The sequence below is a fragment of the Nuphar pumila genome, chromosome 8 (assembly GCF_984573655.1).
Source record: "Nuphar pumila chromosome 8, dmNupPumi1.hap1.1, whole genome shotgun sequence".
Classification (NCBI taxonomy): Eukaryota; Viridiplantae; Streptophyta; class Magnoliopsida; order Nymphaeales; family Nymphaeaceae; genus Nuphar; species Nuphar pumila.
In genome coordinates, this window is record NC_143256.1 from 7,964,534 (window position 1) to 8,036,622 (window position 72,089).

At 36.4% G+C, this 72,089-nt stretch overlaps 1 protein-coding gene across 3 annotated transcripts; it reads right to left on the minus strand.

Annotated features, from left to right (window-relative positions):
- Positions 1 to 14,426: 14,426 nt before the first annotated feature.
- On the minus strand, positions 14,427 to 50,432 carry LOC149829548 (protein SHOU4-like). Of its 3 annotated transcripts, XM_090016018.1 has the most exons (4): positions 49,755 to 50,432; positions 49,343 to 49,498; positions 15,404 to 15,612; positions 14,427 to 15,118 (listed from the first exon to the last, which is right to left on the minus strand). In XM_090016018.1, the coding sequence occupies exons 1-4, from the start codon at positions 50,064 to 50,066 to the stop codon at positions 14,905 to 14,907; spliced, it is 891 nt and encodes a 296-aa protein (XP_089872144.1). In that variant the 5' UTR covers positions 50,067 to 50,432; the 3' UTR covers positions 14,427 to 14,904. The 3 variants fall into 3 exon arrangements, with proteins under 3 accessions (XP_089872144.1, XP_089872146.1, XP_089872145.1); XM_090016020.1 differs by lacking the exon at positions 49,343 to 49,498 and having other exon boundaries at positions 49,764 to 50,432; XM_090016019.1 differs by lacking the exon at positions 49,343 to 49,498.
- Positions 50,433 to 72,089: the final 21,657 nt, after the last annotated feature.

Here is a 72,089-nt window from a genome sequence, read left to right on the forward strand (position 1 = left end):
TTCTCAATGTTGTTCTTTATTCTCAGAGTATATTAAAATATCATCAATAAAAATAATCACAAATGGCCTGAACGCATGATTCATAAGATCCATGAAGGTTTTTGGTGCATTTGTAAGTCCAAAAGTCATGACTATAAACTTATAGTGTTCATACTTTGTCTTAAAAGCCGTTTTAGAAATATCTTCTTCTTTGATTCTGAGTTGATGATATCTGGACTTAAGATCAATCTTCAAAAATACCTTAGCCTTCTATAATTGATCAAATAAATCTTCAATACATGGAAATGAATATTTATTCTTTATTATGACTTGATTAAGCAATTTGTAATCTATACACAATCTTAATGACCCATCCTTTTTCTTTACGAACAATACAGGTGCTTCCGAGGGGGACATACTTGGTCTAATAAATCTTAGCTTCATTAATTCCAGTAATTGCTTTTTCAATTCTATAAGTTCCACTGGTGCCATTCTATAAGGAGCTTTAGAGATCGGTGCAGATTCTAGCTGCAACTCAATACCAAATTTGATCTCTCTATACAAAGGAAGTCTTGGTAATTCATCAAGAAAAACATCTGAAAATTCACGGACAACATCCTGACTTTAAATGAAAGTTTCTGCCGGCTTGGCAAGGGTGATGTTTACTAGAAAGGCCATACATCCTTTCCTCAAATATCTCTGGGCCATTAATGAAGAAATAACTCAATTCTTAAGAGTAGGACTAGATAACCTAAATTCCACCTTAGGAATTTCAGGTTGAGTAAACATCAATTTTCCTTCCTGACATAGAATTCTTGCATGGTGTTGATGTAGCCAATCGATGCCTAATATAACATAATAATTCGACATATTCAATAAAATTAGATTAGCAAATAAATTTTGTCCTTCAATATTTACTTCTAAATTCGGAAAGTATGACCTACAAAAAGATTTACATCCTACTAGGTTGACAACTTTCAGTGCACAATTTAATGACTTGATAGGCATATGCAGTAAAGTAGCAAACTTTTTAGAAATAAAAGAATGTGTTGAACCACAATCAAATAGAATGAGTGTAGCATGTCCAGCAATAGATAAAGTACCTTGAATCAGGTCACCTTTGGTGAGTTGATCAACAATGGTGGCATAAACATGACCTAATACCCTTTTATTCTGTGGTTGTTGTTGTTGCTGCTAGTACGGGTACTGGGGTTGTTGCTGGAGATGAAGTCTATTATTTTCCCTAGTACATTCATCAGTCTCCTTTTTGTAGAAGTCCTTGATAAAATGGCTTGGCTTACCACAATACAAATAGCCATCAGTTACCCGAGGATAGGGTTGTCCTGGATGGGATCGATAGCATTTTTGACACATTCCAACTGGTAGTTGTGGTTGCCTAGCTTTAAATTGCTGTTATGGCCTCTTTGCTAGAGGGACGAATCTTCTTCCTTCTAAATTTCTTTTAGGCCAATTCCTTTGGCCCCTAAATTGAGAAACCGGTTTGCCAGGTTAACATTTCTAGATTTCCTTCAAATCCTCTTTTAGCAATGTAGCTACTTTCATTGTCTTGTCCAAAGTTTCTAGCCTACTAGTAAAAATTTTGGTTTGTAAGGCCGACTTCAATCCTCTAATGAATTGTATTCCCCTCTCATCTTCCGTATTATAGACGTGTGGACAATATTTCTTCAAAATTTTGAATTTGGTAATATATTCTGACAAAGAGAGTCCTCGTTGTAATTCAAAGAATTCCCTCATCTTTTGACTTTTTTCATGCTTGAAAAAATATGCAACATAGAAAACTTCAATAAATTATTCCTAAGTGACAAGTCTGTTGTCAAATTTAATTTCTAAGGTGGATGCCCACCACCTTTCCGCATCTTCCTTCAAACAGTATGCTCCATAATCGACTTTACGATCCTCAGGCACTGCCAGAACATGAAAAATCTTTTTTATTTCTCGAATCCAAACCTCTGTAGCTTCTGGATTCATCTTTCTTGAGAATATAGGTGGATCTAATCAAAAAAAATTCTCATAGGAAACTTCATTATTGGTTGTGACAAGATTCTAAAGATATAGCTAGATCTTGCTTAAACTAGGTTTGATCTCTTATGGCAGCTACTAGATTATTTAATGTTTCTATAACAAATTCTTGTTGATCATTCTGCTCTTTTGATCATTTCTTTTGTGCTTGACTAGGCATCTTTTAATCATTAAATAGAAATCAGATTTGAATTAAGATGAAAAGAATATTTATTCATATAAACAAATATACATCAAGGCTCATTTACAAAAGTTTACATATTCATAAAAGACTAACAAAAAGAAATCTTATGGAAATTTTAGGAATTGACCCAAGTAAACCCTCTTATTTCTAGTTCACCTCGGTTGATAAGAAGGCCCTGGAATGTCTGGATCCGCAGGATGAATTTCTTTGGCAGGGGTTCCTAAATATAAGTTATAGTCTTTCCTAGGTTCCATTGGGTTATAGTTTATAGATTCTGGTGGTTGAATAGAAAAAATAAAGTCTAAAGGGTTTAAAGTTGGTGCAAAGTCAATAGGAGCGGGTGCAGAGGCTATAGGTGAGTCAGAAAAGATAATTATTAGTTCAATTTATGGAGGAGGAATCCCAACATAAGGTCGTTGATCAGGTAAATTCTTAGTTGTTCATTGTTTTCTAATGCATAATTGCCTTGTCTAACATTCTCTTTCTACATGTCTAGTCTCTCCACAAAATAGACATTCTTCCAATTCTAAAGGACATGGTTGTGATGGATGGGATTGTGAGCACCTATGATATTTTTCTAGTTTTTATTTTTCTACTAAGAGTTGTTGGACCTCACTATCTAGGCTATCTATGATTCCTTGTTGTGCCCAAAAGGTTCTTTCTAATTTTTCAATAGTCTTAGTCATTTCTTCAATGGTCTTGGCCATTTCTTCAGGAGTCATAAGGAAAGAAATAATTTCATAATAAAAACTAAGAATTTAAAATAAATACTCATAATGTGATATAGGATAGGGTGGATCTCAAAACAAATTTTCCAAACTCTACTCTGATACCAATTGTAATGCTTTAGGATTTTAAAACCTTTAAAATTGCATAAAAATTTTAAAAATTTCTTTTTTTTTCAAATAAACAGTGAAAACAATTTTTTGGCTTCCGATTTTAAACCTTGGGCACATTATATTTCACAAACCATAATATAAATAAAAAGAAAACAAAATTAAATTTATACAAGCATTATATATATAGTCTTTTACACAAGGTTCAAAAAATAAAACATTTAGGAGTAAATTTAAAATAAACCCTAAATTAATCCCGAGATCTTGAGAAACTGGGTTCCTTGATGTCACTCCTGTCCAACATCCACTACTTTAAAATCTACTCCATATTTGAACTTATAATCCCCATAAAACGGGGTCACACTAATGACAGTCAGGTAAGCTATTAATCAAAATAAGACAATTCAAATATTAAGCATAATTCCAATAATTTAAATTCAAATAAAAATGCATGCTTCAATAAATAATTATATAATTTAAAGCATGATTATGTGTAGTATTATTAGGGCATATTTTTATAGCAATTTTTGTGAAAGAGGTCTTTGTTTCAGTATTTATCGTCACCCTTGGTACGGTAGGGGACCACCCACATTTCAAATAAAGCATTCTGAGGGTATATTGTTCTAGTGTGAATTGCCCGGATACCTGACTGAACAGACTCCCCAAGCAAGCGGTCAATGATCGGGAAGAGTCTTGCAATGAGAAGAAAAATGAGAAACGGATGTATCCACTGACTGCGACAGTCTGAGGCCTATCACCTAGGACATGTCGATAGCTTCAGCCTCTTCAACCTAAGTGATAGGAGGCCCTGGAGAATCTATCGCTCTCAAAAAATATCATCATAATAGTGTCACTCTTGGTTGTACCACTACCCCTTCCAAGCTAGGCTAAACCTGAATGACTCTTTTATAGGACTTAACATTTTCAAAATTAGGCTCAATAACCCAAATACTCATTTAGAATGAATACTAGGGTCATATGTATCCAGCTCATCTAGTGTTGCTCTGTAAAAATAAGCACTCGCTTGTGAAGGCAGAACTATTTAAGTTTGTGTGTAGACATGACTCATACAACAAATAGGTGCCTTATTGCACATTTTAAGTTTAGAAAACCCGCACAATAAAATCTTTCAAAATCAACATGCTATACCATAATTACTCTTTTTATCAAAATTTGAAAATCATCTAAGCCTTGACTATTGCTTGGCCACGAAACTTTATAAAAGTTTGGATGATTTTAGTTCAAACTCATAAAATTCAAAATCTTATCATTCAAAGCAGGTATTTATTCAAGTAGATGCTAAAATATGCATATGATCATAAATAAAATTTTAAATAATCATGCATGCATCAAAAACATGTCTAATATAAAATTTATAAGATTTTGATAGAATAACTTACCTTGATTTATGATAGAACGAGGTAAAACAAGATAAAGCACTCGTGCTTTGATTTATTCTGGTAAAATTTATTATATTAGATTATATTTTTATATTGAGTTTTGGGCAGTATCTGCCCTATAAAATTAAAGAAAGTCTTTTTTAAGGAATTACTAAAAATCTAAAAAAATTATTTAAAAATAATCTTAAAAATTTTATAGAAATTTTTACAAAGTTTCCTTTATAATAACTCAAATATTAAAAAAAGGGTTCAAACTCGAATTCGGGTTATAAAAATTTAAACATGACTTTGTGTCATAAATATTTTTATAAAGGTTTTTCAAAAAAATTGACTTGAATATCTAAAAAGGATTTTGAAAATTTTTGAAAGAGTCTCCTTTATAAAAACCAAAATTTTTAGAAATATGTAGAAAATTTTTGACATAATTCCTACTAAATTAATTCAAATTTTTTGAAATATCAGAAAAATTTTTGCCAGAATTCTGACTATAATAATTCAAAAATCTTTTTGAAATTTTGTCAGAATTACTGCTATGCTAATCTTTTTTTATACCTAGTCTACCCCTGATCAAATCCCATCTTTCAGAAATGCAATATGGGAATTTGGAAGTTACTCTATTACCTTTCTGTTTTTAGAAAATTGTTGGGCCTGCCATTAGGGGTGGCAAATTATTGTTTTATCCCTAACAAATTTATTAATTTCTTGAAAATGTTCTTAAAAAAATTGCCTTTTTATTCTTATATAGTTGAGGATTTAATAAAAAATGCTACTGGCTTGGAAAATTACTATTTTGCCCATGATAACTTAATTAATTACAAAAATATCCCTAAATTCTAGATTTTGAGTAATTCTCTACTTGATTTTATCAAGATTTCAAATATAAGTTCAAGTCTTCATTTTGATCAATAATTACTTCAAAAATCTAGGTTTTAAAACTATAACTCATATCCAAAATAGATCAGAATAAAAAACTTAAATTTTCTTTAGAATTTATTAATTATTAAAATTTTCAGGTATTACACCACTTTACTATAAGAAGACAGTGAAGAATTGCAAAAGTACCAGTCAATCAGACTAGTACCCCAGCCCGAAGGCCAGAAGAGCTAGCCTAATAAGCAGTTTGAAGGGAGGAGGTTCGTTCCTCTTGTAAAAAGGTAGAGACCTTAGGTTATGTTGTGACAACCTCAATAACAACTGACTAGGATATGCCAAAAATGCAATAAAGACTATGTGGGATAGTCTTGTCGATAGATAACTTGTGGTTGTTTATATTATGGCAAGACAGACCACCACATTAAGAAATGGCGATAAAGAGAAACTAAAGAACGAACCAAAAATATTGGTGGATCTAGACCCCAACAATGACCCGAGTATGACCCGAGTACCAACAGTGCTAGCCACAAAGGCAAGCAGTGGCAGATCATGTTTATGCCACCACGGCCAAACAACTCACTAAAAGCGGCCGGGTTCAAGGTACCTTACTGATCGTCGATCATGCTGCATTCATTTTATTCGACTGTGGTGCAACACATTCATTCATTTTTATAAAATATTCTAGATTGTTGCATGTACCCATTAAACCACTAAACCATGTATATCCAAAATTTTGATTCTTAACTTTTTCAAGACATTTTTACACTTCCACAAACATAGCATAGGTTCACAACTTATACTTGTGAATGTTCCCAAAATGTGTGAACCTCCTTTTACTAAATAAGATAAAAAAATGGCACAAGCAAGACATTCACAAATATAGTACGACTTTCACAACTCATACTTGCAAATGTCTCCAAAATGTGTGAACCACTTTTTACTAAAAAGAATGGTACATGTAGGACATTATACAATACGACATTCGCAACTCATGGTTGTAAATGTCCCCAAAGTGTGTGAATCTCCTTTTACTAAAGCCTCTTTCTGCAGATAACACAACATGCTTTTGTCTGCCCAGTGTGGGGACTTATGCTGCTTTCAGTGTGGATCGATGTAGTCTCCTGAGAAACTCACCTTGACACGGTCAATAACTGAAAAAAAAGGAATATAAGTAGAGTGTCACAAGAAAGAGAGATCAGACACATAAAGTTTGGTACTCCAAGCGCATATAGTCAAGCAAGCATGAAAGTAGGTGTGTGGCATATAACACTCTAAGCGCACATAGGTGTTCTTCCCACTATTGTCATGGGCCAATCACACTGACAGACTATCTGATGAAGTTTGGTACTCATCTTCTCATTGTTTTGTGAAGACAGGAAAAAAATCATTGTTACTAGCGTAAGAAGTGGGTGCAAGAAGTGATTTGAAGCGTGAAGTGAGAACCGAGGTTTTTAAGAAATGCTCAAATGCGTGCAACATAAAGCACTGAAACTTTTAGGAAGCAAGAAACAACAATAAAATTGAGTAGAAAATGATATAAAACTGTAATTAAAACTTTTGTTTTCCATTTAACATGAATTTAAAGTAATGTCATCAAAATTATTCCTTATAGATTTTATAATAAAAACATAAATTTTAAACAAGGTACAAGTTTTTTAACATGAGAAAGACATTTACAATATCAAGGAAGTTCACTTTCATATTACGTGAAGTGTGCTTTCCATTAACCAGATGTGAATTTCTCATAAAGTTTCAGAAGCATTAGAGTAGAGTGTAGTTAAACAATTCTGAATTTGGCTTCTTGAAAAACAAGCTTCCGATGTTTTACTAAGTTTTTAGTAGCTATGAGGAAAAAGCTTCAATATCCATAACATCAAACACATTCAACAGTAGCCCACATAAATTATACAACTATTGATGAATTGGACTAAGCAACATTCCGGGGACATCCAGAATACTTGTGAATGTCCTCCTACCAGTGCTGTTTTGTTTTTAGTAAAAAGAAGGTTCGCATATTTTTTGGACATTCGCAAGTATGAGTTGCTAAGGTTATACTATATTTGTGAATGTCCTCCTGCCTGAGCAACTTTATTATTTAATAAAATGAGGTCCACACATTTTTGAGACATTTGCAAGTATGACTTGCGAAGGTCGTACTATATTTGCGAATGTCCTCTGTCATTTTTATTTTTATCTTTTTGGTAAAAAGAGGTTTACATATTTTGGGGACATTCACAAGTATAAATTGTGAAGGTCGTACTATATTTGTGAATATCCTCCTATCTATGTTATTTTTTTAGTAAGCGGTTCACACATTTTTGAGAGATTCAAAAGTATGAGTTGTGAGTAGCATGCTATACTTTTGAATGGGTAAAAATATCCTAAAAAAGTCAAGAATCAAAATTTTGGATATGCAAAAGATTTTGTCAAAGTTTTAAGTATTTTGAAAAGTGCGCTATTTTGCAAGGACAGTATAGTTATTTTTTATATGATTATATTTTATTTTGATATGGTAAAGAAGAAGTCAAAAATCATTCATATTATGAATGTTATGTGAATTAATGTGTTCTAATTGTGAGTGCCAAAGAAAATATGAGTCAACCATGTGAACAGAATAAACAAATTCATAAGTGTTCATTTTGAACATACTACCAATGGTAAATCCTTTGCCTATAATTTTTTTTATCATAGTTACAATCCTAGACTCAATCATACTTTTGAAACAATTTCAAGACAATAGATCTACATAGGTTAAGTTCTTATGAACTTCTAGAGCATAGGACCTTTTCGAAGGTGAACTTAATTTTCACTCTCTTTGCCTAGTACTTTAGTTAATGAAAAGTTTTTCATAAAGAGATTACATTTCTCCTCCACTATCTTGTACGACTTAAATAAGTTTCTGTCATTTGCCACATGCACAATGCTTTCATTATTTAGGTATCAATCACTATCAATAGCCACCATGAAGGTTTCAAAAGTTATAACCAGCATTTCCTCTAGCTCATTTAAGTCATCTCTCAATCTTTGCATTCTCTAGCATAGTAACCAAACTTGCCACGTACATAGTAGTGGGTTTTCTTTTCATTAATTTACTTTTTTTCCTACCATAAAATTCTTAGGTTTTTTGGGATTTAATTATTTTGTCACCTTTGTTACTAATCATATTCACTTTAGGGAAGACCTCCTTAGAACTCAATTTTTTTTTGTCATGAAGACGAGTTTCCTTAATTCGGATGTTTTTAAGAAGATTTTGTAAAGTGATTTTTTTATTCTTATGTTTAAAGTGATTCATATATTCTTTTTAGAAATCAATTAGTTTTTCAATGTTGATTGTGACTTGAAAATTAGCATCAAGATACATACATTCACCTTTGATCTTATAAGTCAATATTTGCACCTCATGAATTTGAGTAAGTATAAGTTTATCATCAATAATAAGAAAATTAACCATTTTAAGGCAATAGATCTACATAGATTAAGTTCTTATGAGCTTCTAGAGCATAAGACTTTTTCAAATGTGAACTTAATTTTCACTCTCTTTGCGTAGCACTTTAGTTAATGAAAAGTTTTTCATAAAGAGATTATATCCCTTCCCTACTATCTTATATGACTTCAATAAGTTCATGTCATTTGCCACATGCACTGTAATGCCCCGAAATTTTAACCCATATTTTTAAGAATTTATATATATATATATATATATATATATATATATATATATATATATATATATATATATATATATATATATATATAACAGCAGAAACAAGAAATACTATAGGGTTAAGCATTTCAGAACATTACAGTGGAGAGAAAATTCAAAACAATTATTTCATTTCATTATCAATGAAAATTAACATTAGAGTTTTAAATGATATAAATAATTAAATTACAATAAACCCAAGCGATCCCTGAAATAGTAAATCCAAAATCTCGATCTGATTTCTCATCCTGCAATCGCTCGTAAATGCTATTATTCACCTGAAAATAGTAAAATTATAGGAATTAGACTACAATTGTCTAAGTAGGAAATTTGTAACTTTTAATGCAGGTATTTCATGAATCTAGTATGTGATGTGGGTGTCATGTGTGAATCTTTAGCATATACAATAGCACGTAAAGCAGACTATGCAACAACAATAACAAACATATATCTAAGCAAGTAAGCAGATTATGCAACAGCTATAATTAAACAAGTAAAGTATATTTTGCAACAACAATAACAGTAACATGCATAATTTTTATATAACAGTAACAATATGAATTCAATTATCTCATATCTACGCATTTCAGGATTTGCATTTCATCAGAAGCTCAGAATATAAAGCATGTTTGAAAGAATATGAAATTATTTTTTTAGTAACTTCACTCACAGTGATACCTAACTGTTCTAAATAGTGTTTATATTATCTTATCCCGCGAGTACACACGGACACAGGTGATCATCTCAGAAGAGAACGTTCGGGGGTATATTATTCAAGAGTATTTTATTAACTCGAACATTCTAACTGAGACTGAATCCCTAAGAGAGCGACCGATAGCCAAGAGAATCTCCCAAGGGCTCAACTCAAGACAGGATGCATCCTTAACTTCTGCAGAAAACATGGAACTACCACCTAGGACACATAGATAATCCTGGTCCCTAACTCCGAGGACGGGGACCAACGAGCCGCTTCACGCTCGAAACACAACACAAGTCCTCGAAGTTTTATACCACCTACCCTCTCCAAGGTAAGCCTCAAAAACTGGTTATATTGTTTAATTATTGTTCTGAAGTTCAGGGCATTTTCCCAACTTCCTCTTACTACCATAGCAGTAGATCCCAACCTTAGTCACTTTACCAAGGTATATAAACCATCCATATCCTTTTTCCACATCGATTTCTTAATCCCACTCAGAGTGCTCTGATGCTTTTAAACCAGTCAAGCACACAATAATTACAATTAAGTTTTCATCACTCTTATTAACATAGCACACAAGTCAATAGCACAAGTACCCGCATCAGGTAACCCATTCATATTGCCCCTTTAGGCAATGCACATATCCATATGTCACTAAGTGCCCCATCATATGATTGAAACCAATATAACAACCTCACTCCTCAAACACCGACAGCATACAAGCAATTCAAATCATACATTTTCTGACAAAAAGCAGTTTAAGAATTTATGAGGAAGAGGCTTATTAGACTGCAGCATATTTAATCTCACACAATATCATGCATACAACTTGTATAAGATTATACTTGATCACATGTACTCAGATCTGATCACAACCAACATAACTACTTGAAGTCAATACTGATGATGGGAAATAAAATAACCTTGAACTCAAGTCTGATAATAGGTAATAAAATAACTCGAAATCATGCATGATAATAAGTAACGAAAAGATATGTATTCAAATTTAATATCAGTTATTAATTCAACATTGAAACAGATTTGATATAGTCAATAAGATGACATATAGTTATCTTGGATAGTAGTCAACCTAAAACAAATCAGTTTGATGACAGAACACAAGATATCATATAATCAAATTTAATCATCGTCAACAAAATAATAGGAATTCAGATTTGATACCATCCATAAAATAACATATTACTCACGTATTTAACTGTCAATAGATCATCATATAAACCATGTGTTTACATTGTTTTTATGTTTGGGGCATTATGTATGTGATACTCTGTGTATAAGATCAACTTGCATTACATGTGAGCTTTAGAAACAATCTTTTCTATTTAGGAACATTGAGAAGTTTTCGAAAGTCAAGTTTAAGATTTCAAAGCCTGGGTAACTATAAACAACTCAATACATCATGTTATACATAGATGGAATAAAATGTTTCCAATAGCATGCATGTGAATAAGCAATGTTGCAGAACCCAAATTAATAACACTTGATAAAACAATAGTTATTGCAGTCTTATTTCCAACTCAATGATTTAATCTAATTTTCATGAATTAAACCTAGACTTAAAACAACTGTAAATCATCAATCAGCCACAATCATATACAGCGCAATAGATTAACCAAAGATGCTCGATTTGTCAAAAATTCAAACAGACACATTCGACTGTCCAAAAAGGACGAATATAAGGATGTGTGGTTAGAGTGTAACAACCACCTTGGGCTGTCAAAACAAATGTACCTTAATTAGTGACAGCCTTACACAAGCATGGATAACCAAAGCCCAAACAATCCATTCAGAAATATGTGGTAATGTAACCATAGAAGCATACCCCAAACATGTCGGGACATGAGCATTCCAAATGTGAGTCCATTATATTTTCACAAACAGAAAACTAATCAGATAACAAGGTGAAACAAAACATATCATGGAATTCATTTCAATATGATGAAAAAAATTGTAAGAAAATACAAAACAAAATTTCTGAAAGAATAAAGTATTCTTCAGATCTAGAGTAGTCCAAATAGCCAAGAACCCCATCGGGAAGACCCCGAGCCCCATGCTCGATCCGCGAAATAGCTACAAGAGAAGGGGAAAATAGGAAAATCTACATTCTTTTAATGTCAAAACCCCCACATCCCACCTGAATTCATGCGATACTCAACAAGAAAAGCTATCAGAATCCTACCTTTTCTGACAACGGGAGGAGGTTGTTGCAGCGAGAGGAGGTTTTCCGAAGTCGGTTCCTCGCTGTGAGAAGGAGGTCGCCAACGACATTGGTTGCTGGCGACGGCGGCAGCAGGTGGTTAGGAGGCTTGCCGACGACGATGCCAATGCCGGCGTGCGAGAAACTGAAATAGAGGGGAAATCACAAGCAGTAGAGGGAAAAGATTCTTCAGAATGAAGGGAGCGAGACCCCCCTTCATCCCCTTTTAACGAGAGGTGACCAGCGGTTACACCCCCTCTTGAAACTCTTAAGTTGCAAGAATCGTGCCCCAAGCACGATTCTTGAATCCTGCTTTTTATTATAACTCAGTCGGGTCCGGGTCCAAACCCTGCGACCCGCTACTCGAGATCCAAATCCCAATTTGGATCTAGGCTGATTATGGAAGTGGATCCGGGTCGGAAGTGGATGGTGGATCCATAGGTTGGATCCATTTGGCTCCAACTCCAATTACCCAATACTTTTTAATTATATTCTTTTGGATCCAATAATGGATCTCGGACACAATATGCATGAAACAATGCTTCCATTATTCAGGTATCAATCACTATCAATAGCCACCATGAAGGTTTCAAAAATTATAACAACCTGCATTTCCTCTAGCTCGTTTAAGTATCTTTTAAGTTATCTTCCAATCTTTGTATTCTCTAGCATTGTATCCAAACTTGCCACGTACATAGCAATGGGTTTTCTTTTCATTAATTTACTTTTTTTCCTGCCATAAAATTCTTAGGCTTTTAGGATTTAATTATTTTTCCACATTTGTTACTAATCATATTCACTTTAGACAAGACCTCCTTAGAACTCAAATTTTTTTGTCATGAAGACAGGTTTCTTCAATTCAAATGTCCTTAAAAAGGCTATGTAAAGTGATTTTTTCATTCTTATGTTTAAGGTGATTCATATATTCTGTCCAAAAATCAATTAGTTTTTCAATGATGATTGTGACTTGAAAATCATCATCAAAATATATACATTCACCCTTGATCTTATAAGTTAATAATTGCATCTTATGAATTTGAGTAAGTATAAGTTTATTATCAATAATAAGAAAATTAACACAATAATATACAAGGAACCTCTTATTACTAGCATCTTCTATGTTATACTAGAGAGCATTCTACAACTCTTTAGTCAATTTCAAAGAAAAATACATGTCTAAGAGTGAATTGGCTTAAATGTTTAGAATGTGTCATTTGCATCGGTAGTTTTTTGTTTGCCACTTCTCTTTATATTTCTTTTGTTCTTCTATACCGACTTCTCTAGCATCAATAATAAGATAATATTTCTTGAAAACATAGTTAATATACAACTTGAACAACAAAGAAACATTTGATTGCCACTATTTGAAGTTTGTCACATCAAAGTGATCAAGTTTCTTAAGGTCATAGGTCAGTGTATTGATGGAGTTTGATATCGAAAGCCATATTAAGTTCTAAAAAATATTATAACACAATGGCAAAAAATAGAGTTTTTGAAAACCGAGATCTCAAGCCTATAAGCATGTTCTTAAAATCACTATATTTAGAACTTAAATCACCCCGCTTCATGATTTCTCAAGATGTGAATTGGGTTTGTGCACGACCGAATCCCCAACATACAACTAAACTTGAACTCAAGAGTGTCACTGCTTCACAAGATAAGGTAGCCTCTCCCACATGCAAACTTGCAAACCAAACGAGAGCCAAAAGGATAGAAAAGAAAGAAAAGTTCAAAATTTTGATTATCAAAAGAATGAAAATGAAGGTTTTTATAAATGAAATAAACAAAAATGACTATGAACATTCACCTTCACCCACCTTTGACAAACAATCAAGGACAACCAAAACCGTCCACCAATCACAAGGCTTCGTAAAAAATACTCTCAAACAAGCCAAATCAATGTGAAAAATTAAAAATCAAAGTAGAATTGATCAAAAGGACAAAGTGAGCTCATCACGATCAAAATAGACCTAGGTGCATTTAAAGGTATCTCGCGAGCGAAGTGCACCGTCAAAGGGCCCTTATGCACACGTGTGTGGCACATCTATTCATGTGTATTGTGCATCAATGCACGCAAGCCACCCTAAGATACAAGGGTTTCCAAAGTATTACAAATAGATAAGACTTTAAAATACCAAAAAATTCTCTCCCTCTTAGACATGAGACTAAACATTTTTTAAATGTATTTCGATGAGAAACAATAAATGAGCTAAATCTTTGCAAAGAGCAAGTGATATATGTACATTCCCATCATAGAAAATAGTTAACTTTGAAACTTTTCCAACAGAATTTTCCCTCAGCCTAGCTAAACAGAAAAAATTAATGATATGAGACTTTCTACAAATGATCAACTTGGCCCTAGACAAATCAACCAAGTCTCGTTCATCAAACTGTTATTTCATGACCGCGACATGTAAAAACAAATTCAATGAAAGTGTATGTGTGTGTGAGCGGCGTGCTAGCATGTATAGAGTATAATTTTTTAATGCTATGAAATTTTTTGATCAACATATTTTCCAGATAATTTAACACCAACATATCCCTAAAAGTTCAATCTGTAAGCAGGAACGTGCACCAGTATACAACGGAAATATAACTCCTGGCCTGTGTCACAGCTCCATTGCTCAGCATGACTCAGGCCACAATCAGCTGTAAACAAAGTCTCCCACAGCCTTTAATTTGAAAGACCTAAAGGCACTACAATTCACTTTGAACCATTTCTTGTTGAGAGACCAGATAAACATATCAGGACAGCAGATACACATTTGATGATTCCATCTTGGAACCAGCACTACAAAGGCTTCATGAAACTTTTTTGTTTTTGAAAGGCAAGCTGGGGTTAGGTAAGACCCCTACCAGTTATACAACTATACCATTGGGTTTTGAACCTGCAATGTCGGCTTCATGAATTTTTCTACACGCATCTGTATCAATGTCTTTCCTTTAAAGGACAGCATATTCGTCCATCAGCCAATTAATTGGCACAATCTCTTGCAAAGCACATGCAATTTACTGAATCACTGCTTCCAGTGGGTCTGAAGATCAATCCATCTATGTCCAGAGGAAATAGCAGCCTTCCCCATTGGCATCCAGTAGAGATAGATTCTGGTGGCTCAACTATTGCAACGCCATCATCACTTCTTTGCAAAACGCCCATTACACTTACACTCTTTCCTTCTTCTATGTACCTGTCCATTATATTAATACCGAAATATGAAGAAATGCAACATAAAAGTTTTTTTTCTTGGCAGTCAAAATCAATAAACTTATTAAACCTATTATGTGATCGATCACTTATAAAACAACATGCTTTAGCTTCAAAACCACCAAGGAATAGACATAGAAAGGAATACCAAATGCACTGGTCTAAATCAACTGAATATATAGGAGAACTTGGTGACAGACCCTGTACAATCCAACTCTGGTGGCCAATTTTGATACGGGATATTTTTACACAGGTCAGAAGTCATTACCCTTCCTCTAAGCACAAGCATGCCCCACTTGTGAGGTTTCTTTCTGCTAACCAATTCTTCAGATATGGTGACAAGGGCTGGCTCTTGCTTTTAGTGTTAACCAGCATACATTCATCAACCAACGGAATAACTTTGGAACCAAATCCGGCTTTGACTGTGGCTCTCAAACCAGAGATTCTATCAGTTATATAGAAATCTGTAACAAGTCTCTGTCCAGAAGAAGCAGTTAAGTACCAATAGGAGGCTAAAGAACTTGAAAACCAAAGAAAGCATTACTCAGATTATAAGGACAAGTTGACAGAAACTAAAAATCAGAATTAACAAAAAAAAGAAGGAAAAAGAACATAAAAGTTACTCCGTACTAGATTGCTAGTACAAGTCAAAATATGCAAGGGAATGCCACAGAATTTCCAGTGTCTTCACCTTTTTAAGTAAGCCATGCATTTAAGACAAAAATATTGTTCCAGGAACAGTAAAGCATCTAACCAGTAAAAATTCCACAATCACTGGAAATGCCTTTTCTTTTTAAAATGTTAATGCAAATGGTTTATTTGCAGGAATTCTCAGCCACTTTCACCCCAACACATTATACTGGACAATGAATATTTGCAAGCTGGCTCCAACGTGTAAGAGCTCAAAGAATTATGGACACCATAAAAAATTCCAAAGAAGAGCATTGCTCAGATTATAAAGAAGAGAGAGAAACTAAAAATTTGCATTAACAGAAAACAAAGACAAAAGAACTCCATCACAAAAGTTACTCCATATTAGATTGCTAGTTGGAGACAAAGTAAGCAGGTGCATACATCACAATTTCTAGTCTCCACCTTATGAAGCATGCCAGCGCATTTAAGACAGGAAAATATATAACCAGGAACCGTACAGCATCTAACCAGTAAATTTCCACAATGACTGGCAATTCATTTTCTTTTTAAAATGTGGATGAAGATGGTTTAGTTGCAGGATTTTGAGTCCCTTTCACCCCAAAATGTTATATCGGCCAACAAATATTTGCAAACTCACTCCAATACATAAAGCTCAAAGAATTGCAGACACCACAAAAAATTTGGCAAACTGACAATGTTCAAAATGCACCTTCCGAAATATGTACTGCTATAGAAGTAACAGAAACTACCAATATCATGACGAATACAAGGAAATCATCTTCTAATACAGACAATGAAAGAGTAAACTGATGTTTTGGCCACAGCAATAATGTAGAACGGCAAAAATCAATAAAGAATAAACAAAAGAATAAAGTGTTTTAAATTTTAAAAGACAGATAAAAACATGGGAAAAAATATGCCCGCAAATAAAGAGTCAAAGTAATGACATTCAACATGCACTGTACGAAATATGTATGGCTGTGGCACTTACAGAAGCTACAAAAATCATGATGAATAACAACAACAACAACAACTACGCCTTCATCCCAAAACAATTGGGGTCAGCGATATGAACCAAAAAGAAATTCATTTTGGGTCTTCCACATGAATCCTTTTCCTCCAATCATTTCTATCCAACGCCATGTCCTCGGTGAGGTTCAAAGCATTCATATCCTTTCCTATCATCTCCATCCAAGTCTTCCTAGGCCTACCCCGACCTCTTTTAACTAATATATTTTCCCATTTCTCCAACCTTCTAACTGGAGCATCATTAGGCCTTCGCCGAATATGTCCAAACCACCGTAAACGATTCTCTCGCATCTTATTTTCAATGGGTGCAACACCTACCTTCTTACGTATCTCTTCGTTCCGAATCTTATCTTTTATTGTATTTCCACACATCCATCTAAGCATCCGCATCTCAGCTACACTCGTTTTTTGAATATGATGTCTCTTGGCAGCCCAACATTCCGTACCATATAGTAAAGCGGGTCTAATAGTCGTCCTATAAAACTTTCCCTTCAACCGCAATGGCATTCTACGATCGCACAGCACTCCAGTAGCACTTTTCCATTTCATCCACCCAACCTTTATCCTATGATTTACATCTCCATCAATTTCTCCATACTTTTGAATGATGGATCCCAAATATTTGAAATAATCATTCACCGGTATATCTTGCTCACCAAGCTTCACTACACTCCCATCACTACTTCGTTGCTTACTAAACCGACATTCCATATATTCAGTCTTACTCTTACTCAACTTAAAACCTCTAGCTTCCAATGTCTGTCTCCATAATTCTAACTTAGCATTAACCCCAGCTCTAGACTCATCAATCAAAACAATATCATCAGCAAACAACATACACCACGGTACATTTTCTTGAATTGATCTCGTAAGTTCATCCATCACTATCGCAAATAGGAAAGGGCTTAAAGCAGATCCTTGATGTAACCCAACCGTTATCGGAAAATTGGTTGTCACCCCTCCACAAGTGCGGACATTGATTACTACTCCTTCATACATATCTTTAATTATACTAATGTACTTGAGAGAAACACCTTTCTTCATCATTGTCCACCAGAGAACGTCCCTAGGTACTCTATCGTATGCCTTCTCTAAATCAATAAAAACCATATGCAAATCTTTGTTCCTCTCTCTATATCTTTCAATAAGTTGTCTAAGAAGATGTATAGCTTCCATAGTTGATCTTTCAGGCATAAAACCAAATTGATTCTCCGATATCATGACAACCTTCCTCAACCTAGACTCAATCACCCTCTCCCAAAGTTTCATAGTATGACTCATGAGTTTTATACCACGATAGTTTGTGCAATCTTGTATATCACCCTTATTCTTATATAAAGGCACCAAAGTACTCTTCCTCCACTCATTAGGCATCTTATTTGTTCGCCAAATCAAGTTAAAAAGATTTGTCAACCATTCTAAACCTTTCTCTCCCAAGCATTTCCAAGCCTCGATAGGTATACCATCTGGGCCAACTGCCCTTCTTGATTTCATTTTCTTCAAAGCCTCTGCAATTTCTTTCTTTTGAATCTTGCGCATGAAGTCACGATTTATCTCATGAAAAGGAATGGAGAAGTCTCCAAGATCTTGAGCATGACTATCATTAAATAGCTTATCAAAATAATCTTTCCATCTCTCCTTAATCTCCTCATCTTTGACTAAAACCCTTTGCGTTTCATCTTTGATACATCTAACCATACCCAAATCCTTCGATTTCCTATCTCTCATCTTTGCAAGCCTATAAATATCCTTCTCGCCTTCTTTGGTATCCAACTTGTCATAAACCTCCTTATATACCTTAGCCCTCGCATTTCGAACAACTTTTTTAGCTTCCTTCTTTGCTATCATATACTTCTCCAAATTCTCATTATCACGACTCTTACTTAGATTTCTATAACACTCTCTTTTAACCTTAATAGCTAATTTGACATCCTCGTTCCACCATGATGTATCCTTACCTAGTGGTGCACCGCCTTTAGACTCACCCAATACCTCCTTAGCTACTTTTCTCATACCACCCGCTATCTTATTCCACATTGATTCTGAATCCTCCTCGAGACACCAATCAACTTCCTTAACTACCTGCTCTACAAACATTCCTTGTTTAGCTCCTTTCAGTGCCCACCACTTAATTCTAGGATCTATCCTATGTCTATCCCTTTTGCGGCATTGTCTAATTCTAAGATCTAAAATTAAGACTCTATGTTGTGTAGCTACACTTTCTCCTGGTATAACCTTACAATCGATGCAACAACCCCTATCTCTCTTTCTAAGTAGGAAAAAATTTATTTGACTCGTATTAACCCCACTTTTAAATGTTACTAGGTGAGACTCCCTCTTCCTAAACCAAGTGTTTGCTAAGATCATATCATAGGACAAACAAAAATCTAAAATCCTTTCTCCACTTTCATTTCTTTCTCCTATACCATAGCCTCCATGGATATTCTCAAATCCATCCCTACTAATGCCTACATGTCCATTAAGGTCACCGCCGATGAAAAGCTTTTCTCCATAAGATGTCTCTTGTACTACTCCATCTAAATCTTCCCAAAATTGATGCTTAATGGAATCATCTAAACCTACTTGAGGTGCATAAACACTAATAATATTAATAATATCCGTACCTAATATTAATTTAATAAGTAAAATTCTATCACCCTTCCTACGGACCTCAACTACATTATCTATAAACTGACGACTCATAACAATCCCTACTCCATTCCTATTCCTATTTATTCCTGTATACCAAATCTTATATCCCCAAGGTTCTATCACTTTAGCTTTCTCACCTACCCATTTGGTCTCTTGAAGACATAAAATATTTAAAATCATGATGAATAAACTGAAATAAATTAATAACCTTCTAATACACAATGGTCGAATTTTGGCAGTGATAATGTTCAAAACCTAATGCAATATGTATGGAAATAAGTGTTACACAAGCTACTAATAAAAAATAAATCATCTTCCAATACACATAAATAAAGAGTCAAAAGGATGTTTCCGTCAGAATTTTTTGTTTTATGATAAAAGCATGTTTTGATCATAGTTAACAACACAGAATGGAAAAAATCCAATAAAGAAAAAATGCAAGAGTAAATTGTTTTAAATTCTAAAAGACATAAAAAAATAATTAAAAAAAAGGTAAATGACGTGTGTGTGTGTGTCTGTAGAGTGAGATTTTAAATGAGTTTTTCGGCTTTTTTGGTGCTTACTTCATGATTCCGACCCCATAGTTGTGTTTGGCATGGTCAGTTACTAGGAATCAACACCAGGATCATGTGTTTTCGATAAAAAAATTGATATTTTGAGCCTTGAAAATTTAAAAAGATTTTGGACTGTTGATTTTTCGAACCTTATAAGAACCCACCCATTCGTTAGAGTTGAATGTTCCAAGAGCTGATCCCTATAAAATCAAGTAGGTATATCACATATGTATGGTCAGAATTTAAAAATAAAAACGAAAAAATCCAAAAATACCATTTAGCATGTTTGTAACTTTGTATCACTATATACCCCTAAAAGATTGCATTTTTATGACAAAAAAGTATAATCCAAGGGTTGATTCTGATTTATTTCTACTATTTTGACCATCTGAGATAAACTGAGAGCTCGATTTACAATAAAACTATCCAACTACGAATTATCTCGAAAAACAAAAAATAAAACTAAAAATTCAAGGAAACTATTGAGAATAATGGAAAATTGCAAGGAATTAACTCAAAACAGGAAATAAATCAAAATAAGTGGAAATAATAAAATCAATCTCAATGCTGAATTCTAAATTTGACTGCCTCTGAACCTAGATCTTCCTTATATTTACAAGGGAAAATTTCTAATCTTAATAGGCTCCCTAAACTGATACCCCTCTAAAAGATAAAACTTATCCTAATATGATGGAACCTGGATATTGGATCCAATACATAATCCAATATCTATTACAAATGAACCAAATACTAAACGATCCAAAGAACCAAACGATAAAAATCCAAAATATAAATTAGATCCAAATGGACTTTTATGGTCCTGGGTCTTCAGCTCCGCTCCTGCACAATTCTCCCCGATTTGGAGAAAGACTTGACCTCAAGTCTTGATCCCGCTTACGCTTCCAGTTATGCTCTAACTATAAGAAATAATGGACCACTGGAACGTCTGGAAGGCACAAATCTACTAGTGTCGGTGCAAAACGATCCGAAGAATCTCCAAACAAGTGCAAACTGACGAATCAATCATCCAATGGCTAGCGTAGCATGTAACCAAGTAGATCTTCATATAGCACATGGGTCAAACCAGGAAGATCCATCTTAAGGTGCACTTGGGTCCAACTAGAACCAACCGGATCCAAGTGGGTGATGATAGGTCTAGGGTCAAATGGATAGAATAGGCTTTGAATGTGACTTAGTTTTAAAAAGAATCTAAGTGGGATTGGTTAAAACCAGAGTTACCGGAAACGCATATGCATAAGGGGAAGCGTGAAACGCAGCGCTTCCGAAACGCACAGGGAAGCGCACGTAAAAAAGAAGAAACGTGTCCCCCTTTAAAGGAAAGTGCGTCCCCCTTTAAAGGGGGACGCACTTCTCTTTATAGGGGAACGCATCCCCCTTTAAAGGGGGACGCGTTTCCCTTTAAAGGAAAACATGTCCCCCTTTAAAGGGGGACGCGTTTCCCTTTAAAGGAAAACATGTCCCCCTTTAAAGGGAATCGCGTCCCCCTTTAAAGGGGGATGCATTTACGAAATACCAATTTTACCCTTTTTCAAAACGAAATTGACACGTGAAAAACAAGAAACTAAAAAAAAATCTGAATAAGGGCAAAACAGACATTTTAAAAAAATCATGAAAACTTAAGAACGAAGGCTCAGGGTTTTGCTTTTTCACCCGACTCTCTCTCTCTCTCTCTCTCTCTCTCTCTCTCTCTCTCTCTCTCTCTCATTTTCGGCCACCGACGATCTGCGACCTCCAACGATCGACGACCTCCGCCGATCTACTACCTCTGACGATCGGCGACCTCCTCCTTTGTTGACATCCGAAGACCTCGATCGACGTTGGCAATGTCTCTGTTCAGGTATGTTCCTCTCTCTTCCACTAACGTCCGACGACCTCTCTCTTTCGATTCGCTCGAGGTCTCATCCACTATTCATTCTTGTGTTCAGACTGTTGATCCATCAAAGTGAAAGTGATATTCATACCTTTGTGAATGGTTTGTTTCATGAGTAGCAAGTTGTAGGGATTCAGTGCAGTGGCGTAGCTAGGATTCATGTGGGGGGGGGCAAACAAGGGTGTAGCAAAAAAAAAAATTTTTTGTGAGAGTTGAGGGTTCGGGGGTAGCGTCCCCGAAAAAAAAAAATTTGACATAAAATAAAAAATGGCTACAATTATTAATAAAAATCTATTTCATATGGACAAATCGAACTATTTGTTGCAGTCAGGGCTGGGTAGGACTGGGTTGGGCTACAAAAATGGATAAAAATCTATTTCATATGGAATCAAGGCTGGGCTAGGACTAGGCTTTAAAAAAAAAATAACTGTTTCGGGAGCCTCCCAAAACAGTTATTTATTTTTTATTTTTTAAAAGCCCAGCCCTGATTCCATATGAAATAGATTTTTATCCATTTTTGTAGCCCAGCCCAGTCCTAGCCCAGCCCTGACTGCAGCAAATAGTTCGATTTGTATATATGAAATAGACTTTTATTAATAATTATAGCCATTTTTTATTTTATCTCAAAAAAAAATTTTGGCTGATTCACAAATTTTGCTATATGCATTGAGTCTTGGACTCTTGGCTGATTCATGTACTGATTCGTTAAATTTGATTTGATGGGCATATTCTGATAAGAATAAATAGAACTAGTCTGTAGTTCTTTTTAGATTGGATTTATCAAGCTTCTACCTATTTGTGATTTCCTGGGTTAAATTAAATCTGTGGTGTTTCAAGTTTCAACTGTCATGTTTGTTTGAGATTTAGTTTGATTAAACTTGAATTTTAAGGCTTGATGCTTTCCTCTGTATTCATTACGGGTGTTAATGCTATTAGAAAAAGGAAATTTGATTGGTTTCATAGTTCTGAAATTTAGATTGTGACTGTGAAGCTGTGTGTGATACATATTGTCTGGATTATTTTAAGAAATGAGCATGATTAGTTTATGTGCACTGACACTGAAGTTGTTTAGTAAACCCCACGGTATTTTACGGGAATTCGATTGCAAGGGGCGTTCATGGTTCACTTTGAGTCTTTTTTTTTCCTTTTGTTTTCGCATTCCACTCTCCATCTTTTGTTGTTAATAATAGTTTTTTTAAAGTGTTCTAAAATGATTCCTATACTTTTATGATGTAGGTATATTTGTCTGTTCTTTGCTTCATTAATGACCATCACAAGCTATGATCACGATAATTATGATGACGATGATGATTCTTTGTACAATTTGGAGCATGAATCGTCTAGTGGTGTTGTGAAGGACAATGCAAGAAAGGGCAAGACCAAGAGGTCTTCTAATTGTCCATACGAGTTTGAGGACAGAAATGAAAATTGTTTTGATGAGGAAGATGAAGAAGAATATGACTACTATTCTGAAGATGACCAAGATGATGAACCACCTAGCATGCATAAAACAACAATGCTAATGTGTCATGTATTGAAACAAAAGAAGAGTGGGCAAGGAAAGCAAGGTGGAACCCAGGTTTTTATGTGCAGTCACTGCAAAAATATTTATCATGGGTCATATACTCGAGTTTTTGCACATCTCATGGGATCTTTAAAGGGACAAGTGTTGGAATTTCCTTTTGCCCTGTAGTTGCAAAAAATGCAAAATTGGCAAAAAAAATTAAGAGGCAAGTTCGCAGAGTGGAGGTTTCATCAAGTGCATTTGAGTTAAGGAGATCAAGAATTAATAATCCGAAGAAGCCTATTAGTATGACTACATCATCTAGTGGAAGCCGAAAAACAGTTGATATTTGTGATACATTTAAAAAGGTAGAAAGAGATGATGTAGATCACAAAATTATCAGATTTTTGTGTGCAAATGGCATACCTTTCAATGTGCTTCGATCACCATATTGGGAAGAGATGATATCTGCAGTTAGTAAAGTGCCTGGATATAAACCCCCATCATATGAAAAAGCAAGAACAGCGTTGCTTGATAGTGAGAAAGAGTGTGTTCACAAAGAGTTAAATGAATTTCGAGAAAAGTTTGAGGAGTTTAGAGTTTCCATTGTCTCAGATGGTTGGACAAATATCAAAAACAAACACTTGATAAATATATTTGCCTCAAACTGTTTTGGCTTTATGTTTTTATATGCAAACGATTTTTCTAATGTGCAACAGTCAGCTGCAAACATTGCCGACTTTTTGAAGATGGGATTTAGACTTGTGGGGCCTTCTAATGTAGTGCAAGTGATTACAGACAATGCAGCAAATTGCAAGTTAGCAGATGAAGAGTTAAAACAAACGTATAAGTATATTTTTTGGTCACCTTGTGTTGTGCACACACTTAATTTGATCTTTAAGGATTTGGCACATGAGTTTCATTGGTTGGGGGAAACATATTTGCAGAGTAAAGAAATTGTGAAGTATATTACAAATCATTCAAAAGCACTAGCAATCTTTAGAAGCAATGAAAAATTAGAGTTAATAAAGATTGCAAAAACAAGGTTTGTTTCACATTATACTACTTTGAAGCACTTGCTTGATGTGAGGGAGAGCTTGAGGCTCACAGTAATTTCAGATAGATGGATCGAGTGGAAGCAGTCATGCACAGATGAAACTATGAAAAAAAGAGTTGTTACAACAGAAACAACTGTTCTTGACGAAGAATATTGGGATTCTGTACGTTTAGCATTATTGATTACAAAACCCATATATAAGATGATTAGATTTTGTGATCAGAAAGGCCCTATAATTGGTGAAGTGTATGAAGGCATAGACAACATGTTGGGGGAAATTAAAGACAATCTAAAAGGACAACCAGATTTGTATGAAAAGATTCATAAGATTGTCTCAAATAGATGGGATAGAATGAATGTGCCTCTCCATAGTCTAGCCCACATGCTTACTCCAAAATATTACGAGTCGGAGTATCTCAAGATCCCAGCAGCAAGAGGGGTCAAACGAGTTTCTCCTGGTAAAAATTTTATTCTATCTATTTAATAAAGTTTAAAGTTTAAAGTTTAACGATTTAATTATTTTATTATTTTATTTGCATTTTCTTGTTATAGTTATTAAACATTTTTTTTGCAGAAAAGGATAATTATATCTTAGACGGTGCAATGCTCGCGCTTGAAGTGATATCTGTTGGAAATGAAGAGCTATCTACACTTTATAGGTCACAACTTATGGCTTTTGCATCAAGAAGTGAAAGATTTAGCAGAAATGCAGCAAGAATAGATGCATTGAATCCTACAATGTCGGTGCTTAATTAGTGACGTTTTTATGGTGGTGATACACCTGAGTTGAGAGCATTAGCCATTAAGGTTTTATCTCAACCTATTAGCACATCTTCTGCAAAAAAAGTGTGGAGCACCTATAGTTATATTCACAATGTTAAAAGAAATAGGCTCAATGAAGATCGTGTTGATACCTTTGTGTATATTCATTTCAATCTTTGATTGATTGACAGGTATAATTAAATTATGTTGTACTTTTGTTTTGGCATTTTTTTCTTTTTTTATATCATTGATTATTTATTACCATTCATATTTTATATTCTTGTTATAAAAAGGTGTAACAATCGCTACAAAAAAGGTCCTAGTCAAAAATGGGATATCAATCCAGAACTTCCTATTGTAGAAGAAAATACGTTGAGATTAGAGGACATGCGTTGGAGAGATTTGGATGATAGTGCACAACAATCAAGCACTATTTCCAAATCCAAATCCAAAGATGCACAAACAAGAGCTCCATTACCTCAAATAATCATACGTACAAATGAAGTTGAAGATGATACAAATCAATCCAACAGAGCTAATAGAACTGCAGATATACAAGAGCGACCATCAGTTCCTCATGGTCGGATTGATCGTTTCTTTAGCAGGAGACCTAGACAAGGTATGTTGATATTGTGTTTTTTGTATTTTAAATTATGATTTTTGAATATTTTAATTTTTTAACGTATTCATTATAGGAAATAAAGGAAGGAGCAGAAGACATGGTCGTGGAGGACAAGACACACGTGATGATGCAGAAAGTTCGCGATCTATTGCTGACTTGAAGGGGAAGAGAAAGATGATAGATTAATGAACTCTTGAATTATTAATTATTTTTTTAATGATGTAGTTAGAGTAATCCAACTTAAAAAAATTTATGTTATTTTTTTGTCATGGTCTTGTAATATTTTGTTGGTTTGATATGTACTTTTATTTTGAATCTTATATGATGAAGTGAAGTAGTGGATTATGTTAATTTTAATTTTAGAGTTTAGAACTTTGTAGCTTATAATTTACAGTTTAGAAATTTATAGATTAAAAATTTAACCATATCTCTATGTAATCTTTGAGTTTATTGATTTCTCATTTTTTATGTTGCAGAGATGACAAGATTTACAACAATCACAACATCAAATAACAAGTCATTTGATTCTTTCGTTGAAAAATGTACACTTTTTGATCAAATTTAATTTTTTTCTTAATGCATTATTTAGTGCTTGCATGCATTTGTTAAATGGTTGCAACAAGAATGCGAATTATGATCTTCTCTTGACGTATGATTTTTTAAATGCTTGACAGTTGCAATATGATGCATTTGTTAGATAATTACAACTTATATTATTTATTGTCTTAGATACATGTTTTATTTTGTTAATGATGACATAAATCTTATTTTTTGATAAAATAAAAATATATAATATTATAATTATATTTTCGCTTCCTGCTTCCGCTTCCCGCTCCCGCTTCCTCGACTGACAACTCTGGTTAAAACGAGTTTAGGAAGGGTTTTGGGTATAAAATGACCTTTTGGGGTTCATTTGAGGTTAAATAGGTCGAAATGAAAGGTATTCAGGCCAGGTTCGGATCCAAACAAAGGTGAAACAGGGGTCCAAGTGGGTAGAACCAGGTTTGGGCGAGAAACCAGTTATGTTCTCCGATTTTGTGGAAGAAGAGGGATGAAATGAAGGAAACCAGGTCGAATATGAAGGGAATCGGATCGAAATCGAACTGGTTCAAAACTAATCAATTTCACCTTTGATTGATTTTGGAGAAGGGCAGAGGGGGTTAGGGTTTGGATGAAACTTGCCCTCTTCGACCATCCATGGCAGGCCACCATCAGGGCCAGCAGTCGGAGGACCGGGGTGCCACCGATCGTGGGTGGGTGGCGTCCACCAACCAAAAGGACCCACGTCAGTGTCCGTCAGGTGGGAGAGGAAGTAGGTGGAAGAGAGGGAAGAAGGGGGGGAACCGGGTGGAGTAGGGATTCCAAGAGAGATTAACGTCGGCGGAGGAGGAGATAGCGACCATGGGGAACACGAAGAAGGGGTGGATGAAGGTGGAGTCGGGGAGGGGGCCTCTATAGGTCCTAAAATGAGTCGGGCAGGCAGTGGCTCTTATCCACCATTGTCGACACAGTGCGTGATCCGAGAAAGGCTGGTGGTGGTCGTAGCTGGGTTGGGAGCTAGCCCAGTTGAAGAAGCGGAGGGAGACAAAGATGGTGTGCGAGAGACGGATGAGGCAGGGGAGCCGGGGCGTGCTTCTGCATGTAAGAAGGGATATCGGTGGTCAACCGGGCAGATCTGACCGACGAAAAATCATTGGACGATTCTTCACCGGTAGTTAACCGTTGGTCCATCGGAAAAATAGAAGAACAAGGGGGAGGGAGGGCCACGACCTTTCCCTTTCCCTCCCCCTCCGTCGATGGCATAGGACACGGGCACGGTGGCACCAGTGACAACGATGGATTAGGTGGAATGGATGCCATCGAGGGAGGGGTCACCAGTGGTGGCATGGAGTGAAAAGAAGTGTTTTCTCTGGTTACGGGTCATGGATCTGAAGATCCAGACCCGTGACACCCACTTCTTCATTAATGGCATTATGTAATATTGATTATTGTAAAAAGGGTATTCTAGTACCCTAATTTTGTTTATAATCACATGTTAACATAAAGGAATACACAGCAGCCGACCCATAAACAGCTGGGTATCGGTTTTTCCCAAACCTCTCTCTCTCTCCCTTTCTTTATCTCTCTCTGTTTCGCAGCTCTCTAGCGTGGAACGAACTGCAGGTTGCAAAACTAACATGGTATCAGAGCCACGCTTCAGCTGAAACTGGGATCGATTCAAAAAGGCACGTCTGAAGATCCTTTTCTCCTCTATTTCCTCTTCCAAAGTCTGAAAAAAAAAAAAAAGGGGTACGTCTGTTCTTGTTTTCCTTTTTCTTTTTTGGAATCACGACTGACCCAGTCAGTCTCATTCTTTTCATCCTACATCTGTTTCTCGTTTCTTTCTGGAATCACGACTGACCCAATCAGTCTCAGTCTGTTTCTCGCCTCTTTCTGGAATCACGACTGACCCAGTCAGTTTTTTTTTTTGGTTCACGACTGACCCAGACAACTCAGATTTTTTTCTGGTTTCTGGGACTCACGACTGACCCAACTAACTCAGTTTTTTGGGATTCACGTCTCATTCATCCCCTTCTTTTCTCACCCAGCCAACTCTTTTTTTTTTGTTCACGTTTCATTCATTCATTAATTTTCTCCCTACAGTTTCCTTTTCTCCTACTTCGGTAGTGGCCGAACCTTGGTTTCTCCACTGTTTTCTTTTGTCTCTTGAGTGACTCAGCCCAGATTTCCTCATTCAGCCATTAACAAGCCGATACATTAGGAATACATATTCACATTGATTTTTTTTTGGATTTTCATATCCGATATTCCATTTCATATACAAATCAGAAATCTGATTGACATTCAATTTCTGTTTCATATCAGCAATCTGAATTAGTTCCTGCAAAAAAAAAAAAAAGAGTTACAGAACTGCAGGTGTAAGCAGATTGTGCTGAATACATTCTTCATTCTGTGAAACATGAATTCCCTTCCTAGCCAGTCAGTTCTTTCTTCAAGTTTCCGCAGCCAACTTGTGTCTGAAAAATTAAATAATTGTAACTTCTTGACTTGGAAGAGGCAAATCATACCTTTCATTAGGAGTCAGGATCTTTCTGGACATCTGGATGGATCTATTCCAGTTCCTCCTGAGTTCATATCACAAGAAGAAAGGGACAGCAAAGGGGAATCTACTACCGTATATGTTAGAAATCCTGAATTTGTGGCTTGGATGAAAAGAGACCAAGCGCATGTTGCTTATATTACATCAACACTGTCATAAGAGGTTCTTGTAGCCATTCCAGATGACTGCACTGCCATGCAACTTTGGAACAGACTTGTTCAGACATACTCACAGGTTTCTCAGGCCAGGATTATGTTTCTTAAAAGAGAATTTCAAATGTGAATAAAAGATTCCATGACCATCATGGAATATTTGAACAAAATGAAAGTTATCACAGATCAGTTAGCAGTTGTTGGAAGTACAGTTTCTGATAAAGATTTGGTATAACAAACCCTCAGTGGATTGGGACACAACTATCATATGATTGTCGCTTCTCTGTTATGTTTACCTGAGCTGGCCAATTTTGAAGATCTGCGCGCAAAATTGTTACAATATGAGATGAATCTAAAGGGATTTTCTGAAGAATCATCTATGCATGCTGGGGCACAAGAAGTTCTTGCTATAGGGGTTACTTATGCACGAGGATGAGGAAACTATGATATCAAGGGAAAAGGAGCACAAGGTAGAAGTGGTCATGGAGGTCGTGGATTATTGCCTACACCCAACTCATATACCAACCCACAAAGACAGAAGCCAATTCCTACTTGCTTTCTGTGTAATAAAAGGGGGCATATCAAAGCTAACTGTTGGTTCAATCCCCTAAATAAAGGAAAATCAACACAAACTGAAGCAAAAAGAGGCACAGACAATACAAGGACCAACGGAGAAGTAAAAGAGTTGTTGTTGTCAGCCTTAGCAGAATTGAATATGAAACAAAATGAGCAAGGCACTTGGTATGTGGACTCTGGCGCAGCGACTCATGTTACTGGTGATGCAAGTAAGCTCCTAAAACTTGTTCCTTACATTGGTAGAAGTAGTATAGTTACTGGAGATGGATCACACCACTCTGTCTCGCATATTGGAAACTTCAGCATACCCTTGCCTGAATCTTCCATCAATCTTTCAAATGTTTTTTATGCCCCTAATATCAAGAAAAACATTGTTTCAGTTTCTAAACTTGATGATATCAAAGCCTCAGTTGAATTTACTCCCTCTTCTGTTCTTGTTAAGGATCTCTGCACGAAGGAGACGTTCGCTAGAGGAAAACGGCAAGGCAATATGTATGTTTTTCAAGAAGATCCTTCAGCACATATTCGCTCTGCAGACCCAAACTTGAAACTCCAATCATCGTTGTCTTCTGAAAATCCTACCTGCGTTTTTAGTGTCTCTGAAATCAATAAGCCAAACCTTTGACATGGTCGTCTAGGTCACTGCAGTAATAATTTCATTGAAAAGTTTGTTTCAAGTAACCTCATTCCCAAGTCAAGTTTAGGAATAAATGTAAATGACAACAAATGTTCTAGTTGTCTCTTATGTAAGAGTCATGTTTTACCATTTCATTCTATCAATAAAAGAGCTTCAAGACCTTTTGAGACTATCTGTTCTGATGTTTGGGGGCCTGCTCCAGTTGCTTCTATGTCTGGAACTAGATACTAGCTTTTATTTGTTGACAGTTATTCTCGTTATTCCTGGATATTTTTCATGAAACATAAATCTGAGACTTTCAAGTTGTTCCGTAACTTCCATTCCTTTGTCAGAAACCAATTTTCAGAAAACATCCTAAGTTTCCAATATGACGGAGGAGGTGAATTCTCTTCCATTGACTTTACTAACTTTCTTCAAAGTAATGGGATAAGGAAAAAGGTGTCTTGCCCGCACACACCTCAGCAAAATGGGATTGCTGAAAGAAAGCATCGCCATATTGTTGAGAGTGTGATGAGCATGATGCATGATAGTAATCTTCCGATCACTTTATGGACAGAAGCTTTTCATTCTACAGTTCATGTGATAAATCAATTGCCCATGACTATTTTGGAAAACAAGTCTCCTTGTCTCTTTTTGGTATCCACCCCAACTACTATGATTTGCATGTGTTTGGCTGTTTATGTTATGTTCATGTTGACAGTTCAAGGAGACATAAGTTTCAGGACAAGGCTTTGAAGTGCAGGTTTGTGGGTTATGTCGATGACTGTAAAGGGTACAGGTGCTATGATCCGGTGAGCAAGCGCATCAAAATATCAAGAAATGTCATCTTCGATGAATTGAATTTTGATTTTCAATGTACTAGTTCTTCAGAATCAAAACATAAAGTTCAGGCTTATTATCCTTGGTTGAATTATGAACTTCTCGCAGGAGCTAGTGATGCTTGCTCAAATTGCACTCAAAAGGATAAGATACTTGTGTCTACTGATGGGATGATTGATCATGAAAATACAGACTCAACTTTGAATCCAGGAAGATATAGAGGCTTTGTCTACACTCGACAAGAAAGAGAGTCACCCACCATAGTTGATTCAGACATGGACACATCCTCAACATCCAACATTGTTGATACTAGAAGATCCACACGTCCTCGCCATCCAATTGAAAGGTGGGTCAATTATGAAAATTTCTCATTAGATTTTCAACTCTTTCTAACAGCCTTGAATAAAGAAGATGAACCCACAACGTTCTCTCAATCATCAAATTCCAGAAGATGGATTGAAGCAATGAATGAGGAGATGAAAGCTCTACATGAATGTGGTATGTGGGATGTCGTATAAAGACCACCTGATAGAAATGTTGTTGGTTCGAAATGGGTGTACAAAATAAAGTATAAACCAGATGGGACTATAGAGTGATACAAGGCGAGACTTGTAGCCAAAGGTTTTACACAGGAGCAAGGACAGGATTATGATGAAACCTTTAGTCCAGTGGTGAGAATGGGGACAATCCGAGTCATACTTTCTTTAGCTATTGAACACCAATGGACCATTAGCCAACTTGATGTGAAGAATGCCTTTCTTCATGGAGATTTGAGAGAAGAAGTTTACATGGAACAACCCACTGGTTACGCAAAAGGTAATCCTACAAAATATGTCTGCAGACTAAAAAGGGCAATATATGGATTGAAGCAGGCATCTCGATCTTGTTTTGACAGCTTTTCTCTTGAAATACAAAAATATGGTTTTAAGAAATCTCTTCTTGACCACTCCTTATTTATATTTAAGAACCAAGACACAATTACTCTGTTGTTGATATATGTGGATGATATCATCATCACTGGCAGTTCCAATGAGCACATTGAAGAAGTCAAACATCTCTTGAATCAGAGGTTCAAAATGAAGGACCTTGGCAAACTACGGTACTTTCTTGGAGTTGAAGTCGACAGTTCCTCTGAAAGAATGACTCTCACTCAACATAAGTATACTATTGATGTTCTCAATAAAGCGGGTATGAAAGACTGCAAGCCCTTAAGCACTCCTAGCGTTCTTCATCAAAGGCTTAGCTCTCAAGATGGAGATCCATTTGATAATCCCACACAGTACCGTAGCATAGTGGGTATGTTACAATACCTCACTTTTACTCGCCCTGATATAGTCTACTCGGTGAATCAAGTTTCTCAGTTTATGCATGCCCCATGTGAAGGGCATATGGAAGCAGTTAAACGGATACTACGATATCTGAAGGGAATGGTTGGGGATGGTCTCATATATAAGCGAAAGACAAATGGGCAAAGTGCACATGAGATCACTATTTATTCTGATGCGGACTGGGCGGGAGATCCAGATGAACGCAGATCAGTATCCGGCTATTGTGTATTTGTTGGGATGAATTTGGTTCCTTGGAGTAGTAAGAAACAAAAGGTTGTTGCCAGATCCAGTACAGAGGCTGAATACAGGTCAATGGCAGCCGCCACTGCTGAGGCTACTTGGGTTAGACATCTACTGACAGAAGTAGGAGAATCGATATCTCGATCACTTCTTTTGTGTGACAACCAGAGTGCCATTAGTATGTCTTTTAATCCAATCCATCACAGTCGTGCCAAACATATTGAAATAGACCAGCATTTTGTGAGACAAAAGGTAGAAGAGAAAGAGATTGAGCATGAATTTGTTCGAACTACAGATCAAGTGGCGGATATATTTACAAAAGGATTGACTAAAGACAGATTTTGGACGTTAAAAGGCAAGTTGTTCATGATTCAAGATCATGCACAACTTGAGGGAGGGTGAAAAGAAGTGTTTTCTCTGGTTACGGGTCATGGATCTGAAGATCCAGACCCGTGACACCCACTTCTTCATTAATGGCATTATGTAATATTGATTATTGTAAAAAGGGTATTCTAGTACCCTAATTTTGTTTGTAATCACATGTTAACATAAAGGAATACACAGCAGCCGACCCATAAACAGCTGGGTATCGGTTTTTCCCAAACCTCTCTCTCTCCCTTTCTCTATCTCTCTCTGTTTTGCAGCTCTCTAGCGTGGAACGAACTGCAGGTTGCAAAACTAACATGGAGGACACCAGTGATGGTGATGTTTTGTTGTTCGTCGATGCTAGTGGCAGGGCGGTCAGTCGACGAGAGCACTGCAGTCCTTGACTCAACGCTTCACTCGGTTGCCTCTCCAAACATTGCTTGAGACCAAGTCATCATTCTGTCGCCCCAAATTAACGGTTTATACTTTTTAACCCTCTTCCAACCTACATAATGATTGAACGATCAGTGAGAAATCGTCGCTCATTCGAGAAACCTTCGCCTCCAATGTCGTCAAGCATACTCTTGATGGATCTTTGCTTTTACTTCCCAACATCGGAAACACGATTGCTTTTACTTCCCAACATCGTAAACACGATTAGGACTTCAGCTCTAATACCAATTGATGTAATCCGAGAGGGCTCGATTTATGATAAAACTATCAAACTACAAAGTTTGAAAAACGGGAAATAAATCAGAAAATTCAAGGAAACTACTGGGAAGAATGAAAAATTGCAAGGAAATAACTCAAAACAGAAAATAAATCAAAATAACTGGAAATACTAAAATCAATCTGAATGCTGAATTCTCAATTTGACTGCCTCTGATCCTAAATCTTCCTTATATTTATAGGGAAAGAATTCTAATCTTAATAAGCTCTTTAAACTGATAACCCTCTAAAAGATAAAACTTATCCTAATCTGATGGAACCTGAATATTGGATCCAATACATAATCTAATATCTATTACAAATGAACCAAATACTAAACGATAAAAATCCAAAATATGAATTAGATCCCAATGGATCTGGATCTTTGGCTTCGCTCCTACATCATTCTCCCCGAGTTAAAGAAAGGCTTGCCCTCAAGTCTCGATCCCACTTACGCTCTAACTGTAAGAAATAATGGACGATTAGAACCTCTGGAAGGCACAAACCCACTAGCGCCGGTGTGATACGATCCGAAGAATCTCCAAACAAGTGCAAATTGACGAACTAATTATCAAATGGCTGGCGTAGCATGTAACCAAGTGGATCTTCATATAGAACATGGGTTAAACCATGAAGATCCAACTTAAGGTGTACTTAGGTCCAACTAGAACCAACCGGATCCAAGTGGGTGATGATAGGTCAAAGTCAAATGGATAGGATAGGCTTTGAAGGTGACTTAGTTTTAAAAAGAATTTAAGTGGGATACCTTTGTGTATATTCATTTCAATCTTTGATTGATTGACAGGTATAATTAAATTATGTTGTACTTTTGTTTTGGCATTTTTTTCTTTTTTTATATCATTGATTATTTATTACCATTCATATTTTATATTCTTGTTATAAAAAGGTGTAACAATCGCTACAAAAAAGGTCCTAGTCAAAAATGGGATATCAATCCAGAACTTCCTATTGTAGAAGAAAATACGTTGAGATTAGAGGACATGCGTTGGAGAGATTTGGATGATAGTGCACAACAATCAAGCACTATTTCCAAATCCAAATCCAAAGATGCACAAACAAGAGCTCCATTACCTCAAATAATCATACGTACAAATGAAGTTGAAGATGATACAAATCAATCCAACAGAGCTAATAGAACTGCAGATATACAAGAGCGACCATCAGTTCCTCATGGTCGGATTGATCGTTTCTTTAGCAGGAGACCTAGACAAGGTATGTTGATATTGTGTTTTTTGTATTTTAAATTATGATTTTTGAATATTTTAATTTTTTAACGTATTCATTATAGGAAATAAAGGAAGGAGCAGAAGACATGGTCGTGGAGGACAAGACACACGTGATGATGCAGAAAGTTCGCGATCTATTGCTGACTTGAAGGGGAAGAGAAAGATGATAGATTAATGAACTCTTGAATTATTAATTATTTTTTTAATGATGTAGTTAGAGTAATCCAACTTAAAAAAATTTATGTTATTTTTTTGTCATGGTCTTGTAATATTTTGTTGGTTTGATATGTACTTTTATTTTGAATCTTATATGATGAAGTGAAGTAGTGGATTATGTTAATTTTAATTTTAGAGTTTAGAACTTTGTAGCTTATAATTTACAGTTTAGAAATTTATAGATTAAAAATTTAACCATATCTCTATGTAATCTTTGAGTTTATTGATTTCTCATTTTTTATGTTGCAGAGATGACAAGATTTACAACAATCACAACATCAAATAACAAGTCATTTGATTCTTTCGTTGAAAAATGTACACTTTTTGATCAAATTTAATTTTTTTCTTAATGCATTATTTAGTGCTTGCATGCATTTGTTAAATGGTTGCAACAAGAATGCGAATTATGATCTTCTCTTGACGTATGATTTTTTAAATGCTTGACAGTTGCAATATGATGCATTTGTTAGATAATTACAACTTATATTATTTATTGTCTTAGATACATGTTTTATTTTGTTAATGATGACATAAATCTTATTTTTTGATAAAATAAAAATATATAATATTATAATTATATTTTCGCTTCCTGCTTCCGCTTCCCGCTCCCGCTTCCTCGACTGACAACTCTGGTTAAAACGAGTTTAGGAAGGGTTTTGGGTATAAAATGACCTTTTGGGGTTCATTTGAGGTTAAATAGGTCGAAATGAAAGGTATTCAGGCCAGGTTCGGATCCAAACAAAGGTGAAACAGGGGTCCAAGTGGGTAGAACCAGGTTTGGGCGAGAAACCAGTTATGTTCTCCGATTTTGTGGAAGAAGAGGGATGAAATGAAGGAAACCAGGTCGAATATGAAGGGAATCGGATCGAAATCGAACTGGTTCAAAACTAATCAATTTCACCTTTGATTGATTTTGGAGAAGGGCAGAGGGGGTTAGGGTTTGGATGAAACTTGCCCTCTTCGACCATCCATGGCAGGCCACCATCAGGGCCAGCAGTCGGAGGACCGGGGTGCCACCGATCGTGGGTGGGTGGCGTCCACCAACCAAAAGGACCCACGTCAGTGTCCGTCAGGTGGGAGAGGAAGTAGGTGGAAGAGAGGGAAGAAGGGGGGGAACCGGGTGGAGTAGGGATTCCAAGAGAGATTAACGTCGGCGGAGGAGGAGATAGCGACCATGGGGAACACGAAGAAGGGGTGGATGAAGGTGGAGTCGGGGAGGGGGCCTCTATAGGTCCTAAAATGAGTCGGGCAGGCAGTGGCTCTTATCCACCATTGTCGACACAGTGCGTGATCCGAGAAAGGCTGGTGGTGGTCGTAGCTGGGTTGGGAGCTAGCCCAGTTGAAGAAGCGGAGGGAGACAAAGATGGTGTGCGAGAGACGGATGAGGCAGGGGAGCCGGGGCGTGCTTCTGCATGTAAGAAGGGATATCGGTGGTCAACCGGGCAGATCTGACCGACGAAAAATCATTGGACGATTCTTCACCGGTAGTTAACCGTTGGTCCATCGGAAAAATAGAAGAACAAGGGGGAGGGAGGGCCACGACCTTTCCCTTTCCCTCCCCCTCCGTCGATGGCATAGGACACGGGCACGGTGGCACCAGTGACAACGATGGATTAGGTGGAATGGATGCCATCGAGGGAGGGGTCACCAGTGGTGGCATGGAGTGAAAAGAAGTGTTTTCTCTGGTTACGGGTCATGGATCTGAAGATCCAGACCCGTGACACCCACTTCTTCATTAATGGCATTATGTAATATTGATTATTGTAAAAAGGGTATTCTAGTACCCTAATTTTGTTTATAATCACATGTTAACATAAAGGAATACACAGCAGCCGACCCATAAACAGCTGGGTATCGGTTTTTCCCAAACCTCTCTCTCTCTCCCTTTCTTTATCTCTCTCTGTTTCGCAGCTCTCTAGCGTGGAACGAACTGCAGGTTGCAAAACTAACATGGTATCAGAGCCACGCTTCAGCTGAAACTGGGATCGATTCAAAAAGGCACGTCTGAAGATCCTTTTCTCCTCTATTTCCTCTTCCAAAGTCTGAAAAAAAAAAAAAAGGGGTACGTCTGTTCTTGTTTTCCTTTTTCTTTTTTGGAATCACGACTGACCCAGTCAGTCTCATTCTTTTCATCCTACATCTGTTTCTCGTTTCTTTCTGGAATCACGACTGACCCAATCAGTCTCAGTCTGTTTCTCGCCTCTTTCTGGAATCACGACTGACCCAGTCAGTTTTTTTTTTTGGTTCACGACTGACCCAGACAACTCAGATTTTTTTCTGGTTTCTGGGACTCACGACTGACCCAACTAACTCAGTTTTTTGGGATTCACGTCTCATTCATCCCCTTCTTTTCTCACCCAGCCAACTCTTTTTTTTTTGTTCACGTTTCATTCATTCATTAATTTTCTCCCTACAGTTTCCTTTTCTCCTACTTCGGTAGTGGCCGAACCTTGGTTTCTCCACTGTTTTCTTTTGTCTCTTGAGTGACTCAGCCCAGATTTCCTCATTCAGCCATTAACAAGCCGATACATTAGGAATACATATTCACATTGATTTTTTTTTGGATTTTCATATCCGATATTCCATTTCATATACAAATCAGAAATCTGATTGACATTCAATTTCTGTTTCATATCAGCAATCTGAATTAGTTCCTGCAAAAAAAAAAAAAAGAGTTACAGAACTGCAGGTGTAAGCAGATTGTGCTGAATACATTCTTCATTCTGTGAAACATGAATTCCCTTCCTAGCCAGTCAGTTCTTTCTTCAAGTTTCCGCAGCCAACTTGTGTCTGAAAAATTAAATAATTGTAACTTCTTGACTTGGAAGAGGCAAATCATACCTTTCATTAGGAGTCAGGATCTTTCTGGACATCTGGATGGATCTATTCCAGTTCCTCCTGAGTTCATATCACAAGAAGAAAGGGACAGCAAAGGGGAATCTACTACCGTATATGTTAGAAATCCTGAATTTGTGGCTTGGATGAAAAGAGACCAAGCGCATGTTGCTTATATTACATCAACACTGTCATAAGAGGTTCTTGTAGCCATTCCAGATGACTGCACTGCCATGCAACTTTGGAACAGACTTGTTCAGACATACTCACAGGTTTCTCAGGCCAGGATTATGTTTCTTAAAAGAGAATTTCAAATGTGAATAAAAGATTCCATGACCATCATGGAATATTTGAACAAAATGAAAGTTATCACAGATCAGTTAGCAGTTGTTGGAAGTACAGTTTCTGATAAAGATTTGGTATAACAAACCCTCAGTGGATTGGGACACAACTATCATATGATTGTCGCTTCTCTGTTATGTTTACCTGAGCTGGCCAATTTTGAAGATCTGCGCGCAAAATTGTTACAATATGAGATGAATCTAAAGGGATTTTCTGAAGAATCATCTATGCATGCTGGGGCACAAGAAGTTCTTGCTATAGGGGTTACTTATGCACGAGGATGAGGAAACTATGATATCAAGGGAAAAGGAGCACAAGGTAGAAGTGGTCATGGAGGTCGTGGATTATTGCCTACACCCAACTCATATACCAACCCACAAAGACAGAAGCCAATTCCTACTTGCTTTCTGTGTAATAAAAGGGGGCATATCAAAGCTAACTGTTGGTTCAATCCCCTAAATAAAGGAAAATCAACACAAACTGAAGCAAAAAGAGGCACAGACAATACAAGGACCAACGGAGAAGTAAAAGAGTTGTTGTTGTCAGCCTTAGCAGAATTGAATATGAAACAAAATGAGCAAGGCACTTGGTATGTGGACTCTGGCGCAGCGACTCATGTTACTGGTGATGCAAGTAAGCTCCTAAAACTTGTTCCTTACATTGGTAGAAGTAGTATAGTTACTGGAGATGGATCACACCACTCTGTCTCGCATATTGGAAACTTCAGCATACCCTTGCCTGAATCTTCCATCAATCTTTCAAATGTTTTTTATGCCCCTAATATCAAGAAAAACATTGTTTCAGTTTCTAAACTTGATGATATCAAAGCCTCAGTTGAATTTACTCCCTCTTCTGTTCTTGTTAAGGATCTCTGCACGAAGGAGACGTTCGCTAGAGGAAAACGGCAAGGCAATATGTATGTTTTTCAAGAAGATCCTTCAGCACATATTCGCTCTGCAGACCCAAACTTGAAACTCCAATCATCGTTGTCTTCTGAAAATCCTACCTGCGTTTTTAGTGTCTCTGAAATCAATAAGCCAAACCTTTGACATGGTCGTCTAGGTCACTGCAGTAATAATTTCATTGAAAAGTTTGTTTCAAGTAACCTCATTCCCAAGTCAAGTTTAGGAATAAATGTAAATGACAACAAATGTTCTAGTTGTCTCTTATGTAAGAGTCATGTTTTACCATTTCATTCTATCAATAAAAGAGCTTCAAGACCTTTTGAGACTATCTGTTCTGATGTTTGGGGGCCTGCTCCAGTTGCTTCTATGTCTGGAACTAGATACTAGCTTTTATTTGTTGACAGTTATTCTCGTTATTCCTGGATATTTTTCATGAAACATAAATCTGAGACTTTCAAGTTGTTCCGTAACTTCCATTCCTTTGTCAGAAACCAATTTTCAGAAAACATCCTAAGTTTCCAATATGACGGAGGAGGTGAATTCTCTTCCATTGACTTTACTAACTTTCTTCAAAGTAATGGGATAAGGAAAAAGGTGTCTTGCCCGCACACACCTCAGCAAAATGGGATTGCTGAAAGAAAGCATCGCCATATTGTTGAGAGTGTGATGAGCATGATGCATGATAGTAATCTTCCGATCACTTTATGGACAGAAGCTTTTCATTCTACAGTTCATGTGATAAATCAATTGCCCATGACTATTTTGGAAAACAAGTCTCCTTGTCTCTTTTTGGTATCCACCCCAACTACTATGATTTGCATGTGTTTGGCTGTTTATGTTATGTTCATGTTGACAGTTCAAGGAGACATAAGTTTCAGGACAAGGCTTTGAAGTGCAGGTTTGTGGGTTATGTCGATGACTGTAAAGGGTACAGGTGCTATGATCCGGTGAGCAAGCGCATCAAAATATCAAGAAATGTCATCTTCGATGAATTGAATTTTGATTTTCAATGTACTAGTTCTTCAGAATCAAAACATAAAGTTCAGGCTTATTATCCTTGGTTGAATTATGAACTTCTCGCAGGAGCTAGTGATGCTTGCTCAAATTGCACTCAAAAGGATAAGATACTTGTGTCTACTGATGGGATGATTGATCATGAAAATACAGACTCAACTTTGAATCCAGGAAGATATAGAGGCTTTGTCTACACTCGACAAGAAAGAGAGTCACCCACCATAGTTGATTCAGACATGGACACATCCTCAACATCCAACATTGTTGATACTAGAAGATCCACACGTCCTCGCCATCCAATTGAAAGGTGGGTCAATTATGAAAATTTCTCATTAGATTTTCAACTCTTTCTAACAGCCTTGAATAAAGAAGATGAACCCACAACGTTCTCTCAATCATCAAATTCCAGAAGATGGATTGAAGCAATGAATGAGGAGATGAAAGCTCTACATGAATGTGGTATGTGGGATGTCGTATAAAGACCACCTGATAGAAATGTTGTTGGTTCGAAATGGGTGTACAAAATAAAGTATAAACCAGATGGGACTATAGAGTGATACAAGGCGAGACTTGTAGCCAAAGGTTTTACACAGGAGCAAGGACAGGATTATGATGAAACCTTTAGTCCAGTGGTGAGAATGGGGACAATCCGAGTCATACTTTCTTTAGCTATTGAACACCAATGGACCATTAGCCAACTTGATGTGAAGAATGCCTTTCTTCATGGAGATTTGAGAGAAGAAGTTTACATGGAACAACCCACTGGTTACGCAAAAGGTAATCCTACAAAATATGTCTGCAGACTAAAAAGGGCAATATATGGATTGAAGCAGGCATCTCGATCTTGTTTTGACAGCTTTTCTCTTGAAATACAAAAATATGGTTTTAAGAAATCTCTTCTTGACCACTCCTTATTTATATTTAAGAACCAAGACACAATTACTCTGTTGTTGATATATGTGGATGATATCATCATCACTGGCAGTTCCAATGAGCACATTGAAGAAGTCAAACATCTCTTGAATCAGAGGTTCAAAATGAAGGACCTTGGCAAACTACGGTACTTTCTTGGAGTTGAAGTCGACAGTTCCTCTGAAAGAATGACTCTCACTCAACATAAGTATACTATTGATGTTCTCAATAAAGCGGGTATGAAAGACTGCAAGCCCTTAAGCACTCCTAGCGTTCTTCATCAAAGGCTTAGCTCTCAAGATGGAGATCCATTTGATAATCCCACACAGTACCGTAGCATAGTGGGTATGTTACAATACCTCACTTTTACTCGCCCTGATATAGTCTACTCGGTGAATCAAGTTTCTCAGTTTATGCATGCCCCATGTGAAGGGCATATGGAAGCAGTTAAACGGATACTACGATATCTGAAGGGAATGGTTGGGGATGGTCTCATATATAAGCGAAAGACAAATGGGCAAAGTGCACATGAGATCACTATTTATTCTGATGCGGACTGGGCGGGAGATCCAGATGAACGCAGATCAGTATCCGGCTATTGTGTATTTGTTGGGATGAATTTGGTTCCTTGGAGTAGTAAGAAACAAAAGGTTGTTGCCAGATCCAGTACAGAGGCTGAATACAGGTCAATGGCAGCCGCCACTGCTGAGGCTACTTGGGTTAGACATCTACTGACAGAAGTAGGAGAATCGATATCTCGATCACTTCTTTTGTGTGACAACCAGAGTGCCATTAGTATGTCTTTTAATCCAATCCATCACAGTCGTGCCAAACATATTGAAATAGACCAGCATTTTGTGAGACAAAAGGTAGAAGAGAAAGAGATTGAGCATGAATTTGTTCGAACTACAGATCAAGTGGCGGATATATTTACAAAAGGATTGACTAAAGACAGATTTTGGACGTTAAAAGGCAAGTTGTTCATGATTCAAGATCATGCACAACTTGAGGGAGGGTGAAAAGAAGTGTTTTCTCTGGTTACGGGTCATGGATCTGAAGATCCAGACCCGTGACACCCACTTCTTCATTAATGGCATTATGTAATATTGATTATTGTAAAAAGGGTATTCTAGTACCCTAATTTTGTTTGTAATCACATGTTAACATAAAGGAATACACAGCAGCCGACCCATAAACAGCTGGGTATCGGTTTTTCCCAAACCTCTCTCTCTCCCTTTCTCTATCTCTCTCTGTTTTGCAGCTCTCTAGCGTGGAACGAACTGCAGGTTGCAAAACTAACATGGAGGACACCAGTGATGGTGATGTTTTGTTGTTCGTCGATGCTAGTGGCAGGGCGGTCAGTCGACGAGAGCACTGCAGTCCTTGACTCAACGCTTCACTCGGTTGCCTCTCCAAACATTGCTTGAGACCAAGTCATCATTCTGTCGCCCCAAATTAACGGTTTATACTTTTTAACCCTCTTCCAACCTACATAATGATTGAACGATCAGTGAGAAATCGTCGCTCATTCGAGAAACCTTCGCCTCCAATGTCGTCAAGCATACTCTTGATGGATCTTTGCTTTTACTTCCCAACATCGGAAACACGATTGCTTTTACTTCCCAACATCGTAAACACGATTAGGACTTCAGCTCTAATACCAATTGATGTAATCCGAGAGGGCTCGATTTATGATAAAACTATCAAACTACAAAGTTTGAAAAACGGGAAATAAATCAGAAAATTCAAGGAAACTACTGGGAAGAATGAAAAATTGCAAGGAAATAACTCAAAACAGAAAATAAATCAAAATAACTGGAAATACTAAAATCAATCTGAATGCTGAATTCTCAATTTGACTGCCTCTGATCCTAAATCTTCCTTATATTTATAGGGAAAGAATTCTAATCTTAATAAGCTCTTTAAACTGATAACCCTCTAAAAGATAAAACTTATCCTAATCTGATGGAACCTGAATATTGGATCCAATACATAATCTAATATCTATTACAAATGAACCAAATACTAAACGATAAAAATCCAAAATATGAATTAGATCCCAATGGATCTGGATCTTTGGCTTCGCTCCTACATCATTCTCCCCGAGTTAAAGAAAGGCTTGCCCTCAAGTCTCGATCCCACTTACGCTCTAACTGTAAGAAATAATGGACGATTAGAACCTCTGGAAGGCACAAACCCACTAGCGCCGGTGTGATACGATCCGAAGAATCTCCAAACAAGTGCAAATTGACGAACTAATTATCAAATGGCTGGCGTAGCATGTAACCAAGTGGATCTTCATATAGAACATGGGTTAAACCATGAAGATCCAACTTAAGGTGTACTTAGGTCCAACTAGAACCAACCGGATCCAAGTGGGTGATGATAGGTCAAAGTCAAATGGATAGGATAGGCTTTGAAGGTGACTTAGTTTTAAAAAGAATTTAAGTGGGATTGGTCCAAACGAGTTGAGGAAGGGTTTTGTGTATAAAATGACTTTTTGGGGTTCATTTGGGGTTAAATAGGTCGAAATGAAAGGTATTCGGGCCAGATTCAGATCCAAACAAAGGTGAAAGGGAGGGTCCAAGTGGGCAGAACCGGGTTTGGGCGAGAAATCGGTTCTGTTATTCGGTTTTGTGGAAGAATAGGGATGAAATGAAGGAAATTGGGTCGAACATGAAGGGAACTGAGTCGAACTTAAAGGGAACCAGTTCGAAATCGAACTGGTTCCAAACCAATCGATTTCACCTTTGATTGTTCTTGGAGAAGGGTGGAGGGGGTTAGGGTTTGGATGAAATCCGCCCTCTTCCACCGTCCATGGCGGGCCACCATCAAGGTCGATAGCCGAAGGACCGGGGTGCCGCTCATCGCGGATGGGAGGTGTCCACCAACCGGAAGGACCCACGGCGTCCAGCACCTCGCCGATGTCTGTCGAGTGGGAGAGGAAGTGGAAGAGAGGGAAGAAGTGGGGGAATCGGGTGGAGTAGGGATTCTGAAAGAGATTGATGCCGGTGCGAGAGGAGACGACGACTATGAGGAAACAAAGAAGGGGTGGTTGAAGGTGGAGCCAGAGAAGGGGGGGCTCTATAGGTCCTGAAACGAGCCGGACAGGCGGTGGCTCCTGCCCACCGACGTTGGCACAGTGCGTGCTCCATGAAAGGTTGGCCCCTGTCGGCCTGCCTCGTCATGTGGTGGGTAGTCGAACAGGAAAGGCTGGCCCCAAACCTGTTACAAATAAACGTCCAAACCGCCTAAACCATGTGACAAGAAATGAAAAGATGCAAGTCTCCTCATCCTTGCCACACAAGAAACACTGATTAGGTAAGGACATCCCAAATCTTTTTAGTTGGTCTTGTGTTAACAGCCTCTGAAAACACGCCAAATAAACAACCCAGGAGGCCCTTGGGGTAACTCTCTTGTGGCCCAAACGAACTTCAGCCATGGATAGGGAAAACCTTCCTCCCGAATCCATAACTCCTTACGAGAAGTACCATCAACACTAGAAGACCCTTTCCAACATAAAAAATCCTTACCTTGCGCAAGAGAGAACCCCTGTACCTGATTCCATATACCATTCAAAGAGGGAATGGGGGTTGATTGCATGCCCCACATATAGACCTAGCTTCAGAAATGGACATACTCTTAATGCGTCTTAAATTCCTTTCATTCACATCTATCAAAGACAACAATGGGAACCCAGCCCATGGGTCAGTCCAAAATTTGGTGGAAGTACCATCGAAAACCCTACATGAAACAAACATCTCAATAGCTTCCCAACCCCAAACGACGCCCTTCCAAACCCCCAACCCATTACAATTTTTTTGGCTGCCCCCAAAACTCTTTTTGGAGAGATATTTGGCTCTCATAAACTCCACCCACATGGAGTCCTTACAATAAATATCAATGGCTAGCTTCGCAAGGGAAGCTCTATTCACCTCTTCTACTCTCTGAAAGCCCACCCCACCTTCTAATTTCGGTTTACATAGGGTGTTCCATGCAACCAAATTTTTTAATAGAGTTTCCAAAATACGAATAATTTTTCTAGGGATCCTGAAAGATTGCAACTAAAAAATAGGAATACTAGTCAAAGTGTTCTAAATAAGAACTCTACTAGTTTATGCACTTTTGAGACGATCGAAGTACGCATATCGGTTTCTAGCTTTACCAACAAATAATGAGTCTTGATTTGCAAGCACACTCTAACTCTATATGATAGACAGCTAGGTCGGTTAGCCTTAAACTACTGTTATGAAGCCAATGTATGTATGCAGGTCTCAACCCTTTAATAATGATTCATCTCATTTTTGCCTTGCTGATCCTTGCTTTCAGATTTAGTTGCTGTATTTTTTGACGTAAAATCTTCACCTTCATGTAGTAGCTAATTAATGTTGATCCTTGAATGACGATGAGCTTATTTTCCAAAAGTTGAAGTTAAACATCATTTGTTTTAGCAAATAAAAGTTGCTAAGGCAGCCCATGCAACTTTCGGAGTTTTAGCATCCTTAATATACTTCAACAATTCTTTTTCAGCAACTGTCTTTATCACAAACAAGGTTTTTCCTTTTTTATCTTCCATTTACTTTGTACCTCTATGTTTGTCAGCACCGATGAGGTAGTGTCGCTACTGTCGACAGCCTCGCAGAGATCTTGGTGATGAAATACAATTTTATACAGAATTGCTACAACAACAACAACAACAACAACTACGCCTTCATCCCAAAACAATTGGGGTCAGCGATATGAACCAAAAAAGAAATTCATTTTGGGTCTTCCACATGAATCATTTTCCTCCAATCATTTCTATCCAACGCCATGTCCTCGGTGAGGTTCAAAGCATTCATATCCTTTCCTATCATCTCCATCCAAGTCTTCCTAGGCCTACCCCGACCTCTTTTAACTAATATATTTTCCCATTTCTCCAACCTTCTAACTGGAGCATCATTAGGCCTTCGCCGAATATGTCCAAACCACCGTAAACGATTCTCTCGCATCTTATTTTCAATGGGTGAAACACCTACCTTCTTACGTATCTCTTCGTTCCGAATCTTATCTTTTATTGTATTTCCACACATCCATCTAAGCATCCGCATCTCAGCTACACTCATTTTTTGAATATGATGTCTCTTGGCAGCCCAACATTCCGTACCATATAGTAAAGCGGGTCTAATAGTCGTCCTATAAAACTTTCCCTTCAACCGCAATGGCATTCTACGATCGCACAGCACTCCAGTAGCACTTTTCCATTTCATCCACCCAACCTTTATCCTATGATTTACATCTCCATCAATTTCTCCATACTTTTGAATGATGGATCCCAAATATTTGAAATAATCATTCACCGGTATATCTTGCTCACCAAGCTTCACTACTTCGTTGCTTACTAAACCGACATTCCATATATTCAGTCTTACTCTTACTCAACTTAAAACCTCTAGCTTCCAATGTCTGTCTCCATAATTCTAACTTAGCATTAACCCCAGCTCTAGACTCATCAATCAAAACAATATCATCAGCAAACAACATACACCACGGTACATTTTCTTGAATTGATCTCGTAAGCTCATCCATCACTATTGCAAATAGGAAAGGGCTTAAAGCAGATCCTTGATGTAACCCAACCGATATCGGGAAATTGGTTGTCACCCCTCCACAAGTGCGGACATTGGTTACTACTCCTTCAAACATATCTTTAATTATACTAATGTACTTGAGAGAAACACCTTTCTTCATCATTGTCCACCAGAGAACGTCCCTAGGTACTCTATCGTATGCCTTCTCTAAATCAATAAAAACCATATGCAAATCTTTGTTCCTCTCTCTATATCTTTCAATAAGTTGTCTAAGAAGATGTATAGCTTCCATAGTTGATCTACCACGCATAAAACCAAATTGATTCTCCGATATCATGACAACCTTCCTCAACCTAGACTCAATCACCCTCTCCCAAAGTTTCATAGTATGACTCATGAGTTTTATACCACGATAGTTTGTGCAATCCTGTATATCACCCTTATTCTTATATAAAGGCACCAAAGTACTCTTCCTCCACTCATTAGGCATCTTATTTGTTCGCCAAATCAAGTTAAAAAGATTTGTCAACCATTCTAAACCTTTCTCTCCCAAGCATTTCCAAGCCTCGATAGGTATACCATCTGGGCCAACTGCCCTTCTTGATTTCATTTTCTTCAAAGCCTCTGCAATTTCTTTCTTTTGAATCTTGCGCATGAAGTCACGATTTATCTCATGAAAAGGAATGGAGAAGTCTCCAAGATCTTGAGCATGACTATCATTAAATAGCTTATCAAAATAATCTTTCCATCTCTCCTTAATCTCCTCATCTTTGACTAAAACCCTTTGCGTTTCATCTTTGATACATCTAACCATACCCAAATCCTTCGATTTCCTATCTCTCATCTTTGCAAGCCTATAAATATCCTTCTCGCCTTCTTTGGTATCCAACTTGTCATAAACCTCCTTATATACCTTAGCCCTCGCATTTCGAACAACTTTTTTAGCTTCCTTCTTTGCTATCATATACTTCTCCAAATTCTCATTATCACGACTCTTACTTAGATTTCTATAACACTCTCTTTTAACCTTAATAGCTAACCTTTATACAGAATTGCTAATAATCATAATTATAAAGAGTGAGTTTTTTCACACTTTTGTTCATGCAAGTCATGTCTGTCAACACGATTAGTGAAACCACTCATCAAACTTTGAACACCAAGAAGAATGGTTCCCGAATGATCGGCTTTACAGCTCCTACCGCTCACAATGGACTAAGACATGTGTTCTCAAACAAGCCCGAATGGACCCACGATCAAAAACACTCTAATACCTCTTATTGGGTGGTGGTCCCACACTAGAAGCTTGTTCAGGTGCCCTTAGAGACTCTATTATGTACAAGCAGATTGTAGAAAGCCTGCTCTATTTGACCTTGACCAGATCTGACATTACATATACACTTTGTGTCAGTAAATTCATGTAAACACCTAGAAAAGCACACCTCCAAACAGTTTCTCATATCCTGTGTTATAGTCTATGATCTTCTGCGCAACAAGACATGAATGGATAGGATACTATGATTTTTTACTTTGTTAATGATCAAACAACTCATCGATCCACCTCTGGGATCGACAACAATATCACAGTGTAGTAAGAAAGAAAGAATATAAAAAAATGGGTTGCTCCAAGCTGGGATCCCAACGAGCAACCCATTTTTTTCCTTATCAATTACAGAGATAGAATACAGTGTTGCGACCATAACTGCACAAGAGTCTACCTAGTTCACACAGTTGTTTAAAGATTTGCATCAAGAAGTGAATATGCCAATGACCCTATACTGTGATAATCTTTCAACTATCAAACAAGTTGAAAATACAATTTTTCATGCCAAAACCAAGTACATTAAGTACGTTTTCACTACACTAGAGAGATAGTTTTACAAGAAAACTTATGTTGGTACCAATCAGAATGGAAGACCAAAATGGCAATATATTTGCTACATGACTAGATTATTCAACATTTATCAAGCATCGTGAAAGATTTGACATGATCAAGAGGTCGACAATCAGAAAAGTCAGGGAATGTTAAGATCAACATTGACAAGTTGGTTTTAGTTTTATATTTTTTTTATTATAAATTGACTCATTCTTTTGACATCTTGTATGGATGTTAGGGTGTCATTGGATAGAGCATCTCAATTGTATGGTATGTATTGTTGTTTTCTTTTTTCGTCAAAGTTTTATTTTGTGACCATGAAATCGCCTCAAGTGGGGTCCACTACCCAACAACTGCATCATTCAGGAAAAAGCCCAGGCATTCACTGTAAACTTTTCATCCATATCATTTGTTACTAACGCAAGCCTTGATGTGCACAATTAGACAGTTGGTAGCGGGTTTTCATAGTAGGACTAATATCGCCCGTGTTAAAAGCACCCAATGTAGATGAGACAAGGCATGATGGTGATGGTAGTGGTGGTAGTAAATGATGGTCAATATGTTCAAAGTTTAGTCATTAAACTGGTTCTAATTCAAAACAAGCAAAGCACAGTTCAACACCAAAGGGTCCACGAATCGCACCTCCGAGTATGCTAGCCTCCACATGGACCAACCTCCATTAGCGCTCGCCAACATGGAAGCGAGACCTCCATACCTGTACAGGCTTGTAGACGTATACACACACCTAGTAGCCTTCTCATACGAAGACTCAAGGGCCACGCTCCCACAAGAAGCGACCTGATGATGCTCACACACACACGCGCGCGCGCGTTATAAGCATAAAAGGATCGCCCGAAATCACAAAAGCAAAACATCACAAAAGTGGAGCTTAAGGGGAGGAAATGTGAGAATAGTTATTATAGGAAGGGTGCAGATGTAATGTTCTATAAATCTAAGGGGACAAAAGATATATATAAAACAAAAGAATGCGAAGAGCAGGGGAAAGCTCAAACCCTAGAAAGAAGAAAGAGGAGGAAGGAAAGACGAGAGGTACCCCTGTGACCTTGACGAACTGGCCGTCGGCGGCTGCGGCGAGTCCCGAGACGGGGAGGCGGGAGAGGAAGGAGGCGAGGGCCAGGCGGCGCCAGTTCCAGGCGTTCCAGGAGAGGATGGCGAGGAGGAGAGCGGAGAGGGAGAGGAGGAGGAGGAAGAAGAGGGCGTTGTGGACGACGAAGAGGACGAAGGTGAAGACGGAGAGGCCGAGGGCGAAGAGGCAGAGGAGGGTGCAGGCGGCCGCCCGAGGGATGCTGGACCAGAAGGAGGCACCGTCCCCCTCGCTCCGCCGCCTCAGGGACAGGTCGTTCATCTCATCTTTTCCAGACTTTCCTGCTGCTGCTGCTGCTGCTGCTGCTGCAAACCCCGTCTCCGTTAGTCGTCCCCTCCCCAGGAAGAAAGAAGGAAAGAAAGACACGAAGGAAGATGAAGCAGAGAGCGTCTCTCAGACTCGGTCGTTCGTTTTTCTCCTCAGCAATGGGCTTCACGAAATTACGAAAACGTGCCTATGTTTGAATGACGCCTAGCTTTGAGTGTCAACGGGTTGGGTTGGGTTTGACCCAAACGATACCAAACACAGATCTGATTTGAGATGTTGGTAGGTACCGAGTCCGAACCCAGGTTCTTTCACAGAAACCATACCCGGATCTTATAAGTATTACATTAATCAGACTCGAACTATACCGGATAAAATAACATTTTTTATCCTTTTTATATTAAAAAATTACAGATCTTAATCAAAATTTGGGTCAAAGTAGGGATGGCAGTGGGGCGGGGCGGGGCGGGGGACAAGGTTTCCACCCCCGCCCCGCCTCAAAATTTTATCCTCCACCCCCGCCCCGCCTCCGCGGCGGGGATGGATTTTATCCTCCACCCCCGCCTTCATCCCCGTTTCATGTCCTCCACCCCCGCCCCGTCCCCGTCCCCGTCCCCGCCCCGTCCCCGTCCCCGCCCCGCCCCCGCCCCGTCCCCGTCCCGACCCCGCCCCCGTCCCCGACCCCGCGGGATGAGCGTGCTCGTCACCGGCGCCGCTGGCTTTGTCGGCACCCACGTCTCGCTCGCCCTCCGGAAGCGCGGTGACGGTGTCGTCGGCCTCGACAACTTCAACGACTACTACGACCCCTCGCTCAAGAAGGCCCGCCGTCGAATCCTCGGCGACCACGGCGTCTTCGTCATCGCCGGCGACATCAACGACGCCCGGCTCCTGGCCAAGCTCTTCGACCTCGTCGCCTTCACCCACGTGATGCACCTCGCCGCCGAGGCCGGAGTCCGGTACGCTATCGAGAACCCGGCGTCCTACGTGCACAGTAACGTCGCCCGGCTCCAGGGTTAGGAAATTAGGGAAGGGAGTTAGGGTTAGTAAACAGTTCATCTGAGTTGGGGGCGGGGATGGGGCGGGGCCGGGACGGGGATGGGCCGGGGGCGGGGCGGGGATGGGCCGGGGATGGGCCGGGGCGGGGATGGGGCGGGGCGGGGGAACGTGCCAGTCCATCCCCGCCTCCACCCCCGGACGGGGATGGATTTTAACCTTCATCCCCGCCTCCATCCCCGTTTCATACCCTTCATCCCCGGTCCAAACGGGGCGAGGCGGGGCGGGGCCCCGCTTTCCCCTCCACTGCCATCCCTAGGTCAAAGCCCAAGTATGATATTGAATCTCTTGGGCTCGTGCTTATCAAAAAGGACCTTCTAGCCCAGCGCGATCAATTGGTGCTTCACTAATAGGGATGGCAGTGGACCAGGGGAAAGCGGGCCCCGCCTCGCCCCGTTTGGACCCGGGATGAAGGGTATGAAACGGGGATGGAGGCGGGGGTGGAGGATAAAATCCATCCCTGCCGCGGAGGCGGGGCGGGGGTGGACGTGCACTTTTCCCCGCCCCACCCCGATCCCCGTCACAACCCCGCCCCAACCACTTTTCCCCGCAATATCCCCGCCTCATCCCCGTTTGGACCGGGGATGAAGGGTATGAAACGGGGATGGAGGCGGGGGTGGAGGATAAAATCCATCCCTGCCGCGGAGGCGGGGCGGGGGTGGAGGATAAAATTTTGGGCCCTCGCCTCCTTTGGCCCATGCTGTTGCCTAGCCTTTCTGAGAAAGGAGACAAACAGTCTTTGCTTTGACTTAGCTTGGGTCGTCGAACATAACCATTGAGACTAGACCAAGTTTAGGAGTTGCAACTTGCAAGGAAAACAAGTCACACAAAAGGAGTTTTCAGGTCTGGCTGAGCTTTTTTTTCCTGTAGAAGCCAGAACCGGCAAACCAATTGGCAATTGTTCACGTGTGTTTGGCAACTTTCCATGGAAAGTCACATGCACACGGTGGCTCGGACCAACAAACAAATAAAGAACCTTCTTCTGCTAAAGTAGTAAGGCTTTGTTTAGGTGATGGGAGTGAAGAAGCAGTAGCTGGGTGCATTTGAAAAAATGTCAGCTGCCAAATCTATTCTTATATTGAATGATAAATCAAAAAGTTTAAATTTAGCTAAGCATTGTGATACAGGGTAAGGTAGGAATTTGAAAAAAAAATTAAGTGCAATAAAATACCCTTTATATGCTCAAGGGTCTCTTCAAAAAATATTTTTGAAGAATTTGAATTAACTTTTTTAAAAATATTTAAAATAAATTAATAAAATATATAAATATTTGAATTTTAATAAGTAACATGTAATTAAAATTAAGCTTAATTTAAATATTATCTAATTTCATTTTATTTAATTTTATATTTAATTTTTTATAGAATTTTATTTGAATTTAATAAGAATTAATTTGATAGAATAAAACTTAAAAATTAAGCTAAATTTTATAATTTGATAGGAGTCCATAAATGAGCCCTCCCATCCTATAAAAAAAACTTTAAAATAAAGCTTTAAATTAAAACTTGACCCTGACTGCTCATCCCAAATGCATGAATGCCCATGCCAACTAGGGGTGGCAATCGGGTCAGGTTGGCGGGTTGGGTTGGCGTGTCATCATACCTCAACCCGAACCCAACCCGTTTATTAAACGGGTCGGCTGTGGCAAACACTAACCTGATCCATTTAATAAACGGGTAACCCGACATGACCCGCCAACCCGTTTAATAAATGGGTTGGGTCAAGAAAACGGGTTGGAAGGTAGCGGGCAGGTTGGCGGGTTGGTGGGCGGGTTGGCGGGTCGGGTTAGCGGGTTGACCCGCCCGCCTAACCCGTTTATTAAACGGGTCAGCCGGGTTGGCAGGTTGGCATACCCCCAACCCGAACCCGACCCGTTTAATAAACGGGTTAGGCGGTCGACCCGTTTATTAAACGGGTTGGCTTAAGCCCAACCCGAACCGGCCTAAGAGGTGGGTTGGCGGGTCGTGTCAGGTTTTGCCACCCCTAATGCCAACTAGGGCCACCAAGGTAGTTTTACCAAATGCATAAACGTCTATCCCATCTATCAGATTCCAAACAGAACCTAAAGGAAGTTGAATTCTTGAGTTTTCACGAGAAAAGGCAAGAGGACAAGGAGGTTATTTTTTCGAATTTGGTATGAAAAAGTCAAAAGGCTAAGTGACAAAGTAATTATTTAAGGTAGAGTAACGGACAATCTGCTTGAGAAAGTTCTTGCATTAATGAGGACAAGGCCCACTTAGTTGATAAATCTTTGCTCAGTCAAAAGCATAGTGACAAACGTTTTTATCGGCAATTTCTGGTTTTTCAAAAACTCGTGAGAAATTGAAAAAAAACTATAAAATATCGCATTTTTTCGTCAAAATCTCGGCAATAAAAAATTTAATTAAAAATATAAAAAAATATTTTTTATAAGAAAATATTAATAAAATTTATTTAAAAATAAAAATACATGATTTTTTTTGCAAAAAATAGCTGTTTAAAACGTAAATATCGTGTTTAAATAGCAGTATTTATGTTTTTTCATAAATCTCGCGATATCTTGTAAATCTCGCAAGAAATTACCGTTTTAAACTTTCAGGCAATTTCTCACAATATTATCGTAAGATTTTTTCATAAATCTCGCGATATTTGTCACACTGGTTCCAATTAAGTAACAGGAGTAAATCATATCACACTGTAATATGCCTTTTTTGGCTTGTAAATGATCCATCTAGCAAATGCTTAGCCCAGCCATTCAGGTCTCCCGAAAGTCCACATGACAAGCACCACGAATCTGCTGTTGAACAACCGGACCCATCTCCGGTCGTGTCCAATCTTTTTGGGAATGTGACACTAAGATGCTCTTCACGATAATGATAACCTTGTGAAAAAAAGCTAAAACTGTCAATGTTGGATTTAAGATAGGCCTGACTTTTTTTCGACCCAACAGGACCCATAGCTTGACCTATCAGCCCAATAAACCCACATCCAGGTTGGTATCATAGTGACAAATGTTTTTATCGGCAATTTCTCATTTTTCAAAAACTAGCAAGAAATTGAAAAAAATCATAAATCTTGCATTTTTTTCGGCAAAATCTCGGCTATAAAAAAATTAATTAAAAAATTTAATACAAATAATTTAAAAATAAAAATACATGGTTTTTTTTTGCAATAAATTGCCATTTAAAATGTAAATATCGCATTTAAATCACGGTATTTATATTTTTTATAAATCTTGCGATATTTTGTAAATCTCGCAAAAAATTGCCGTTTTAAACTTTCAGGCAATTTCTTGTGATATTATAGTGAGATTTTCATAAATCTTGTGATATTATCGCGAGATTTTCATAAATCTCGCGATATTTGTCGGTTGGTATTATCCTATTCTTTCCCATCTTCAGCCTGTTTTGTGTACTTGCTAAATTGAATTCACCCTGCATTTCCCCCGGATGGCTTCCCTTAAGATAGGAGACTTAGATGTGTTCACAACCGAATAAACTGGTGGAGGTCCGACTAACTCCAGCTTGCCTATCTAATATAGGAAAACACGCATCATCAAATGCCCAATCTTCCGACGCACGCTGCATGTCCGATTCTGCATTTTTTTTCTTTTTCTTTTTTGTCTTTAGTGGCGGGCGGAACCACCGCTAAAGACCCTGGGCAGAAAATACCCTTCAGCGGTGGTTCTTCCCTCTACTAATGACCTTTTTTGGATAAAAAAAATGGCATTTTTTTTCACTGATCGGCGACAGATAGTCATCTGACCATCGTGTTTGATGATAAGGTCTAATATATATGGTTAATAAGGTACCAAACTAATGAATAGAAATCACATTTTTCTTCAAAAATTTTAATTTTTTTATAGATTAAATGTTACGATGTAATCTACATGGTTTGTTTAGTAAGAAACTTGTTTAGAATCATGTGATTTGTGACAAGTAATTAGGTTTTTAAAGTGATCCAAAAATCAACAGCCTACAATGTGCCAAAATTTAACAACTCAAAAAATCACATTTTTACATCATAAAAGCATGATCCAAGGCTTAATCCTTATGAACAGATCATGCGAAACATATCTACCTAGTTAGATTAAGTCCATACAACCTGCACCTATAATTTATATCTCATTACTTTTGTACTTTCATTAGTAGCCAATATATATATATATATATATATATATATATATATATATATATATATATATATATATATATATATATATATATATATTGAATCCACCCTAATCCATGTGCAATATATGGATACTTCTCGCGATGTTACTTGCATTAGTTTTGATTATGAAGTATGATGCATCAAATAAATATCAGTATGACTCTGTCTAATGGCATCTCTGCTCTCCATAAATATCATTTTCGTGTTAGAGGGTCCAAGACGATGCTTACAACATTGAGCAGAGCAATATAAGATGGTGATGCGAGTGCATTGGAGTTTTGAAACCAAACACCAAAGACAAGCATGAATATTAATGAAGATGCAATATTGCCATCAAAAAATTCATCTACGGGAAATAAATTATTCAAGTGACACAACTCAATTCAACTACATCTTAATCCTAATCCGAAATATTATAAAAGCAGAAACAAGAGTATCAAAACAAGTCAATCTTAATCCACTAAACTTAGAGTTTTAAATAAAAATATATATAAAAAAAATAGTCAAACCACCACACCATCAACAAATCACCAAACCACTACTTAAAAGTTTCAAAAAACAAAAACGCCAATCTTAGGCTCTTAGCCTATTCATCACTAAAGATAAGCATGCATGCTTGGTAGAGTCACCATTCTTCTTCAATTTGCCTTGCTCTTTCTTCATAAAATGTCAATAAATCTGAGATCAAAGAAGATGGTAAATCATAAATGTTCCAACAAGTAGCAGGTTTTTAACAAAACAAATTATATTAACAACATTATCGAAAAATGATACTAAATCTGAACATGAGTATCAAATTCTCTAATCTCACCTAGCAGTCTGAGTCTGAACCATCATCCTCCAATGAGTGTCATCAAACTACTTATAATGAAAATATAAAAAAAAAAATCATTGCTAATGTTTCAATAATATTAAAGACTATGTTATAAAAAAACAACAATATATCATACAACCACATGAACAATTTCAAATAAATGCATTACCTTGTACTTGAAGAGATGTCTCAGTTTTTATCCAAGTTTGAGCGCATATCAATGCTTGAACCACTTTTGGATTCAATCAACATCGAACATCACTAACCACCCTCCCACCAGTGCTAAATGCGGATTCAGATGTTACTAATGAAATAGGAATAGAGAAAAATGTTCAGTGCTATTTTTGAGAGGATTGGGTATTTGTCTGAACTCATCTTCCACACTTCAAAATATCAAACTACTCAATTCCTTTTCCTTGTTTTTTGGCACCATTGGATCTTCTAAATACAATGTTATCTCTGACTTTATGGGCTGATTACTCTTATTTTGCATACAATATTTAACAAGACCAGCTACATGATCATCATCATCGATCATCACATCAACATTGTTATTAGTTGATTTCATATGTGATAGAGCACCATTTGTTTCATACTCTATATATAAGTGATCTAATGCATCCTTCATAGATTATGTGAGTATGTTCTTTACCATCCTTTTCATATATTGTTTGAAATATATATTCCACAGACAAGAACTTTAAGCGAGGATCCAACACCACAACAAGTGCCAAAAATTTATTTATTTTATTTCAATACTTAGCAATTTTTTTCTTCATTGTACAAGCTACAACCTTTAAAATGTCATCATCACGTTCCAAACGAATGTGCGACTTGTATATTTCATGAAGAAAAAAATGTGTTGTCACATGCTTGAATCCCAAAACAACAAGTGTAATATTATAAAATATTTCTAAAAACTTGCAAAGCTTTTCAACCACATCCCATGCATACAAAGATGAAAACTCCTTAAATTCAGAAGAATCTTTATACTTCAACCACATGAATACTTCTTTAAAAAAAAGTAGAATTCCATCTAGTCTCAACATCATAACATAATTTATTTATTATGAGAATCTTTACCTTCTCTACCGCTTCTTTAAATGAAATTTCATCATTTTTCTAACCATTTATAATGCTTAACAATAGTAAAAAACTCTTCAACAATGTGTTTTACTTTTTTCAAACCATCTTTGACTATGAGATTACTGATGTGAGCAGTGCATCGAATATGAAACCATTTTCTGTTCAAAAGAATCAAACCTTTACCTCATATTGTCTCTCTCAAACCCATTAATGTCATACAATCATTTACACTGGCATTGTCTACAATTAAACTCATTAACTTTGATTCAATGCCTCAATCCATGAAAGATTCTTTCAAACATAGTGTTATGTTAGCAACATTGTGCAGTGGTGGAATTTGAGGAAAACTTTATAAATCATACTTTACAACATTCAATTATTATCAATAAAATGTGCAGTCAAACATAAATAACTCATAATCCGAACAAATATCCAAGTGTCACAAGTGAGTGATACTCTTTAAGCATTTGCTTAGATAAATCCCTTCAACTTCTCCTTTTCAAGGTCATATATTTTCATGATTTCTCTTGTAATAGTTATGTGAGAAACAGGAACATAATCTTGATTGCATGATTGAAATAATTTGTTCATACAATCATATTCCACAATATTTAAAGGAAGATCATGCATAATAATAGTAGTAGCATATAATTTTTTTAGTACGTTACATGCTAAATTTAGAATTTATTGGCAAAGTGCTTCCTTTGCAAAGTGAATTCTTTGTTAGCTTTCTTGTTGTTGTTTAGCCAATTTACTCTCGCAAGACACCAAATGTCTTCTTAGATGGTTGGTCTCATTTGCACTAGCAACACTAAGATTCTTATTACAAATAGAGCACCTAGCTATTACCTTTCTCATCTCATCAAAGTCCTCTACATAATATTCTCATACTTTCGAAGTTCTCCATTTGATGTACTTGGTTTACTAGAGATGTCAACAACTTCATTAGCAACTTGATCAGTTTTTTTACATCAAAATAAACAATCAAAGTATATTAAATTAAGTTAACATGAGCTTCATATATATTTATATTAAAAAAATATGAAACTAATTAAAACTTACTAATCACTTTGACGAGTTTGATTATTGGATGTCATCATTGCAAATATGCAATATTTAATTCTGCTAGAATAGCTTGATAATACTAAAAAAACTAAAAATGAAAGTGGAATAAAAAAAAAAGATGTTAGGAAATAGAAAAGATGATTACAACCAAAGCCAATAAAACCAGATAAAATACTAGAAAACATGATCATAGCTTTTTTCAAAGTCCCCTCTTCTTTAGTTCTATCTCATATTATCAAAATAGTTGTTTTTTAAACCCCCAATATAAAAACATTTAATTATAGTAGTTGGAACTTCAAAGATAAAAGGCAGCAATGTCATATAAAAAAAAAACCTAAAAATAGCATACCTGCTATTGCTCTAGACTAATGTAGATTGTCACTCACCAATCACTGATCATCGGTCACATGCTAGACCACAAGGTCCACAACAACCTAAAAATAGGTATGCATAATGCATACTTGGATCAAGTAGTTGAAACATGAAAGATAAAATGCAACGATGCCATATGCACAAAAAAAACTAAAACCAACATACCTGCTAGACTCTAGACTATGCAGGTCATCGATGAGACCACACCAACCTAAAAACATATCAAGTAGTTGAAACATGAAAGATAAAAGATGCAACAATGTTATAAAAAAAATAAAAAAACAACATACTTGCTAGACTATGCAGATCACCGAACATTGATCGTCGGTCATCGGTGAGACCACTACAACCTAAAAATAGCTCAAACAACAACAACAACTATGCCTTCATCCCAAAACAATTGGGGTCGGTAATATGAACCAAAAAAAAAATCATTCTGGGTCTTCCACATGAATCCTTCTCCTCCAATCATTTCTATCTAATGCCATATCCTCGGTGAGGTTCAATGCATTCATATCCTTTCCTATCACCTCCATTCATGTCTTCCTAGGCCTACTTCGACCTTTTTTAACTAATATATTTTCCCATTTCTCCATCCTTCTAACTGACGCATCATTAGGCCTTCGCCAAATATGTCCAAACCACCGTAAACGATTCTCTCTCATCTTATTTTCAATGGGTGCAACACCTACCTTCTTACGTATCTTATCTTTTATTGTATTTCCACACATCCATCTCAGCATACGCATCTCAGCTACACTCATTTTTTGAATATGATGTCTCTTGGCAACCCAACATTTCGTACCATATAGTAAAGCGGGCCTAATAGTTGTCCTATAAAACTTTCCCTTCAACCGCAATGGCATCCTACGATCGCACAACACTCCGGTTGCACTTTTCCAAACAAAAAGATAAAATGTTGCACAGTGTAAAATCCAAGATTTTTTTATGATTTTTTTTATCAATAAAAATATAATTTTTGCCCAAATATGGTTTGTAATTTTTAGTAGATAATAATTAATTGGTTATTTAATTGCTAATTTTTTATTAAACTAGCAATAGTAAATTAATTAATATTTAATTGGGAATTTAGATGGCAATTAAATAATAAAAACTAAATTTTATATTAGAGATTAAAAGAATCATTGAAATCTATGTTGGATCGATCCAATTCATATTGGATCTTATGAACCGACCTAATTCATGTTGGATTGATTAGATTGACCCACGTGGGTTGGATTCACTTGAAACCATCTAGAGGATCCTGATGTGATGCATTTTTCAAAGGACATGTGGTTATGTGTCCAAGCAAATGGCAAAGCAATGTGGGACATGTAGAAAGCCAAGAGCAAAGTAGAGAAGTTAGCATAAAAATCCATAAAAAAACATATGTCAAGCCAAGAGCTATAATTAGAAGCCATGTGGGACATGTGACAAGCTAAGTGATAGAAAAGTTAGAAGGAGGAACCATGTAGGACAAGTGTAAAGCTAAGATCTAAGGAGGTTAATAATGAGACATGTGTCAAGCTAAGAGCTAATTAAGCAAATAAGTGGAGAAATCACTTGGGACAAGTGTCAAGCAAAGGGCTAAGGTGGTTAGAGGAGGGACATGTGCCACACCCTAGGCTAATTAAGGAGTTAGGAAGGCTCTAGAACCCCCTTGGTCGACCTTCATAGTGGGATCCACCCCCATGTGATTCCAAAAGAGCTAAGAAACAAGAAGCTTCTCTAAGCTTATTGATCCATAGGTGGAATGATCTTGGTCATTCAATGGTTATGCATCTCAACCTTTTACTTATCAAAATGAGAGATGACTCAAATAACCAATTTCATCTAACCCTTCACTTATGTTCATCTTAAGCACCACTACCAACCACCTTGGACTATAAATAGCCTTTTATTCTTTCACTCTTCTCATCTCATTTTGAGAAGTAAAATTACACACTCTCTCTCCTTTTTCAATTTTAGAGTTTCTTGCTCTCTCTCTCTTTTGGGTTGATTTTGGAGGAGAAAGAAGGAGGCTCTCAACATTCAGGATAGTTTTGGAGGAAGGAGGAGGTCCACCCCTTGCACAATTTTTTAGGAAGAAGAAGGAGCTTTCTCCCTCCCATTGTCAATTTTAGAAGAGGAGACTCTCTCTCTCTAATTCCTTTTTTATTTTTCAGGAATTCTCCCTAAGTGTTTAGGAGAATTCATCTTTTAAAAAGTTAGGAGTCTTGATTCACATAAATATGTAGAGAATTTAAGCATGCTATAGTGTAGTAATTAGGGGTTTTTACTAATTTATAGTTTAAATTCATAATAGAATGTTGTAGCATGCTTAATTGAATTTTTATTTCATGTTTGATTAGCAATTCATGCAAATTCATATGCAATTCATATGGTATATTTGAAAATTTTTCCTAATTCACAATCTAACTTTATATTATAGTGATAATTCATGTTTAATTGTATTTTAAAATTTTAATTCATGCAATTGACATTCAATTCTTATGGTAGGTTCCAAGATTTTTTTCAATTCATAATCTACTCACATATTAGAGTGGTGATTCATATTTAAATTGAATTTTAAGTGCATGCTAGATTACTAATTCATGCAATTGGTATTCATTTTTTATGTTAGAATTAAGGGTTTTTCCTAATTGGTACTCTAATAACTTGATTGACTCTTGTATCATGCCAAATTAAAATTGAATTGCATATATTATGCTTAATTGAAAATAGAATTGCATATTAAAATGATAATTCATGCAATTTAGATTCAATTCTGCTGTTAGAATTAGGAGTTTTTCCTAATTGACACTCTAATCACTTGACAAAGTGTTGTATCATGTTTAATTGAAATTGAATTGCATGTATCATGCTTATTTGAAAATAAATTACATATTTGAATGATAATTCATGTAATTTAGATTTAATTCTTATGTTGAAATTAAGATTTTTTCCTAATTAGTATTCTAATCACTTGATTGAGTGTTGTATCATGCTTAATTAAAATTGAATTTCATGTATCATACTTAATTCAAATTGAATTGAATGTTGAAATGATAATTCATGTAATTTGGATTCAATTCTTATGTTATAATTATGAGTTTTTCGTAATTGGTACTTTAATCACTTAATTGAGTTTTCTATGATGTTTAATTAAAATTGAATTGCATGTATCATGCTTAATTGAAATTGAATTTCATGTATCATGCTTAATTATAATTGAATTACATGTATCATACTTAATTGAAAATAAATTGCATATTTAATAATAATTCATGCAATTTAGATTCAATTCTTATGTTAGAATTAGGAGTTTTTCTTAATTTGTACTTTAATCACATATTAGAGTATTGTATCATGTTTAATTTAAATTGAATTGTATGTATCATTCTTAATTGAAATTGAATTGCATGTTGGAATGATAATTCATGCAATTTGGATTTAATTATTATATTAGAATTAGAGGTTTTTCCTAATTGGCACTCCAATCACTTGATTGAGTGTTGTATCATGTTTAATTGAAATTGAATTGTATTATCATGCTTAATTAAAAATGAATTGTATATTGTAAGAATAATTCATAAAATTTAGATTCAATTCTTATGTTAGAACTAAGAGTTTTTCTTAATTTACACTCTAATCACATATTAGAGTATTGTATCATGCTTAATTTAAATTTAATTGCATGTATCATGCTTAATTGAAATTGAATTGCATATTGAAATGATAATTCATGCAATTTGGATTCAATTCTTATGTTAGAATTATGAGTTTTCTCTAATTGAAACTTTAATCACTTAATTGATTTTTGTGATGCTTAATTAAAATTAAATTACATCTTAAAATAATAATTCATGCAATTTAGATTCAATTCTTATGTTAGAATTAGGGGGTTTCCTAATTTGTACTCTAATCACACATTAGAGTATTGTTTCATGCTTAATTGAAATTGAATTGCATGTATCGCACTTAATTGAAATTGAATTGTATGTTGGAACGATAATTCATGCAATTTGTATTCAATTCATATGTTAGAATTAGGAGTTTTTCCCAACTGACACTTTAATCTCTTGATTGAGTGTTGTATCATGCTTAATTGAAATCAAATTACATTAATCATGCCTAATTAAAATTGAATTGTATGTTAGATTGATAATTCATACAATTTAGATTCAATTCTTATGTTAGAATTAAGAGTTTTTCCTAGTTGATACTCTAATCACTAAATTGAGTGTTGTATCATGTTTAATTAAAATATAATTGCATGTATTATATTTAATTGAAATTGAATTACTTGTTGGAATGATAGTTTATGCAAGTTAGATTCAATTCTTATGTAAGAATTGAAAGTTTTTCCTAATTTGAATTCTAATCATTTGGTAGAGTGTTGATTCATGCTTAAGTGAATGCCAATAACATATTGTAATGTTAATTCATGTAAATTATAATCAGACCATGTATTAGAATTAGAAGTTTTCTCTAATCTATACTCTAATTACTTGTTAAAGTGTTGATTCATGATTATTGAATGTCAATAACATGTTGTAATGTTAATTTATGCAAATCATATTGGGTTCATATATTAAAATTAATGGTTTTTCCTTAATTCACACTCTAATCACTTGTTAAAATGTTGATCCATGCTTAATCGAGATGTCAATAATATGTTGGAATGTTAATTTATATGTTTGATATATAATGCATGTTGACTTTCATGTTTTCCCAAATTCGGGTTGTGGATACTTGTTTTGACTCAATTATGATATTATGAGATTACATGTTTTATAAGGCATGCAAGGCAGGCATGAATATGTGATATTTCATGTTGTATGTTGTGGTTCTATAAGGCATGCATGAACATGAAATTAGAGTATTGTTTTGTAAGGCATGTAAGGCATGCATGAACATGATATCACTCATATACGAACTGGTGGTTCATGGAACAATATGATTCTTAAATGCTTATGGACATATGATGTATGTTGTATTATAAGGCATACAAGGCATGCATGTACATATGATAGCTCGAGAATGGGCTTTGGAGGTCAATAGACTCATGTGATGTGAAAAATATACCATGATGAACACATATATACAAAACTTATTGATTTGCCTTAATAGAGAAGGTGTTCATTTGTTGGTTTAAAGAAACTAGAGCACTAGTAGATGAGTTATAAAACATGCTAAACCCTTAATTAATGAAATATAATAACTCATTCATTCACCTAATTTACCTTGAAAAGGATAGTTGATACAACCTGAATGATCATGATATATATGGATGTTAGCCGTATATCTATCATTTATTATTTTTAGAGCAAGGTGTTTCACTTAGTCCTCAGTCCTTGGGTGGTGGGGGACCCGAACTACCAATATGTCATAGGTGGTAGATCACATGCCTATTACAGTAGTTAGCGGATGCATCCCAGAAATTATGCATCTGCGAGGTTTCTTCTCAATTAAGGATTGTCTGCTTTGGCTGCCATGAGCAATTAGACCTATGGAGAATCTAAAAAGATATATCATAATAAACACCCATAGTGTTCTCTTTCATGTCACTTATGTTCATGTTGTACTCATGGGCACTATAACAAGATAAAGAAAAACCTTATTTGACATAATTGTAATGAACGTATGCCATAATTATTCAAATAAATATGAGCATGAATTTGTTTTGATTAGCATTATAAAATTGTATATGTACAAAATATGGTAGCATATCTATCATGTGAACATGATTTATGAAGCATGATATTGTGATATAAAACATGATTTTAGATGTTGGTAAGTTTATGTGATGCAAAACATGACTTATGTGATTTAATACAAGATTATATATGTTTGCAAGTGTATGCATCATGCTCATTTAATATGATTATGTGTTGTTGTATGTTTTAATTTTTTGCAAACATGTGAGGTGATTGCTTTTCTACTAGACTTGATAAGTTTGATCTCCTATTTAACAACTCTACAGATGAAGAGTAGTTGTAATGGCAGGTTGCGAGGATAAGAGATGGTTGAACGAAGCCCTTAACAAGGTCCATATTAGTTTAGTTATAGATTTTGGATTTTTAAACATTAAACATTTGATGGATGTAAAAAATTACTTGATTTTGCTTAATGTTGAATGGTTTGGCATATGGCATGTTTCATACGTTAGTATTATGTTTTGAACTCAATTTCCTCAAGTTGGAACTAGATTTTGAGTTGAGATATGGATCCAAGTCTAATGAATTAAGATTCATTCTCATGTGTATTATATTACGTGTGACGCCCAAGATTTGCAACCCATTTTTGAAAGGAAAGATCTTCCATTATTTTTTGCCAAATTATTTTACTAAGGTAGTTCCTTACATGAACTAGGTTCTATGAGGCTCCTCTTGGCTAGACGGAGCGCTTTCACACAAGCTAACTCCCTAGAAAATTAATTCAGTAAAACAATGATTTTTGAATTTGTCTTTGGTGTCTTTTCTTAAATTTTATTATAAGGGGCTATTAAATACGGGTGTTTACACAGGCTGACCCCTTAGAACTTTATTTAGTCAAGACAATGCCTTAGATGAAACCTTGCCTTAAATGATGCATTTAAAAAAATGTCTAAAAATTGAGATTAAAAATTTTGGGGCATTACAGAATTGGTATCAGAGCTTAGAGATATGATCTCATAGAAAACACCTTTTTTTTTTCAAAGATAGATCCAATATTTGAAACTTAGAAATATAATTTGGAATGAAAAAAAAAGTTGGTTCATGACCTGTCCAAGCACCTGGCATTGCATTGCAAGTATTTTCTTGCTTTAGCATAAGTTTTGATCTTTATGTGGTTAAAACACTTGTGTGAAACATGGAACCTAGAAACAAGAAACTTAGGTTCATCAAAAAAATTTAAACATAGAATAACACATTTATATGAATATATTATTCATATAGATGGCATGGGCTGGGAGGTGCAATGATATCATGGATACCTTGTCCAACTAGGTGAAAGTCGTGACATGCCAAGTTGTAGCTATGTAGACGATGAGAGACAACTTGTAGCAAGTCAACCGGGATCGAACCAAAGTAGGTGGTGGGATCACCTACAAGCATTTCATGGATATAAATCCTACTTTTTCTAGAAAGACGAACTTGGAAGCAACCGATACATGGATCCGAGAGATCGAGAGGATCTTTCAAGTTTTAGAGGTCTCAGGAGACAAAAATGTCAACTTTGAGACATACCAACTGAGAGATCATGCATAACGCTGGTGGGTGACCGCATACGAAGTGAAGTTATAAAGCAAACTAGTCACATGGGAGCAGTTTGTCGAGGCCTTTTATGCCGAGAGAAGCCATAAAATGCAGAAGTTCTTGAACCAGAAGCAAGCTGGGAGTACTCTAGTGGAATATATCATAAAGTTTTGTAGTTTAAAAAGATATTACCTAAACGTCTACATGATGGAGGAAGCGCGGGCGATGAAATTTACACAGGTCTAAAACTTGCCCTGAGGACCAATGTCTACACCCGTGAACCTAAGTCATTTGGCAAGGCTATCAAGGTGACCACATTACTGGACGGTGATTGGACGAAATCCCAGAATACACAGCAACCCTGATTCATGCATCAATCAGGCAGTCAAAAGAGTTGGCCTAAGAAGAACCATGATGAAAAAAAGTTTGTTCCTCTTGCCATGCGGCAGAAACAAAAGCAATAAGGAGGAGTTTGGCCTCAGCAGTGACCACACCAGGATTACTTGAAGTGCCACCACAATCATGTGGGACACCCATATCATTGAGAGTTTAGTGCTTGTCTCTAATGCAGGAAGATGGGGTACTACATCAACCGGTGCCTAAAGAAGAAATTCAACGATTGTAGAAGGGGTTTTAGAGCATCACAACTACAACAATAGCCTCAGCAATAGCAATAGCCTCAACGCCAACAAGAACAACAAGCACAAAATAAGGTGGCAGGACGAGTTTATGCCACCACTGCCGAACAATTGCAAAAAGGTGATTTGGTGCAAGTTACCATATTAGTCATTGGTCAAGCGGCTCTTATCCTATTTAATTGTGGTGCAACTCATTCATTTATAATAATGAATTTTGTCGAACAATTGAGTGTACATATTGAGTCATTGAACCAAGCACTAGAAGTATACAATCCGGTAGAACACAACTCTTTATGCATGACATATGTACTAAACATATATGTCATGTTGGGTGGACAAGGTATACATGAAAACCTAATCCTACTTGATATGATAGAGTATAACATCATATTAGGCATGGATTGACTGTACGTGCATTATGCTTGGATACTATGCCAAGAAGAAAATATAGTATTGACCCGACCCGGAGTTCCTAAAGTGAAATTCAAACTTTCAAGACTTGTTCTGAAAGGCTGGGTTATTTCCACAATAAAGCCTCAAAGGTATTTAGAAAAAGGTTGCACTGCATTTCTGGTTAGTATAACCTCTACGGAGCCTACTACCCCATCGTTGGAAGAGTTTGAAGTAGTCCATGAGTTTTTGAACGTATTATCGGAGGAGTCGCTAGGACTTCCTCCACATCAAAAAGTGGATTTTATTATCAAAATGTTGTTTGAAATTGCATGAATTTTCAAGGCACCCTACCGAATGACACCAATTGAACTCGAAGAGTTAAAGAAGCAACTAGAAGAGCTGATAGATCAAAGATTCATTTGACCAAATGTATTGCCTTGAGGATCATCAGTATTGTTCATAAAAAATAAAGATGACTCAATGAGGTTATGCATTGATTTTAGGATGCTTAATCAGGCTGCCATTAAGAATAAGTATCCATTGCCATGTATCAAGGACTTGTCGATCAATTATAAAAGATAAAAGTATTTTAAAAAATAGACCTTAGATCTGAGTACCATCATCTCAGAATTAAGGATGAGGATATTCCAAAGATAACCTTTCGAACAAGATATAGACATTATAAGTTTGTAGTAATGCCTTTCGGATTCACTAATGCACCCAAGACATTTATGGATCTAATGAATAAAATCTTTCGACTTTACTTGGATTCATTTGTGGTTGTTTTTATTGATGATATATTGATTTACTGTAAGAACAAGGAGCAACATCACGATCATTTAAGAATAGTATTATGAGTTCTTAGGAAACAATAATTGTTTGCTAAACTCTCGCAGTGTGAGTTTTGGATCGAATGTCAAGCTAGAAGTTGAAATAATGTAGGACAAATGTCAAGCTAGGAGCTAAGGAGATTTATAGTGGGACATGTGTCATGCTAAGAGCTAATTAGGCAAACAAGTTGAGAAATCACATGGGGCAAGTGTCAAGCAAAGGGCTATGGAGGTTAGAGGAGGGACATGTCGCACACCCTAGGCTAACTAAGGAGTTAGGAACACTCTAGAACCCCCTTGGTCAACCTCTCGAGTGGGACTCACCCCCATATGATTCTAAAAGAGATTGGAATCAAGAAACTTATTGATCCATAGGTGCTATGATCTTAACCATTCAATGATTATGCATCTCAACCCTCTACTTGTCAAAATGAAAGATGACTCAAATAACCAATTTCATCTCATTCCTACACTTATGACCATCCTAAGCACCACTACCAACCACCTTGGGCTATAAATAGCCCCCTATTCTTCCACTTCTCTCATCTCATTTTGAGAAGTAAAGTCATACACATACTCTCTCTCCGCCTTTTTTTATTTTGGAGTCTCTTGCTTTCTCTCTCTCTCTCTCTTGGGTTGATTTTGGTGGAGAAAGAAGGAGGCTCTCCCCATTGAATCCGGTTTTAGATAAAGAAGGAGGAGGTCCACCCCTTGCACGATCTTGATCCTTATATATATGTAAAGAATTTAAGCATACTATAATGTAGTAATTAGGGGTTTTCACTAATTTATAGTTTAAGTTTATAATAGAATGTTATAGCATGCTTAATTGAATTTTTATTTCATATTTGAATAATAATTCATGTAATTGATATGCAATTCATATGGTATACTTGGGGATTTTTCTTAATTCACATTTTAATTCCATATTAGAGTGGTGATTCATGTTTAATTATATTTTAAATTGCTAATTTATGCAACTAATATTCAATCCTTATGGTAGATTTGGAGATTTTTCCTAATTCACACTTTAATCACATATTAGAGTGGTGATTCATGTTTAAATTAAATTTTAAATGCATACTAGATTACTAATTCATGTAATTCATATTTATTTCTTATATTAGAATTAAGAGTTTTTCCTAATTATCACTCTAATCACTTGGTTAAGTGTTGTATCATGTTTAATTGAAATTGAATTGAATGTATTATGCTTAATTAAAAATAGAATTGCACATGAGAATGATAATTCATGCAATTTAGATTCAATTATTATGTTAGAATTAGAGGTTTTTCCTAATTGTCGCTTTAATCACTTATTGAATATTGTATCATGATTAATTGAAATTGAATTACATGTATCATGCTTAATTAAAAATAAATTGCATATTATAATGATGATACATGCAATTTAGATTCAATTCTTATATTAGAATTATTACTTTTTCTTAATTAGTACTTTAATCACTTGATTGAGTATTTATCATACTTAATTTAAATTGAATTGCTTGTATGATGCTTAATTGAAATTGAATTGCATGGTGAAATAATAATTTATGCAATTTGAATTCAATTCTTATGTTAGAATTAGAGTTTTTTCCTAATTGACACTTCAATCATTTGATTGAGTGTTGTATATTACTTAATTGAAATTGAATTACATGTAACATGCTTAATTGAAAATGAATTGCGTATTGTAATAATAATTCATACAATTTAGATTTAATTTTTATGTTAGAATTAAGGGTTTTCTCTAATTTGCATTATAATCACTTATTAAAGTGTTATATCATGTTTAACTAAAATTGAATTGCATGTATCATGCTTAATTGAAACTGAATTGCATGTTATAATGATAATTCATGCAATTTGAATTCAATTCTTATATTAGAATTAATGATTTTTCCTAATTGGCACTTTGATTACTTGATTGAGTATTGTATCATGCTTAATTAAAATTGAATTGCATGTATCATGTTTAATTGAAAATGAATTGCATATTAAAATAATAATTTATACAATTTAGATACAATTTTTATGTTAAAATTAAGTATTTTTCCTAATTTGCACTTTAATCACATGTTAGAGTGTTGTATCATGATTAATTAAAATTAAATTACATGTATCATATTTAATTTAAATTGAATTGCATGTTGGAATGATAATTCATGCATTTTGTATTCAATCTTTATGTTAGAATTAGGGGGTTTTCTCAATTGACACTTTAATCACTTGATTGAGTGTTGTATCATGCTTAATTGAAATAAAATTTCATGAATCATGCTTAATTAAATTGAATTTTATGTTAGATTGATAATTCATGCAATTTAGATTTAATTCTTATGTTAGAATTAAGAGTTTTTTATAATTAACACTCTAATCACTAGATTGAGTATTGTATCATGTTTAATTGAAATAGAATTGCATGTATCATGCTTAATTGAAATTAAATTGCTTATTTGAATGATAGTTCATGCAAGTTAGATTTAATTCTTATGTTAAAATTAAGGGTTTATTCTAATCACTTAGTAGAGTGTTGATTCATGCTTAAGTGAATGCCAATAAAATATTATAATATTAATTCATGTAAATTGTAATCGGATCATGTATTGAAATCTAAGATTTTTTCTAATTTGCACCTTAATCACTTGTTAGAGTATTGATTCATGATTAATTGAATGTCAATAGCATATTATGATGTTAATCCATGCAAATCATAATGGGTTCATGTATTAAAATTAGGGTTTTTACCTAATTCGCATTCTAATCACTTGTTAGAATGTTGATTCAAGCTTAATTGAGATGTCAATAGCATATTGGAATGTTAATTTGCATGTTTGAGATATAATGCATGTTATGGACTTTGGGGTTTTTCCAAATTTGGATTGTGGATACTTGTTTTGACTCAATTATGATATTATGAGATTACATGTAGTTCTATAAGGCGTGTAAGGCATGCATGAATATATGATATTATATGTTGTGGTTCTATAAGGCGAGCAAGGCATGCATGAACATGATATTAGAGTGTTGTTTTGTAAGGCATGCATGAACATGATATCACTCATATACGAACTTGTGGTTCATGGAACAAAATGATTCTTAAATGCTTATGGACATGTGATGTATGTTATACTATAAGGCGTGCAAGGCAGGCATGTACATATCATAGCTCAAGAATGAGCTTTGAAGGTCAATGGACCCATGGAGTGCAAAAAATGCACCATGATGAACACATACACACAAAACTTATTTATTTGCCTGCATAGGCAATGTGCTCATTAGGTTAGTAAAGGCACCAAGGTAGTTGGTACAACTTGAGTGACAATGATATATACTGATGTTAGTCGTATATCTTTCTTTGATTATATATGAGAGCAAGGTGTCTTACTTAGTCCTTAGTCCTTGAAAGTTAGGGGACCTGGACTACCAATATATCCTAGGTGGTAGATCACACACTTACTGCAATAGTTTACAGATGCATCCTAAAATGTACACCTCTGTGAGGTTTCTTCCCGATCAAGGATTGCCAGTCGTCAGAGCTACTTGTCGTTAGAGCCTTTTAAGGTGTCATCAGAGCTCTTTTTTGTCCATGAATTGTCGTCACAATCACTTATTGTTAGCACAAGCTGTCGTTAGAGCCACTTGTCGTCAGTGTTTTACCGACACCAATTTGTCTTCAACCATCATTTTTGCATGCCTTTGGGATATGATTTGTTTTATCATCCTTCCAAATTCGTATTCGAAGATCACCCAATCCCAAAATCCACTTTCCTTAAGAAAAACACTTATCCAAGGCAATAAACATTGGTCAAATCTTAACCGTCTATTCAAAACAACCCATTTAGGAGTTGTCCATCTAGATGAATCTCGGATGCGAAGAAGACGTATCCGGATATACCTAGAAAATTATAAATAGGGGTGCTCAAGCCGAAGTGCCGCCTGTGTTCCTGCACTTGTCAGATGTAAAAAAGGGCTACCTAAGCTCGAGGTGAGTTTGGTTGTATTTGAATTATTATTTTATTTATTTTATTCATTTTATGAAGTTCAAATTTGTCTAATGTTTTGCATGTTTATCATTTTTCATGTTTTTTCTCGAGTTTTTGTGGCTCCCACTACCACACTCATTTTCTTATAGGTCTCACATACAAGGTAAGGATCTCTGCAATGTCGCTCCTCCAAAAACGATAATTGAGGGTTACTGGTTTGACTGATCTCTACTCATTGGAGGAGGAAATACTCTTTACCTTGAAGAATGGTCCCCACACTCTAAAAATTCTAATTCATTTTGGGTTCATTTGAAAGAAAAATATTTTTTTGGTGGAAAACTTGTGTTTTTAATTCTTTTAAAAATTTAGGGATCCACATAATGAAGATCATGGTGGAATCGTTTGTTA

Bases quoted from the DNA above. Each gene is read 5' to 3' on its own strand.
- LOC149829548 (XM_090016018.1), bottom strand. From the start codon at position 50,066: ATGAACGACCTGTCCCTGAGGCGGCGGAGCGAGGGGGACGGTGCCTCC. The intron at 15,613-49,342 runs GTGCGATTCGTG...TCTTCTGGACAG, and splicing joins GGAGGCTAGCATACTCGGAG to AGACTTGTTACAGATTTCTA. The intron at 15,119-15,403 runs GTAATGACTTCT...TATAATGGACAG, and splicing joins TGCTTGTGCTTAGAGGAAGG to GTACATAGAAGAAGGAAAGA.